At 45.5% G+C, this 71,608-nt stretch overlaps 3 protein-coding genes across 13 annotated transcripts; 1 reads left to right on the forward strand and 2 right to left on the reverse strand.

The window, feature by feature from the left end:
• Positions 1-25,010: 25,010 nt before the first annotated feature.
• LOC123151188 (rRNA N6-adenosine-methyltransferase METTL5) lies at positions 25,011-29,184 on the reverse strand. Of its 9 annotated transcripts, none has more exons than XR_006475538.1 (10): positions 29,047-29,184; positions 28,891-28,947; positions 28,353-28,450; positions 27,474-27,543; positions 26,551-26,599; positions 26,030-26,118; positions 25,880-25,941; positions 25,643-25,702; positions 25,492-25,555; positions 25,011-25,423 (listed from the first exon to the last, which is right to left on the reverse strand). XR_006475538.1 is itself a non-coding variant. In XM_044570932.1 (10 exons), exons 1-10 carry the CDS (start codon positions 29,104-29,106, stop codon positions 25,329-25,331), a joined length of 690 nt encoding a protein of 229 aa, XP_044426867.1. In that variant the 5' UTR covers positions 29,107-29,184; the 3' UTR covers positions 25,011-25,328. The 9 variants fall into 9 exon arrangements, 7 of the variants coding, with proteins under 7 accessions (XP_044426867.1, XP_044426871.1, XP_044426869.1 ...); XR_006475537.1 differs by having other exon boundaries at positions 25,818-25,941; XM_044570932.1 differs by having other exon boundaries at positions 25,894-25,941.
• Positions 29,185-29,302: 118 nt separating this feature from the next.
• On the forward strand, positions 29,303-32,878 carry LOC123150861 (transcription factor MYB27). 3 transcript variants are annotated; one of them, XM_044570678.1, is made up of 4 exons: positions 29,303-29,526; positions 30,666-30,792; positions 30,911-31,037; positions 31,958-32,878. In XM_044570678.1, the coding sequence occupies exons 1-4, from the start codon at positions 29,361-29,363 to the stop codon at positions 32,690-32,692; spliced, it is 1,155 nt and encodes a 384-aa protein (XP_044426613.1). In that variant the 5' UTR covers positions 29,303-29,360; the 3' UTR covers positions 32,693-32,878. The 3 variants fall into 3 exon arrangements, with proteins under 3 accessions (XP_044426613.1, XP_044426612.1, XP_044426611.1); XM_044570677.1 differs by having other exon boundaries at positions 29,392-29,526; positions 30,309-30,792; XM_044570676.1 differs by lacking the exon at positions 29,303-29,526 and having other exon boundaries at positions 29,545-30,792.
• Positions 32,879-33,143: 265 nt separating this feature from the next.
• LOC780646 (MADS-box transcription factor 5) lies at positions 33,144-41,578 on the reverse strand. Its single transcript, XM_044570679.1, has 8 exons — positions 41,184-41,578; positions 36,187-36,262; positions 35,380-35,441; positions 34,782-34,881; positions 34,563-34,604; positions 34,427-34,468; positions 33,733-33,869; positions 33,144-33,372 (listed from the first exon to the last, which is right to left on the reverse strand). The coding sequence occupies exons 1-8, from the start codon at positions 41,366-41,368 to the stop codon at positions 33,333-33,335; spliced, it is 684 nt and encodes a 227-aa protein (XP_044426614.1). The 5' UTR covers positions 41,369-41,578; the 3' UTR covers positions 33,144-33,332.
• Between the last annotated feature and the right edge of the window lie 30,030 nt (positions 41,579-71,608).

Consider the following 71,608-nt stretch of genomic DNA (forward strand, 5'->3'; position numbering starts at 1 on the left):
TCGCCCGGGGTGGAACCCACACTGCTTCTCGGCATGGATGGGACGGTGCTATCCAATGCTGGATCATCCGCTAGCTGTTGCAGCTGCTGAGACCCCCTTTGCTGGCTAAGTGAGTCGATCTGCTCCTGTTGCCGCTGGAATTTGACTGCCAAGTCCGCGTGCACTGATTCTAGGCCTTGAAGACATTCATAGTCCAGCTTCCTCTGCTCCTCCTCCATCTTCCTCCTCTCCTCCTCCGCAATCTTCTTTCTCGCACGGGTTTTGTAGTCAGCGTTCCAGTCCGAAAACCCCTCATACCACGGAATAGCACCCTTGCCTCATGTTCTTCCCGGGTGTTCAGGATTTCCCAGGGCACGAGTAAGCTCGTCATTCTCTGTGTTGGGATGGAACACCCCCGATCGAGCCTCTTCTGTTGCAACAAGTAGCTTATCTTCAGCTCCGTTCAGACATGCCTTCTTCAAAACTTTGCCTGTCTTCGGGTCCAACTCCCCCCCATGCGCATAGAACCAAGTCCTACACCTGGGGCGCCAGCTCAATGTTTCTGGAGTGACACCTGCATCCTCCATCTCTTTCTCAGACTTAGCCCACTTAGGCATTGCCACCGCGTAGCCACCTGGCCCCAGCTTATGGAACTTATCCTGTTTTCGGCATTGGCCTTGTTTATTCTCGACCGTTCCTTAGATAATTCCGAATCCTTGAATTTCATGGAATCGTCCCAATGAGCACTTTGCTTCTCTAGTGTTCCCTCGAATACTGGAGTCTTCCTTCCTCTCTTGACGTACTTGTCCCATACACGATTCTTGTGGTTGTTGAATGCAACCACCATCTTCCTAAGAGCAGCGTCCTTGACTTTCTCCACATCTGCATCTGTGAAATGATCTGGTAGGGTGAAATGTTCCATGAGAGTTTCCCAAAGCAGAAATTTTTGTCTGTCATCGACAAAAGTAAGATCTGGGCATGGCTTTGCTGGCTCTCTCCATTCTTGAAGGGAGATCGGGAGTTGGTCCTTCACAAGAACTCCGCACTGACGAATGAACTTGTCCACAATCTTCTTAGGCGCTAATGGTTCGCCATTAGGTTTGATGGCCTCGATATTGTACTTTACGCCCTCCTTCAACTTTTTGTTCGGGCCTCGTTTCCTGCTGCCTGAAGATTTGCTTGATCCGGATGGCTGAAATTAAGAAGAAAGATCGATTCGTTAATATATCTTCAAGTCATTTAAAACATGTGATGATCACCAGATGCCTGCTTATATAAATATACCTCGCCGGTCTTTGTTGTTTCAAGATCAACATTTTCTTCGTCATCAATATCATAATCATAGTTCATGACTTCATTAATTCGGTTGTCGCGATCGAATATCATATCACCCTCCCCGGTGTTGTTTAGATATCCGGAGCCGTCATAATCTTCTTCATTCTGATCATCATCTGGCCCGCAAGGATGGCGTATGATATCGAACATGGTCTCTTCTCCCTCTCTTCCGGTATTGTCCGCCATAGCTTTTATTTAACTAATCCAAAAAGAAATATAAAACAATTTAGTATTCAAATTACAATGCATAGATGCAATCAATTAATAAGGAAAAACTGAATCAATCATAGTACATAATAAGCATCATCGAATATAATCTCGAATACATCGTCTCGAATAATAGATATAATCTCGAATACATCGTCTCGAATAATATATATCGAATACATCACTAGCTAGCTAGCTAGCTAATAAAGATCGAATACTAAAGAGTAATCTAGGCCACTCGCGGTTCCTGAGGCGCGGGCGGTGGACAACCAAAGTGAAGGAACCTTCACTGGATCATAGCTCGGGTGATCTCCCCAAAGAACCCGCCAAGTATTGGAGAACCTGACGTCCATAGCAGCCATGTTGTGATGGACATGCTCGTCCTCCTCCCTAACACGGCGACGTACCACCTTCGGCGGGACCGGCTCCCTCTGCACCGAAAGTGGCCCACGCGAACGCCACCAAAGGAGATCAAGGTCGACGACGGGACCCGAGGCCGGGTTCCTCACCAAGCGTCACGCCCCTGAAGGTAGCACCTCCCAGTGCCAGCCCGGCGGAGCCCAGTCCCGGACATGGGTCCTCTGAAGTAGGACGTCGTCGCGAACGGGTCGACGGCGAGGATGCGGGCCGGGCATCGTCGACAACAAATACTATATGCCGCAAAAGTAAAGTAACATTTTTTAAATGATGGATTGTGATTTCATATATGCAAATTCTAAATTTTATAACTAAAAATATAAGAAACTAAAAAAAATCGATCATCGTCTAACAATTTGAAATTAATCTAATTCATGTAGCTAAAACTAACATTTCCAAAATTTCTAACATTTCTATATAACTAACATTTCTATAACATTTGTATAAAAAACAGAAAAAACCTTTGACATTATATATATTATAACTAACATTTCTATATACTATTTGACATTAATCTAATCTAATTAATTAATTCATCTAAAACTTTGTATGAAAAACATAAAACAGAAAAACTAAAAACTAAAAACAGAAAAATTGTGTGTGTGTGCGTGTGTGTGCGCACGCGTGTGTGTGCAGTAGCTACGGCCGGCGCCGGCGGTGCGGTGGCTTTGATCCATTGGAGGGAGGAGAGGGGGCGGGGGAGGGGCACACAACGCGCGCGGGCGAGGTCGAGGCGACGGCGATGGCGAGGCGAGGTCGATCCAAGGTGACGGCGACGGTGAGGCGAGGGGACGGCGACGGGCCGGTGCGGCCACGGGGACGGGCCGGCGATGGGGGCGGCGCGGAGTCGACGGGGACGACGCGACGAGGACGGGGGCGTCACGGAGTTGACGGGGACGGCGCGACAGGGGCGGCGATGGCGCGGGACGAGGCGGTGGCAGAGAGAAGTGGGAGATGAGAAAGTAAAAAATTTCGAAGTGTTTGTTATATAGGGGACACCTTTAGTACCGGTTGGTGCCACCACCCGGTACTAAAGGCCTGTTTTGGCCAGGCCAAGCGGCGGGAAGAGCACACCTTTAGTACCGGATGGTGGCTGGAACCGGTACTAAAGACCCACCCTTTAGTACCGGTTCCAGCCACCAACCGGTACTAAAGGTGGTGCGCTGGCGCAGGTGCGATGCGGCAAGTTTAGTCCCACCTCGCTAGCCGAGGGGCGCCCGCACTGGTTTATAAGCCCCAGTGCGGTACCTCTCTCGAGCTACTCTCATAAGCAGGCCTTCCGGGCCTACATCTGCTGCTATGCCCTAATGGGCTTATTGGGCTAGCGGGCCTGCATCCTGGCCCAATTAGAATTTGGGTTTCTAGTCGTATGCAGACCGTTGTGGCCCAGTAGGTGGGATTTTTTTCATTTAGTTTTTTCTTTTCTACTTTATTTATTTTGTTTTATTTATTTTTAGTTATTTTTTGCTGTATTTAGAGTTTCTTTGTGAATATTTTTGCTTTAGGTACAAAAAAAATAGAAACTTTCTGTTAGTGCCTGTCATTTTCAAATTTGAATTGTTTAAATTTTGAATTATTTAAAATTTGTGTGAATCACTAGTTTGTGAATAACTTAACTTTAAAAATACATTTTTCAGTGATTCCTTTTTATTATGTTTAATATTAGTGTGTTTTATCATTATATTCAATTTGGTAATGCTTAGATTATTTAAAAAATGAAATGCCTTTGTAACATATGAGTTTTCATCCGAAACCCTGATAGTTTGAAAAAGATTGTTCATTTTGTACACGAAGTGCATCCAGTTTTTGCCGTAACACTCTCTACTTTTTTGCACATGCTATGTGGGTGAAATTATGATACCATGCCAACTTTCAACTTTTTTGGAGTTCATTTGAAGTGTTTTTTAATTTAGCTGAAAAAAATCAGTAAATGCATGAAAGAATTTGTTTGCACATAAAATTTCTTCGCGTTTCAAATGCCAAAACACATAACTACCCCTAACTATTACAGAGATTCCCTCCTGGGTGTGAAACACAGAACAAAGTGATGATATATAGTGAAGCCGATCACATCCCAGATCTTTGGGTGTGAAACTTTTTCTTCGCGTGTGTCCCTTTGCGCCGTAACCATGAAAAATCTTCATCATTTAACGGGATGCTCGGGTCAATATTCACTGTGAATGGAACAATTTCATCAAACTTTTCATAATCTCCTGACATGTCTGTCTTGTCATCCACTCCCACGATGTTTCACTTTCCAGAAAAAACTATGTGCCGCTTTGGCTCATCGTATGATGCATTCGCTTCCTTATCTTTTCTTTTTCTCGGCTTGGTAGACATGTCCTTCACATAGAAAACCTGTGCCACATCATTGGCTAGGACGAATGGTTCGTCTGCATACGCAAGATTGTTGAGATCCACTATTGTCATTCGTACTGCGGGTCTTCCATTACCCCGCCTCATGTCATATTGATCCATTTGAACCGAAACAAAGGGACCTTCAAACCACGTCTATAGTCAAGTTCCCATATATCCTGTATATAACCATAATATGTTTCCTTTCCCGTCTTGGTTTCTGCATCAAAGCGGACACCACTATTTTGGTTGGTGCTCTTCTTATCTTGGGCGATCGTGTAAAATGTATTACCATTTATCTCATACCCTTTGAAAGTCATTATATTCGAAGATGGTAACTGGGACAGCAAGTACATGTCATCTTCAATAGAGGTGTCATGCATGGTACGTGTCTGCAACCAGCTGGCGAAACTCCTGGTTTGTTCACGTGTAATCCAGTCATCAGACCGCTCTGGGTGTTTGGAGCGTAGCAAATTCTTGTGTTCTTCCATATACGGAGCCACCAAGGCGGAATTCTGTAGAACTGTGTAGTGTGCTTCAGTGAGAGAATGTCCGTCCATACATATTATTTGATCCCCTCCTAGCGTGCCTTTTCCATCCAGTCTGCCCTTATGCCGCGATTCAGGAACACCAATCGGCTTAAGGTCAGGAATAAAGTTGATACAAAACTCAATGACCTCCTCATTTTCATGGCCCTTGGAGATGCTTCCTTCTGGCCTAGCACAGTTGTTACGGCATATCTCTCTCAAGGTAGTTTTGGTGATTGATGACAACATGTTTGTGGTCTAATCATGTGCTTTGAATAGTTCATAGATTCACCCCTGGCACGAGACGTTTTCTTCCCTTCGGAGTGTCCTTCAAGACGGTGTAGCTCTTTCGTTTCTCTCTCGGTGGACTAGTTGCATAGAGGGCACCGTACTATCAAGAGGGGGTCCGCTGGGGTATTGCATGGGTGGAATCATCAGTACACATCAGCTTCTCACCCTCCGAGCTTTTCCATTCCATTGAAGAGATCTCTCCGCTTTTCTTTGTCCTGTCTGGGTCCCAGCGGTAGTACCGCGCGACCCAGCCGTAGTACCGCTGAGGAGCCACAAGCGGCAGTACCGCTCCACAGTGGTAGTACCGCCCGTGACTCCACAGCAGTAGTACCGCTGGGGTGCCTGGCACCACCGCCTCGTCCTCAGCCTCTTTGGAGAGATTCTCTCTCTCTCTTCAGTGTCCCAGCGGTAGTACCGCACTACCAGCGGTAGTACGGCCGAAGGGTCACAAGTGGCAGTACCGCTCCACTGCGGTAGTACTGCCCATGACCCCGCTGCCGTAGTACCGCTGGGCTGTCTGGCTCCTATCGCCTCGACTCGAGGGGTCTTTTTCTCGTGTCAGGTTTTGCGGCACTAGTTGCGGTTGTAGAGGCGGTAGTACCGTTTCAGGAGCGGTAGTACCGCCCCTACCACCCCGGTAGTACCGCATTGGGTCGTTTTCCCTACTAGTCTCCTCTGCGCGGCAGTGCCGTTGGCTGGTGCGGCAGTACCGCTGACCTAGCAGTAGTACCGCCCCCTCTTAGCGGTAGTACCGCCCTGTGCGGGGCTGGTTGGTGAGGGGCAATGGTTGGGTTGTTGCCCCCACTATAAAAGGGGGTCCCCTTCTTCCCTTTGACCTACCCCTTCCTCCCCCAAACTCCATTTATTGCTCAAGCTCCATTAAATGCTCCAAGCTCCATTTTCGCCCGATCTATCTCTCTAGCCAATCAAACTCGTTGATTTGCTCGGGAGTGGTTGAGAAGGCCCCGATCTACACTTCCACCAAGGGATTTTCGATTCCCCCACTCATCCCTAGCGGATCTTGTTATTCTTGGGTGTTTGAGCACCCTAGACAGTTAAGGTCACCACGGAGCCATAGTCCATTGTGGTGAAGCTTCGTGGTTTTGTTGGGAGCCTCCGATTAAGTTGTGGAGATTGCCCCAACCTTGTTTGTAAAGGTTCGGTCGCCGCCTTCAAGGGCACCAATAGTGGAATCACGACATCTCGCATTGTGTGAGGGCGTGAAGAGAATACGGTGGCCCTAGTGGCTTCTTGGGGAGCATCGTGCCTCCACACCGCTCCAACAGAGACGTACTTCCCCTCAAAGGGAAGGAACTTCGGTAACACATCCTTGTCTTCACCGGATCCACTCTTGGTTATCTCTTACCTTTACTTGTGCAAGCTCTTTAGTGTTACTTCTCTTGCTTGCTTGGTTGCTTGTTGGTATTGCATCATATAGGTTGCTCACCTAGTTGCACATCTAGACAACCTACTTTGATGCAAAGTTTAATTTGATAAAGAAAAGTTAATAATTGGTAGTTGCCTATTCACCCCCCCTCTAGTCAACCATATCGATCCTTTCAATTGGTATCAGACCCTCGTCTCTTTATTAAGGACTTTACCGTCCAAAGAGTATGGTTGATACTGTAGACGGTGTGGAGGAACACTCCGGTGTGAATCCGATCTCGTCTACGGGCGATGGGGGAACCTCGGTCTCTCGTGAGGAGTTCAATGTGGCCTTGGAGACATTGAAAACCTCCATGACGACCGAAGTTGAAAGCATGTTTACTAAATTTCTTGAGGGGCTTAAACTATCCACCGCACCGTTGAAAGTGGGTGACCCCGCCAACAAGGTGACGGATGCTATCCACGACAAGGGGGAAGCTAGTAGTGAAAAGGCTCCTTCTTCTAGTGGTAAGAATGACACCGACATCTTTGCCCATGTGGAACCACCACTTGTTTATGGTGGACCGGTTCCTTCCACTCATTTGAATCATGCCGGTCCTCCCCCTAAGATTGTGAAAAATGAGGATTTTGATTCTTGGGTTTACCGCTTTAAACGTCATTTAAATCATGTGAACACTAACCTTTGGAGAATCATTGAAGAAGGTTTATATCCACATGATCCAAGCAACTTCACTCCTCGAGAAGCCGCGGACAATCAATTCAATGAGAATGCTCTCTTCATCATTCAAGATGCAATTCCACCCGAAGACCTACCTCATCTTCGTCCCTTCGCCTTGGCCAAAGATGCATGGCATTGTGTTATCTCTCTCTACCGGGGAAGCGCAGGCATTCAACGCTCCAACTATGAAGTGGTGCAAGATGAGGCCGATGAGTTTGCTATGAAGGAAGATGAAGAACCTCGTGAGCTTTATCGGAGAGTAACCAAACTCCCGGTCTCACTACGAGATCACGGGAGCAAGGACACGGATGACAATTGGATCAAGCGCAAATTCCTCAAGGCAATGATGCCCTACCACAAGGCCATGTCCTCCGTCATTCGTCAAAGACCGGACTTCCACACTTTGAACTCAAGCGAAGTGTTGGATGAGTTTGTGGCCATGAACATTTTGGACAAGACCGCCGACAATGCGGTGCTCCGTTCTCAATGGGCAAAGAAGCCTAACCTTGCATTGAAGGCCAAGCTCATCGTTGAAGAAGAAGAAGAGGAAGAAGAGGAGAGCAACCCCGAAGATACGAAGTATGCATATCATGAACACATGGCACTTGCTTCAAGGCAATTTTGGAGCAAGAAAAACTCGAGGCCAAACTTTAGCAAAAACAACTCGAGTGGCACGAGGGGCAAGCAACATGTAAGGACTTGCTACAATTGTGGCAACGTGAGTCATTTTGTTGCGGAATGCCCGTATGAGAAGAGGGAAGACAATGGTGGCAAGCTCATCCGAAAGGACAAGGCCAAGTCGTTCCCCAACAAGAACAACTTCACCAAGAAGACTCCTCCCAAGGCATTGGTGGTACAAGAAGAGTACAATGAGGATGATGACAATGATGAAGATGATGAGTTGGTTGCCATGGCCTCCGTTGCCATTGCGACGACTTCACGGGTGTCTCTCTTCGACTCACCCAATGAGAGCATCACCGCCAAGTGCCTCATGGCTAAAGCCACCAACAAGGTAACCCCCAACATCAAAACTACCATCATTAATCATCCTTCTCCAATGGATAACATTAATGAACTTGAGGGAGCTAATGTGGAGGCTAACGAGTTTGAGGCCTTTATGGGCAAACTCAAGGGAAAATCCAAGAATCACTTTGTTGCTCTCTTGGAACAACTTGGTGAAGCCAATGACATGATCGAGGTTCACGAAGACACCATCACTAAGATGGAAGGGCATAGTCGTGACTATGCCGATGAGATTTCGGATCTTTCCAATGCTCTTGAGGAAGAGTGTGGTCTTCGTTTGGCTCTTGAGGAGTCACACAACGTTGATCATGCTAAGTTAAAGAAAGATTATGATCATGTCCTCATAGTTTCTCATGTGCTAAACTCCGAGAAGGCTGAACTTGAGGTTGATCTTGCTAGACTCAAATAGGAGTTTGATCTACTTGACAAGGATCACAAGGTCTTGAAGGGTGCTCATGCTAGCCTCAAAGAGTCTCATGATCAACTTCAAGTAAAGCTAACCAAGGAAAAAGCCACTTTCCCTCGTATGATGTTAATTGATAATGCAAATGCTACTAACCCGTGTTGTGAGCATGTGCATCTCATTGAGGAGAACGCTAAGCTAAAGGGGCAACTTGAGAGAGGTCTTGCGACTTGCATACAAGGCAAGAAGAACCTCAACGATCTCTTGATCAACCAAAAGGGAGTTGTGGCCAAGGAAGGGGTTGGGTACGTGCCCGACTCCAAGAACAAGAAGAAGAATGACAAGACCAAACGACCTCCTCCTCTCATGCAAACCTTTGTGAAGGAGGGAGAGAGTGCCTCCGAGGAGAAGAAGAAGAACAATGTCAAGAAGGGCAATGTCACCCCTCCCAACAAAGCCGGCGATTTTAATCCTTCTTATGTGTTATGTCGTGCTAGTGATGGGCATGTTTATGCCAAATTTGTTGGTTCTCCTCATTAATACATTGAATGGTCTATTTGGGTTCCAAAGACCCTTGTTACTAACATCAAAGGACCCATTACAAAATGGGTACCTAAAACCAAGCATTGATCTCTTGTAGGTGTTTGCTTCCGGTGGGGGATCATGGTTGCTCGATAGTGGAGCTACAAATCACATGATCGGAAGCAAGGACTTGGTGGTGGACGTGCACAAGGTTCCATCTATGCCCACCAATGTCGAGTGGGGTGACGCCTCATCTTCTAAGGTATTGGGACTTGGCAAGGTGGTCATCTCTCATGATCTCACGATCGAGAAGGTCATGCTTGTTGAGTCCCTTGCATACAATTTACTTTCCGTTCGTCAACTTGCAATCATGGGCTTTGCCACTTTATTTGATATCGATACCGTGGCCCTCTTGTGGAGCAAGACTCTTAAAGTAGCCTTGTTGGGCATGTCGAGAACGGTCTATATGTGATTAACTTTTCGGAGCGACCCACTAAGACCGCGACATGTCTAATGGCTAAAGTTGATGTGGGATGGCTTTGGCATCACCGTTTAGCCCATGTCAATATGAGATCTATGCAAAGTCTCCTCAAGGGGGCCATGTCTGTGGACTAACGAATGTTAGTTTTGCTAAAGATCGTGCTTGCAGTGCCTGTATCGAAGGAAAGCTACATGAGAAGGCTCACCCTCCCACGACTATCATTTATTCGAAGAGGCCTTTGGATCTCCTTCACATGGATCTCTTTGGGCCTCCATACTTCGATAGTCTTGGAGGTAGGAAGTATTGCTTGGTGATTGTGGATGACTACTCAAGGTACACGTGGGTGTATTTCTTCAAGAGGAAGAGCGAGACCCAACAAACCGTCATTGACTTTGCAAAAGAAGCACAACGTCAACACAATGCAAAGATCTTGACAATAAGAAGTGACAACGGCACCAAGTTCAAGAACTACACCTTGGATGAGTTTCTTAGTGATGAGGGAATCAAGCATCAATATTCCGCACCCTACACCCCTCAACAAAACGGTGTTGCGGAGAGGAAGAACCGGATGTTGATGGATGCGGCAAGGACCATGATGGCGGAGTTAAAGTCTCCGTACAACTTTTGGGCCGAAGCCATCAACACCGCGTGTCATGCATCCAATCGGCTCTACCTCCGCAAGGGCTTGAACAAGACTCCATATGAGATACTCACCGTAACAAGCCCAACCTCAAGTACTTCCGGGTATTTGGGTGTAAGTGTTTCATTCTCAAGAAAGGTGTTCGGTTGTCTAAATTTGAGGCTAGAGCTTATGAGGGCATATTTGTTGGCTATGCTACAAACTCTCATGCTTACCGTGTCCTCAATAAGTCCATGGGACTTATTGAGGAGACGTGTAACGTGGAGTTTGATGAGAATAACGGATCCCAAGTGGAGCAAAGTGGCACTTGTGATGTAGGTGATGAAATTCCTCCCCAAGCCATAAGAAGAATGGGTGTTGGCTTTATCCTACCCATTGAGGAACCCCTTGTGGCCGAAGGAGAAGGACAAATCTCCACTCAAGTGGAGCCATCACCAACCCAAGGCCCACACGCTTCCGAAGAACAACATGAAGGCCCTCATCCTCAAGAACATGACCAAGGGCAAGATCACGCTCAAGACGGTGTTGACACATCAAGTGATGCCCAAGGTCAAGTTCTCTCCTCCGAGCAAGTTCAAGAACAAGAACAAGCCCAAGACGACGCTCAAGATGATCAAGCGACCACTCCTCGTCTCACCCCCGAGGAGGAATTAGAGCGCCGTGCCGCCAAGGTTGCTTCCAAGCTCTCCACCAAGGATCATCTCATGACGAATATGCTTGGAAGCTTAAGAAAGGGGGTAAGCACTCGTAGACAATTAGCAAATTATTGTGAGCATCACACGTTTGTTCTCTTGTGTGGAACCCCACAAGGTCTATGAAGCGCTAGAGGATCCGGATTGGCTCAATGCCATGCATGAAGAACTCAACAACTTCGAGCGCAACAAAGTGTGGAGATTGGTGCCAAGACTGACCGGCAATCACAATGTCATAGGAACCAAGTGGATATTTAAGAACAAGCAAGATGCCCATGGGATTATGATTCGCAACAAGGCTCGTTTGGTAGCACAAGGCTACTCCCAAGTCGAGGGTATCAACCACGGTGAAACCTTTGCTCCCCTTGCTCGTCTTGAATCCATTCGCATGTTGATTGCATATGCTTCTCATCATAACTTTAAGTTACAACAAATGGATGTGAAGAGTGCTTTTTTTAATGGTCCTATTAATGAGTTGGTTTACATCAAGCAACCCCCCCGAGTTCGAGGATCCCTACTTTCCCGATCATGTGTATCAACTCGATAAGGCACTCTATGGCCTTAAACAAGCCCCACGTGCGTGGCATGGCCACCTTAACGAGTTGTTACAAGACCGTGGTTTTGAAGTTGGGCTAATCGACCCCACTCTTTTTACTAAGAAGGTCAAAGGGGAGTTGTTTGTGTGCCAACTATACGTTGATGATATTATCTTTGGTTCTCCTAACAAAGCTTTCAATGAGGAATTTGCCGCTCTCATGACCTCAAATTTCGAGATGTCCTCCATGGGAGAGTTGAAGTTCTTTCTAGGGTTTGAAGTCAAGCAAAGAAGAGAAGGAACCTTCATCAATCAATCCAAATACACTCAAGACATGCTCAAGAGATTCAAGATAAGTGATGTCAAGCCGGCTTCCACTCCAATGCCCACCAAGTGCCAACTTGACTTAGATCCCAATGGTAAAGTGGTGGATCAAAAGGTATATCGTTTCATGATTTGATCCTTACTTTACCTTTGTGCATCTAGACTGGACATCATGTTGAGTGTGGGAATTTGTGCACGGTTTCAAGCCGCACCTAAGGAAAGTCATGGCGGTCAAACGAATCTTTCGATATTTGGCTCATACCCCAAACTTTGGCTTATGGTACCCAAGAGGATCAAACTTCAAGCTTGTAGGGTACTCGGATTCCAATTGGGCGGGAGACAAAGTGGATAGGAAGTCCACTTCCGGAGGGTGCCAATTCCTTGGCTGCTCTTTGGTAAGTTGGTCTTCCAAAAAGCAAAGTTGTGTGTCTCTCTCGTCCACTGAGGCGGAGTATGTTGCCGCCGGTAGTTGTTGTGCGCAACTCCTATGGATGAGGCAAACTTTAAAGGATTATGGTGTCACTTGTGACAAAGTGCCTCTTCGGTGTGACAATGAAAGTGCCATCAAGATCTCTCTCAACCCGGTGCAACACTTCAAGACGAAGCATATTGAGATCCGGTATCACTTCATCCGGGATCACATTAGGCGAGGGGAGATCGAGCTCAACTATGTCAACACTCATGACAACCTTGCATATATTTTCATGAAGCCCTTGGATGAAGCAAGATTTCGCGAGTTAAGGCATGAGCTAAATATCATTGATTCGAGCAATGTGGCTTGAACCCTTGCACACCCCACCACGCTCAATTTGCTGTCTAGTTTAGGTGTAGGTATGGACATAGGGGGAGTGTTGTTCTCTCAATGAACTCTCCCTCCCCCCATTATGCATAAATTGATCAAGTCTTTCACTTTAGCCATTGTTGATGGTACTTGTGTTTCGAAGACGAGTTTTGGTCATGGGCCCAAGGTTAAAATCTTCGCGGCGCCATACCTCTTGACTCAAACATAGGTGGCCTCGGCCACCGCCCTCTTTTGAAGAGGTGTGTCTTGGTCGTTTGCTGGTGTGCTCTCTTTTCTTGCCGTTCTTGTCTTTCCTTCGAGCAAAAGCCATGTTGTTTGGTTGCCGCAGCGTGCTGGGCGGTACTACCGCTGGTGGTGCGCGGTACTACCGCTTATAAGCGGTACTACCGCCCCCAGCACGGTACTACCGCTGAGGGATGGGACCAGGGGGTTATATCGGGGCAGGGGGAGGTTTCTTCTCCCCCATACCCATTCGCTTCGCCCCCTCTTTCCTCTTCCTCTCTCCAGCCTCAACTCGCCGCGGGAGGGCTCCGGCGGATCTCCGTCTCCGGGGCGTCCCTCTCCATTTCCTTTGGTGGAGTCGATCCCCACCCCGTTCTCTTGCCATGGATGCCGGTATTGCCCCTGTTCCTTGTCTCCTTTTGTCTCTTTTTCAGATCTTGTTTCTTAGGGGCAATGGTGGTAGCATCTCTAGATTTTTGGCTAAATCTAGGCTTGAGTTGGTTGGAGAAGGCAACTAGACTATCTCGATTAGAGTTTGGTAGGAATATTTTTGAATTTGGCAGGCCGGTAGTGCCGGATCTGACCACGGTAGTAGGAAACCGCTGTTTCTCCGCCTCGTGCTATAGGAAACTGTTGTTTCTCCGCCTCGAGCAGTACTATCGCTCTCGTTGGAGCGGTACTACCGCTTGACCTCGAGCGGTACTACCGCTCTCTTTGGGGCGGTACTACCGCTTGGGCGGTACTACCGCGGGCGTCACGGTACTATCGCTGCATGCCAAATTCCATTATATTCCTGCCTTACCTTGACTTTTGTTGTGTTTGTTGGCTTATGCTCGTTCTTTCTGGTTGTTTTGCGTGTTCTTGTGTTTGGCTCCAGGTGATGATCATTCTGAGCATCAAGCTGGCGCGCTACATCAAAATGCTACCGCACCTCTGAGCCAGCCGGTGGTTCCTCGAGCACCCAACCGCCTCCAGCAAGTGCATCCGCAAGTGTTCCTCCACCTCCTCAGCACACGAAGAGATCCGCCAACAAGCCAAAGGGGAAGGCTGTGACTGAGATGACCAACAAGGAGTTTTGGGAAAAGCGTCGTCGCAATCCCTATGAGGTGGACCAAGAACCCACTTTGGTCAATCGCCCGTTCTGGAACCGATTTCAGTTTGCCATCTATTTTGATGTGATCAAGGCCAAGAAGAATCTCTTTGTTGATGTCCGCTCCATTGACACTGATGCTATGGAGAAGGACCCGGAGTACTTCGGCGAAGCCCTTCAGATGTGCACTCAGCTGAACATTCTCAGGATCATGCAATTCAACAAGGATTTTGATGCAGATTTGGTGGCTCAATTCTTTCCCACCATTCATCTTGGGACAGATGCCAACAGAACTCTGACATGGATGACCAATGGCAAGCTGCTTTCTGTCAAGTGGAAGGCTTTCATGGAGTTACTTGATATGGTGGATCATGGGCTTGAGACTCCAGTCGGTTTCCGCCCTCACCGCAATGAGACGTCCACCCACAAGCAAGCCCTTTGGCCCTACTGCACTATGAAAGTTCATCCAGTGACTAAGAAGAAGACCTATGAGCTGTCTCCGTATCTGGACATTCTTCATCGCATCTTCCGTGAGACTCTATTTCCTCGCATCGGGAATCTGGATATGGTCCACTCTTATCTCGTGGACATGCTTCTGTTCTGTCAGCATGAGAAGGACGCAAACACTAAGAGAGCCTGGATATTTCTCATGTCATGTGGTCTGAACTTCTATCTGCCGTGTCTGAGCGCAAGTGCCCGATATATGGTCCATTCATCATGAGGCTCATTGAGAGGGCCTGGGCACAGACCTATCCCAAAGTGTTGCTAGAGACTGGAGACTTGGTTTCTCATGAGATCAAGCGTCTGAGGAAGAAGGACAATTGGGTCACCCCAGCGCCTCAAACAGGGGGTCTGTCTGCTGCTGCTGCTGCTGCCATGGAGACCGAGGGTGGGGCAGCCACTGATGATCACGAGGAGGATATTGGACCTCTAGTGTTGAACCCTCGTGGGCAAAGAAGCTTAAAAACAAGTTGAAGAAGCTTTTCTGCATGGAGTCTCATGGTCAGTACATGACTCATGTGGCGGAGAAGCATGCCAGGATGGGCCACAAGGAGCTCATGCGTCAGTTGGGAGCGACAGTTGCAAGTGGATCTGAGGGTCAGATCACAGAAGAGGAGGAGTGGATTCATCAGCACTGCCCTTGGACTGACTCCGACACCGAGAAGTTTTCGACCAACGACGGAGATGCAGACGATCACGCTGAGATATGATGATTCGATATCTTCAGTTTGCCACCACCTGGAGTCATAGCGTCGCTCTTTTCCCTTTTTGGTGTCTCGCTGCCAAAGGGGGAGAGAGTGTAGGGATTTGTGTTCGTGCTTTGAGTTTGTCGTCTTGTGTTTTCGTGTGTGTTCTCTAGGTGTCTTTGTTTGGTTTGGTTTGGTGCTCGTGAGACCTAAGTTCTAGACATATGGTGTGAGACATATGCTCCCTATCGCTACCTTACTACTTATGTCTATTCAGTACTGTAGTTTATTATGAGTTGCATGCTTGTCATGTTTTATACTCTTCTCTCATATATCTTGTGCTTAGAATTGTGCTTAGAATTGTTGGACTATAAAATATAGGGGGAGTGTTGATCCGGATGTGTGTGTCTTGCTTTCCGTATGCTCCTCTTACTAGGTGCACACATTCTGGGGGAGCCCGTCTATATTTTGTAGTTCTTAGTTTTCTTTCATTTATTTCTTTTTCTTGCGCAAATCCCTAGTTGTCATCAATCCACCAAAAAGGGGGAGATTGTTACGGCATATCTCTCTCAAGGTAGTTTTGGTGATTGATGACAACATGTTTGCGGTCTAATCATGTGCTTTGAATAGTTCACAGATTCATCCCTGGCACGAGACGTTTTCTTCCCTTCGGAGTGTCCTTCAAGACGGTGTAGCTCTTTCGTTTCTCTCGGTGGACTAGTTGCGTAGAGGGCACCGTACTATCAAGAGGGGGTCCGCTGGGGTATTGCATGGGTGGAATCATCACGTACACATTAGCTTCTCACCCTCAGAGCTTTTCCATTCCATTGAAGAGATCTCTCTGCTTTTCTTTGTCCTATCTGGGTCCCAGCGGTAGTACCGCGCGACCCAGCCGTAGTACCGCTGAGGAGCCACAAGCGGCAGTACCGCTCCACAGCGGTAGTACCGCCCGTGACTCCACAGCAGTAGTACCGCTGGGGTGCCTGGCACCACCGCCTCGTCCTCAGCCTCTTTGGAGAGATTATCTCTCTCTCTCTTCAGTGTCCCAGTGGTAGTACCGCATTACCAGCGGTAGTACGACCGAAGGGTCACAAGCGGCAGTACCGCTCCACTGCGGTAGTACCGCCCGTGACCCTGCTGCCGTAGTACCGCTGGGCTGTCTGGCTCCTACCGCCTCGACTCGAGGGGTCTTTTTCTCGTGTCGGGTTTTGCGGCACTAGTTGCGGTTGTAGAGGCGGTAGTACCGTTTCAGGAGCGGTAGTACCGTCCCTATCACCGCGGTAGTACCGCGTTGGGTCCTTTTCCCTACTAGTCTCCTCTGCGCGGCAGTGCCGCTGGCTGGTGTGGCAGTACCGTTGACCTAGCGGTAGTACCGCCCTGTGCGGGGCTGGTTGGTGAGGGGCAACGGTTGGGTTGTTGCCCCCACTATAAAAGGGGGTCCCCTTCTTCCCTTTGACCTACCTCTTCCTCCCCCAAGCTCCATTTATTGCTCAAGCTCCATTAAATGCTCCAAGCTCCATTTTCGCCCGATCTATCTCTCTAGCCAATCAAACTCGTTGATTTGCTCGGGAGTGGTTGAGAAGGCCCCGATCTACACTTCCACGAAGGGATTTTTGATTCCCCCACTCATCCCTAGCGGATCTTGTTATTCTTGGGTGTTTGAGCACCCTAGACGGTTGAGGTCACCACGGAGCCATAATCCATTGTGGTGAAGCTTCATGGTTTTGTTGGAAGCCTCCGATTAAGTTGTGGAGATTGCCCCAACCTTGTTTGTAAAGGTTCGGTCGCCGCCTTCAAGGGCACCAATAGTGGAATCACGGCATCTCGCATTGTGTGAGGGCGTGAGGAGAATACGGTGGCCCTAGTGGCTTCTTGGAGAGCATCGTGCCTCCACACCGCTCCAACGGAGACGTACTTCCCCTCAAAGGGAAGGAACTTCGGTAACACATCCTCGTCTTCACCGGATCCACTCTTGGTTATCTCTTACCTTTACTTGTGCAAGCTCTTTAGTGTTACTTCTCTTGCTTGCTTGGTTGCTTGTTGGTATTGCATCATATAGGTTGCTCACCTAGTTGCACATCTAGACAACCTACTTTGATGCAAAGTTTAATTTGATAAAGAAAAGTTAATAATTGGTAGTTGCCTATTCACCCCCCCCTAGTCAACCATATCGATCCTTTCAACAGTTATGAACATATTTCTTTAAGACTCCCATGAACCTCTCAAAGGGGAACATATTGTGTAGAAATACAGGACCCAAAATGTTAATCTCTTCGCATAGGTGAACTAGGACGTGCGTCATAATGTTGAAGAAGGATGGTGGGAACACCAACTCGAAACTGACAAGACATTGCACCAAATCATTCTCTAACTTTGGTATGATTTCTGAATCGATTACCTTCTGAGAGATTGCATTGAGGAATGCACATAGCTTCACAACGGCTAATCGAACATTTTCCGGTAGAAGCCCCCTCAATGCAACCGGAAGCAGTTGCGTCATAATCACGTGGCAGTCATGAGACTTTAGGTTCTGAAACTTTTTCTCTGCCATATTTATTATTCCCTTTATATTCGACGAGAAGCCAAACGGTACCTTAATACTGAGCATGCATTCAAAGAAGATTTCCTTCTCTTCTTTGGTAAGAGCGTAGCTTGCATGACCCTGATGTATGCTGTCTTTTCCGTGCATACGTTGCTGGTCCTCCCGTGCCTCAGGTGTATCTTTTGTCTTCCCGTACACGCCCAAGAAGCCAAGCAGGGTCACACAAAGATTCTTCGTCATGTGCATCACGTCGATTGCGGAGCGGACCTCTAGGTCTTTCCAATAGGGCAGGTCCCAAAATATAGATTTCTTCTTCCACACTAGTAGAGGCGCACGTGCAACGCACGTTAATATTTACATAATATATTAATTACACGTGGATATTAGGAATGCAATTATTCGTGTGTTAATCATGTGATTGGTGCAATATTTGGTATGATATTAATTGCACGTTAAACACGTTTAACGCTCACCATTGGAGCAGTCTAGGTCGTTGGATTGACTTAGTTCGATGGCCGAGATCAGTTGGATCCGCCCCTTTGGGTCTTTTTATATTGGTATAGATGGGTGCGCGTCCGTCAGCGTCATTCGAAACAGGTTGTCCATCAGGACCCTTTCCAAAGACCACCTTCAAAACCATATCATGTACATCAGCACCAGTACGGTGGTGAGGCTTCGTCCGGTGATCCGCCTCACCTTTGAAATGCTTGCATTTATTTCTTACGGGATGCCTGCTCGGAAGAAATCGATGATGTCCCAGGTACACATTCTTCTTACAATTAGCCAAATATATACTGTCGGTATCGTCCAAATAGTGCGTGCATGCGCGGTATCCCTTGTTTGTCTGTCCTGAAAGATTATTGAGAGCAGGCCAATCATTGATGGTCACGAACAACAACGCCTTTTTAGGTCAAATTCTTCCCCCATGTGCTCATCCCACGCACGTACACTTGTTCCATTCCACAGTTGTAAGAGTTTTTCAACTAATGGCCTTAGGTACACATCAATGTCGTTGCCGGGTTGCTTAGGGCCTTGGATGAGCACTAGCATCATAATGAACTTCCGCTTCATGCACAACCAAGGAGGAAGGTTATACAAACATAGAGTCACAGGCCAGGTGCTATGGTTGCTGCTCTGCTCCCCAAAAGGATTAATGTCATCTGCGCTTAGACCAAACCATACGTTCCTTGCGTCATCTGTAAACTCCTTCCCGTACTTTCTTTCGATTTTTCTCCACTGCGACCCGTCAGCGGGTACTCTCAACTTTCTGTCTTTCTTACGGTCTTCTCTGTGCCATCGCATCGCCTTGGCATGCTCTTTGTTTTGGAACAAACGTTTCAACAGTGGTATTATAGGAGCATACCACATCACCTTGGCAGGAATCTTCTTCCTGGGACGCTCGCCCTCGACATCACCAGGGTCATCGCGGCTGATCTTATAGCGCAATGCACTGCATACCGGGCAAGCGTTCAAATCCTCGTACTCACCGCGGTAGAGGATGCAATCATTAGGGCATGCATGTGTCTTCTGCACCTCTAACCCTAGAGGGCAGACAACCTTCTTTGCTTCATACGTACTCTCGGGCAATTTGTTGTCCTTTGGAAGCATATTCTTTATCATTACCAGCAACTTTCCAAATCCCTTGTCAGATACACCATTCTTTGTCTTCCATTGCAGTAATTTCAGTGTGGTGCTCAGCTTTTTCTTGTCACCTACGCAATTCAGGTACAACAATTTTTTGTGATCCTCTAACATGCACTGCAACTTCTTCTTCTCCAAATCACTTGCGCAGTTTCTCTTTGCATCGGCAATGGCCCGACCTAGATCATCAACGGGCTCATCCGATGCCTCTTCTTCAGCTTCTTCCCGCATTGTCGGCTCAGCTTCTTCCTACATTACCGGCTCAACTTCTTCCCTCATTGTTGTATCATCGTATTCAGGGAACCCATGGCCAGGAGCTGTCGTCGTCCTCTTCTTCTTCATTGTCTTTCATCATAACCCCTCTTTCTCCGTGCTTGGTCCAAACATTATAGTGGGGCATGAAACCGAACTCAAATAGGTGGACGTGAATGGTTCTTGACGTAGAGTAATTGTGACCATTCTTACAGTCAGCACATGGACAAGGCATAAAACCATCCGCCCGCTTGTTTGCCGCAGCCGCAAGTAGAAAAGTATGCACGCCATTAATGAACTCGGGAGAGCGTTGGTCATCGTACATCCATTGCCGGCTCATCTTCAATACACAGCACCGAAAACACCAAATTAATACAATACATAAAGTTCATACAACACTTAAATGCAACAAACAAATAACTCTCTAGCTAAAGAATTTAAATGCAACAACAAATGCGATCAAGATCGCAACTAAGGTAACAATTGATCTAACAGCATAATGATACCAAGCCTCACTATGAATGGCATATTTTCTGATCTTTCTAATCTTCAAGCGCATTTTCTCCATCTTAATCTTGTGATCATCAACGACATCGGCAACATGCAACTCCAATTCCATCTTCTCCCCCTCAATTCTTTTCAATTTTTCTTTCAAATCCTCATTTTCTCTTTCAACTAAATTTAACCTCTTGACAATAGGGTCGGTTGGAATTTCTGGTTCAACTACCTCCTACATACAAATATCTATGTCAGCTTGATGGGCATAATTTGTCATAAACACAAAATGCAACAAATAGTTTTAAAAGAGAATATACCACATCCGAATCATAACAAGGACAAGGGCCGACGGGGACGGATATCAAAACCATGGCACTATGTATAACAAACAACGTACGGGTAAGATAATTATACGAGTAACTATATATCTAAATCACACAAACATCAATTTTTTATATAAAATTTCATCAACAAGAGGCTCACCACAAGGTGGTGCCGGCGACGGGACGGTGCGGGCGATCGACGATGGTTACGACGGAGATTTAGAAGGCACTAAGTAAACCACACCTACATATGCAAACTAAGTGTTATTTTGACCTCATTTTGCATATAAATCAAATACTACCACATATAATTCCTTCCAAATTACTAAAACCCACAATTAATCACTATATAAACCAATGCAAGAGCTAATCTAGCAATGAGAGATGAAAGGACAAAGTTGCTAACCTTTGTGATCATTTGAATGGATGGGGGCCTGCAAATCTTGACAAATTTGGGGCAAATTTTATGATGAACTCGAGAGGAAGAAGGGAAGAACAGAGAAGAGGGAGAGGGGAAAGGGGGAAGAACAGAGTGCTGGTGGCACGAACCGGTACTAAAGGTGCTGGAGGGGCCCCACTCTGACAACATCCTGCCACCACTCTCATTAGTACCGGTTCGTGGCATGAACTGGTGCTAAAGGTTTGCCACGAACCGATACTAAAGATCTCCTCCCGCCTAGCCGTTGGAACCGGCACTAATGGACACATTAGTCCCGGTTTTGTTACAAACCGGGACTAATGTGTCTCACATTTGACCATTTTTCTACTAGTGATAGTTGGTCAAACCGGAAAGGGTTTGACTTAGGACAGATAAAATGAGCTTTGTAAATTCATCTGTGGGTATAATTACAAAAAAATAATGCCCTAATTATATATCAAAGGCATAATGCGTAGTCTTACTTAGATTAATAAAGCTAAACCGCCAGATACAAAGTGTTGAAAATCAGCTTACATGCAAGATACAGAGTGTTGAAAATCAGCTTACATGCAAAAGCACACATAGAAACAGAAGAAAGCAATTTGCCAAAATTCGTTTTCGGAGGAGTTCATGGCTTCTTCAACTCTCGGGAGGCTAAGTGTTGATGCCAAGCAATCAGGCTCAGCCTTCAAAGAATAGCTTTGCCCTCTCGTCCTGGATCAAAGAGTGCCACACCTTCGATAAGCAGAGCAGCTCACTCGAGAGAACAAATGAGCCTTGGCGAGTAGAGAGGGCAACGGGCACAACCACCTCACCACAAGAAGCTACCAACAGACAACCACAACAAAACACAACCTGCAGGGCCAGATCACCAAAGAAGTCGCATTGGGCAACAACGCCACCCAACAGACCCAGAACTTGTATAAACCCGTGCTCACCCCACCACCAACATGTCGTTGTGCCTAGAGAGGGGGGCTTAGGGCATCTACAGTCGGGCGTCCCAAATCCATTTCAAACACTCGGACAAACAGCCTGATCACAAAAATCGATCCAGAAAGACTTCTCAAAAGGGCCTCAAACGTAAAGGTGGACCGGCACCCCTCATATCTAGCCCAAACCTAGGGCGAATATGAGGACATCATGGGGCGTCCACCACGTCGGACTGAGGATGAGGTCCCACACAAAATCGTTCGGAAACCTGGCGGTCCGACGAACATCTCCTCCGATGGGGGGTGTGAACGCCGCGTGGCATCGTTCCGGCTCGCCGCACGAGGCCAAATCCGGCTCTTTAAACCGGTCAGCATTCTCTAACCCTAGCCACACCCACCTCCTCCCTCTCCGCGCCGCCAGCCCGAACCCATCCACCACATCTCTCTAGCTCCGCCGCTCTTCCCAACTCCGGCATGCTCTTGTCCGGTTTCATGCGTTGGCGGCGGGAGGGAGGAAGAGAGTAGGAGAAAAGAGCAGGAATTAAGTAGAGAGCGGCGGGATGGAGGAAGGTATGTAGTGGGGATTTTGCCGCGGAAATAGTGTCGGTAGCTACAAAAGGGCAGGCTTCACCTGCCTTTTCAGTGCGCCATGAGTGTAAGAGTCCAATGTGTCTCGTGTCCGGACTCCCGCAAAGCCTCCACACGTTTGATTCTAGTTTATGAGAAAAGATTGGTCCGAACCGGACCGCTCCACAGACCGATACAGGGGCGCGTCGAATGACTTCCAGGTTCTCCACTGAGGCGTGCGGGCTTGCTGTGATGTCGTTGGCGAGATGCGTGGAGGCGAGAAACCAAAGTGTAGGATCCCATCTGAAATCGTCCCCCCGGTCGAGTCACCTCTAAGGTCGAGTCGAGTCGAGTCATCCTCCAGGCGCTCAACATGGTGGCCGCACCAGTGACCCATCATTCGATGGCTGCTACTGGTAGCCAGTGCTAGCTACGTATCGGGCCGGGGCAAGGCCGGCCGGCGCCACGGCGAAGCGGAGACATCAATCAATCACCACCGTCACGGCCCGGTCACGTCACGTCGCGTCACACGGGTGTACTTGTGACGTCGCGATCCCTTGCCGCATCGGCGTTGCGCACCGGCGAGAAAGCCGACTGGATGACCGAATGATTGGGCAGTAGGCACAATAATCATCAGCGGATAAACTCTGGCAACGCGGTGGGTATAAAAAGGCAGCAATGTGGCCGGCACATGCACGCGGCTCACCAGTGAGAGTGAGAAGCAAGCCGGACGTGTGTGTGTGGCGTCCCTGTGTGTGCGCTACTGTGGCGGTGGTTGCGTGCGGTACGCGAGTGCGATCCTGGCACAGCACGTAATAAAAGTTGGCACGCAGATCCGCCCTCCCACTGTGATCTGCATCCGCTTTATGTGAACCCGCCGGGCGCACGAGACAGACAGGCAGGCAGCTAGTGACCCTTCGTGAGTGGAACGTACAGTAGGTAACATCATATCGTATGTACCCACGGCCGGCGCGCATCTCATCACCTGCCTGCAGAACCGGCGATTGTAAAGTTTGTAGGTATTATATATCTGGATATTTGCTGACGGAGAGGAGACGACCGTGCGGTGACTGTGACCGTTGATACATGGTTGGAGCACTATCCGTAATAAGTGCCACGGTGTTGACTCTTAGAGCGTCTTTAGCAAACCTTTTAAAATAGAAATCTATAAAACACGGATACATGTGACGGAAAACATGTTTCAAGAGTCGATTTAAGCTACGGCCCAACAGATACGGTAACGATGAACGGTATCTTCCAGCCGCATGGTGCCGCCGGGCTTCCTCGGACGTGAGCGGCGTGCCTCGGCCTCCGGCGCTCACCCTTTGCCGCCTTAGCCGTCCGGCCTCTGGAGCAGGTTCGGATTTAGGCAGGGAAGCGAGAAAAGAAGACCGGACTTCGCCGGAGCCGCGAGAAATTCATGACTGGAGCCCTCTGGTACGGACGGCGGCGCGCATGGAAGGCGGAGAATACACACGCACACCCTACCCCTATGAGCACCTCCGAAAGACTGAGCCGGCATATCATCTTGAAATTTACGAAGTCACCGTAAGCACCTCGTCGTCGACCGGAACGTCTCCTCCCACTGAATGCGCATCGCCGGAAATCCTGGTATAAATCCAAGAATAAATGCAAGCATCTAGATTTGAACCCTGGTGGGCTGAAGATACCACAATCCCTTTAACCATCCAACCCCAGGTTGGTTCGTAAATTCTGGCCAATTTGTGGCCTGTATACTGCCCTCCAAAGTGTAGATACGTTTCCGGTGGCCTGTAAAACGTATACAGTTTCGCAAACTTTTACATGATCCTTTCTGGACAAAAAATTGGACCGAAACCGTAAACTCTCCGGAATTTTACAGGTTTAGCGTTTTTAAAGAATCTAGCGCTCTTACTATGTATCGGAGGGAGTAGTGTACTGTATATACAGGTGCTCATGCATTGTCGACTTTCCCCCGGTTCAACTTTCATCGTGCACACCTGACCTGTCTCCACCATGCCATTGGCATTGCCATGCATCAACAGGAATAGACCACAGTGTGCGTACCTGCCTCTCCATCTTCTCTCAGACTTTCCATCGTGCGTGCTCTCACGAAAAGGACTGCCCAAGGATGCCGCACCACATGATATCTTGGGATGGAAGTCCTGTGATCTCCTCTCTCTTACATGCATGCATGTGGAAAATCCGTGCCATTCTATCCATGTACTCCCTTCGTTCCTAAGTATACAAGTCTTTCTAAAGATTTTAATATGAACTAGGAGTACATACGAAGCAAAATGAATGAATATACACTCTAAACTAGGTCTATATACATCCGTATGTATAGTTCATAGTGAAATCTTTAAAAGACTTATATTTAGGAACAGAGAGAGTAGTATAGCAGTACCGGGACGTGGTCTACTGCGACCAACCATTTGTCATCACCCTCCTCCGTGCAAGTCCATGCTTTTAAAGTGCTCACTGGATGAGCAAAAAAAAATGATTTATTTTTAAAACAAGGCAAATGAATTGCCATTTTCATCAATTACGAAACTGTTTAAAACAGATTGCCGAGGTTGTAGCCAGAGCATTTTCACAAAGTCCTCTCCCCCTGGTACGAAAATTTACAAAAGACTAAAATGTTCACCAAAACAATGTGGCGCGTTCTGCCAAAAAAAACCCGAATGAGTGCACACTGTGAATTACTCGCAGCAAAAAATTCCACTTTGAAGAGAATAACTCGCTATGCTCACTGACTTAACTCTGAATTTTGTTCCAAGACGCTGTTTTCCCTGATACTAGTATAAAACAAGGAAAAAACTGAAGAAGTGCTGGTACAGAGAGAGCACCAATCCTGCCTGGCAATGTACTGGAAAGTTCTATTATTGCCCAGGGTGGGTATGGCTGCTAAACTACTGGGGTTTGCCTGCCGCTTACAAGGGGATAAAAGTGCGTAAATCGCCCATGTGTTTTCTTCTTCTAGCAAGTCCAGCCCTGTGGTGGTTCAACGAGCGTGATATCATGATCTCGTCATGTTGCCGCATCATGCTAGGCTGCTAGCTTTCCCTTTCGTCTCGAGCTTGTGGGACAAAGCGCCACAGATCGACTGCGATATCGAGCTCCTTTTGCTTGTGGAACCTGTAGGTCCGAGGTAGATCATAGCGCAGCTGTAACAAGGAGGAAAAGGAGCACGTTGCAGATATTACCACAGCACAGCAGGTGTGAAGCAAAAGACATGGTTTCGGCCCAGAATCCCGAATTCAGAATAACCTTCCCATAAAAAACAAAAAGGTATTTATCCTCGTTTTAAGCAAGACAAGAAAGGCTAGCTTATTTCTCCGTTTCAAATAACATTACCTCACACAGAACTTCAGCACTGATTGCGTTGCAATTTCGCAGGGCTGCCTTCTTGATGTACTAAAAGATCAAAAGCACAAAAAGAAAATGAACACTAGATGAGCATTTCTTCCACATGAAATGTACAAAATGGAAAACGGACAAAATATCGAATATGGTTAGGTTCATCGTGTACAAAATTGAGTAATTCCTTTTGGAGCTCCAATGTTCTCTACAAAGCAGGCATTAAAGATGTACACGGCAGAACTTGCTTCTCTCGTAGAAGTCTTGTGCAGAGAATAGACAGCTTGAGATGCAACCTGTGAATAATAAACAGATATTAAAAACTTACTGCAAAACTAAGAACGTCTTTCATTAACTGCTATAGTAAACTGTTGCTCTGACAACCTTCAAGCCCATAGAAAGGAATTCCATGTCAGCTCCTTTTCGCTTTGTCCCAAAGGGAGGATTCATGACAACAGTGTCGACAAGAAGCCCTGCACCATATCTCTTATAAGGAACTCAAAAGGTTATGGGCGCTTTTCATTGTTAAAAGCATCTGTATTTGTGAACCAGTGTAATTCATTTCACAAGAACCACACTTTACATGTGTTCCTTTTGCTAACATGATTATATTTCATCTACTTTCCTTGCAAAAAATCATCATCTACTTTCTTTTACCTGCGCAAGCTACACGAAATACTAATTATCCAGCCAGCTTGGAAAGCATTTTCAGCTAGGATACTGAATTGGTATCAAAATGATGTCCTAGACATTATTTACTTATGTATTGAATATACAAAAAGGGCAGTAAGAATGATGCTGAAAAGAACTTCCACAATGGTAGCAGAAAATAGTGTATGAGAACCAATAGATAACTAAAGTTTCGATGAGCCTACACAAAATATATTACCACTGAAGAAAAATACCTTTTAAATTTAAGTTCTTTATGTCACACTGAATTAAGTCGATATCCAGCTGCATAACAAAACATTTAATGAAAAGAAACATGTCATTCACATGTTAAAGTATAGTAGATCCTAGAAATAGCAAGTTACTGTGTCAATCCTCTCACATACTACTTTCAGCCCTACCTCTACCTCACCAACATGTACTTAACCATTTAAATTTGATCACTGGTACCAAAAGGGTAAAAACCATGCAAGAAGAACATCAGAGTCAACAACACCGGGGTTGTTATTGCTGACGAAAAGGCAGCGAACATAGGGATTTGACAGGATAGCTTAGCATATTCATGGAGTACTGAATTCAACATAACTTAGGTGAATGGTTTTCTGTGTTGAGGGGTGTGTTTCTGACCAGTATTGGAGTTCAGGGTTTAGAGGGGTATTGCACTTATCTCATATAGATACTACATTTAGGGTCAACTCCAGAATTACATTCTCCTTGCTAAAAAGAATCCTTCAGAACTGTATTTGGTACAAGCTAAGGCCCACAACCTTGTCCCTACGAATTTCTTAAGAAGCATATAACGTTATGCTAAAGGCAAGAGCAAATGGGGACTTAAAACAGTTTTCAGCTAACTGCACTTCCAAGTTGTCATCCTTTGATCAACTGTAGGAAGCGCTCGAGATAATAGACTAAGCAGACCCGTGGAAAATTCTGCGTGATACTCCCTCCGTCCGAAAATACTTGTCATCAAAATAGATAAAAAGAGATGTATCTAGAACTAAAATACATCTAGATACATCCCCTTTTATCCATTTTGATGACAAGTATTTCCGGACGGAGGGAGTATTTAACTAATTATAGAGGGAAAAGAGTCAATATGAAGGTTTATTTGCTTCAGATAAAAGCAATTGTTGCATTGGAAACGAAAGCAACAGCATACCTCCAGATCAGTAGCATTTTCTTGAGCAAGTTCAAGGGACTGGAGGTCAATATCAATACCAGCGACATGCCTGTCATTCCGGAATCGTATTGAACAAGATTAGGAATATCAAACAACAGAATAACCAAAAAAATCGTAAAGATGCCCAATTGGTACACAAACACGTCGGTGTATAGTTCATGACAGTAACAGACAAGCATTTAAAATATTGTGCAGCATATGAGTTCGTTACATGCCATGGGAATGATAGTGTCACATACTCATCATGTTTCGTAATGATATTTATGCAACATCATTTTGACCAGCATCTAGAAATTTCAAACAAAAAATATATGAGGTAAATTAAAGTATAATAATAATAGAAACAGTTTTATTTTCTTAGATCTTCAGTACGAGTAACTAAGTTACAGACAAGGCACCAAGGCAGGTGGATCAGTGAGCTTTTATGGTAGTTTACTGTCTACTAAGACCAAGTACTGGTAAATCAGCACATAAACATCATGAAGCAATGTAGTGCCTACTAGTTAAACTCTTGGTGTCCCCCAAAAACATGGTGTACCTTATACTGCACAATCAATGAGCAAACCATGGCACACGTAACCAGTCTTCAGTTCTCCATCCAGTTACAGTTTAAAGTAGGTGTGCAAATGATGGCGCGCGAATTATGAAAATGACAACGCTATTGTACGGTTAAGGAGCGAAATCTCTGTTGATACCAACTCTGTTGTGTGCAAATTATGGCATGGGAATTTTAAAATGACAACGCTGTTGTATGGATAAAGAGCAGAGATCTCTGCTGATACCAACTCGGAAGAAACAATTGTAAATAATAACTGAAGAAAACGATTACCAAAATACTAAGAGCTTCAACGCACTCACTCGGCATCCAGCAGAGCACTCGCGACAGCCAGGGTACCACAGCCGCACCCAAAATCAGCCACCACTTTACCAGCTATGTTATCGAAGCTGTTCTCAGCCTGACAGATTCAGCAAATCACCATGAGAAAGATAAAAGCAGAGGCACACCAGAATCACTAGAATTTTAGCATCCAAGCACGCCCAACAAGCCTACTTATTAGCTATCTGTCTGCCTCACTGTTCAGATAAAAATAGCCAGGCAAGACATTCCTAAAGGTTGAAGCACAACTTGCAAGCAGCTGAACATTCAAACATTCCCAAATTTGTACTACAGGCAGTATATACAGAGCTAAAAGAACTAAAGCGTGAGCAACAACTTGTGCAGAATCTTCTACGGCAAGCCTACTAGCCCACTGCCGGAGTAGCTTGCCGGTTTTGGGCATGGAGCCGCGGCCGCGCGCACTCGCGGCGTCCAATTGCAGACAGAATCACATCACAGCAAGTACCAGGATCGCATCCATGCATAAAGGGGCATATGAGAATCGGGGCGGGGTACTACCGTGTAGAGCATCCTCGACGCGATGTGGGGGCCCGTCGCGTACTGCTCCAGCTCCACCTGTACCCATCACCTCCGCCGGCGACGGCGGCGGCGAAGCTCAGATAAGGTCATGCTTGTTCTGGAGGCGAATCGAGCGGCGGATGCGGCGGAGGGTACCTTGGGGTCGGAGAACTGGGTCAGGCCCCCCAGGAGGCCCTCCAGCTGCTTCAGCTTCATCTCCTCCTCCCCTCGCCGTCGCCGTCGCCGTCACGGAGTTGGAGATGTGCCCTCTCTTCCTGCCGGCGAGCCAGTGGCGCCTCCGACGGCCAGAGGGCGGCCTTTTCCCTTAGGGCCGGCCGTCGCGGGCCGGACCGCAATACCAGGCCTCTATTTTGGCCCACCTGTAAGGTCCAATGCCAGCCCAAGAGCCCATCACGCCCAACCCCAAAACGAGCCCAGTACGAGAGTGGGTGGAAACTCGGTACAGGCGGATGGTCTCTCTCTCTCCTTCCTTTCCTTCTCGTGCCGTGCGGCGGCCGGTGGGCTCGAGACCGCCGTCGCCGTCGCCATCGCCATCGCCGCCGGCTGCCTCCTGCTCCGTCCGTCCCCGCCGCTGGCGAGACCAGCACTTCCCGTGGGCGGCGGTGCACGTAGCAGGTACGTACCGCCCGCTCGTCCTCCGCCCCAGTTCTCCGGCTTTGCGCTTGAGCAAGCAGCATTTTTTTTCCTTGCTAAATAAGCTAGATTTCTTCCCCTGCACAAAAGGGGTTCCATTTTGTTCCAGCGCGTCATGGTCTGAGCTCGTAGTTTCCTTCATCTTCAATCTATACCGAAGTTTAATTACAAGGCTAATTAATCTGTACCATCTCTGAAGTATCATTCAGTTATAATTGCTTGAATATACACTTTCATGCCCCGGCCAGAAACAAAGTCTTTCCATTTTCTACAACATGTGTGATTGATCGTACTACTTAGACATGAACTCTGCACTCTTGGAGAAAACTGCTTGAAAGGATCGCCGATTCAGTTCAGAATGAATTTACATCTGAATTCTGCACAAATTTTTTTTAGCCAAGTAGATGTGCTTTACTTTTACTGTACATCACAAAGGAAAACGAAAGGACTGATGGTATAGGCATATAGCATCGCATGCCATGCCATGCACTCGGATGTTAATGTCTTCTTGACTTCACCAGCATGTTGCAAAGGGTGGTGTGTGTGCCACGTTTTCTGAATAATGCGTGCTGCTTAATTAACTATAGTTTTCTTTCTCTTGCATGAAGTAATCTATTTATGAAAGTAAATGCCCCATTAACAACGCAACTTAATAAACCCATAAAACCCCCTTGGGTTGTGGCCATTAAGGGGCCATAAGGTCGGTCTTTGTCAAGATATAATGTGACACGCCATGCCAATGTCTCCTCTTCCGAGAGATGCAGGTAGACAGGAACCAGCATCCCTCCGGTCCCTCTTCCCCCCACCCCCAGCCCTAGCAGTAGCCAGCTTCTGAAACCCCTCCATGGATTTCGGTTGCTTCCAGCCCCACGCGGGGAGCTGCGATGACACGCCGCTTGATTTCCATGTGCAGCAGAGTGCCCACTATGATCTCCACTCCCTTGATCGTTCGTTCGAGCCTGTCGGCGGATCAATTGGCCCCTTTGCGGCCTTCTATCCTGACTACTACCCACAAGTTGCGACGACCAAGGCTGTCATCGGCGATGCTTCATCAATCGTTCATAGTTCTGGACCTCACCTGCCTCTGCTGACGCCAAAACTTGAGGTTTCACAACTCATAGGAGGCGGCCTTGGATCGTACAAGACCTATGAGATGAGCCGCCGGTTTTTCCCAAGAAAGAAGGCCTCCAGTAAGGCTCTCAAGAGGGCTAATGTTGTCAAGGGGCAATGGACACTGGAAGAAGACAGGTAAGAATTAGATATGTTGTTTCATGCTTCGTTCAGTATTGTCTCTGTTTGCAGCGCTGTAAGTCTGTGTTATTACTTGCTATCTGTGTTGTTAAGTTCGTTCTTGCATCTTTTACAGGAAATTGGTGAAGTTAGTGGAGCAGTTTGGACTGAGGAAATGGTCTCAGATAGCGCAAATGTTGCCTGGAAGAGTTGGAAAGCAATGCAGAGAAAGATGGCACAACCATTTGAGACCTAACATCAAGGTTTGTCTCTCCAACTTCCGTTTGAACTGAACCGAGGGGTCAAATCTATTTTGATCTCCTTTATATTCTGTAATAAATGGAATGCCTACAGTTATGTCTTTTGCTTTGACTGTGTTTAATGAAATAATAAACTAATTAAGCTCCAAAAAAACTATTTTGAACACATTTAGTGAGATTTGAATGTCGTTGGTCAGTCTGCAATACATTATGGGTGCACTAAATTTGGGGAATTATATACATGATGCCATTTTTGGTTTGCTTATATCAGATTCATGGGTGGGGATAGTATTTAGTACTAGATTTGCAATCTAATTCAGCTTAAAAAAACTAGTTTGAAACTTTGAATACATTCAGGGAGATTTGAATGTCATTGGGCCAGCCTGCCCTTTATTAAGGATGCACTAAATTTTGGGAGTAATATAAGCGATGTCTTTTTTGGTTAGCTTTTATCAGGTTGATGGGTGGGGAATGGGTATAGTACTTAGTACTAGAATGGTTCTTATCCATGATGATAGAATCTCAAACCGGCACTCAAAAACTATTTTTGTACCCTTCTAGTGAGCCAAACAGAAGAAAATTCTAACCTGACATGGCCACATGGGACAAGAAAACATAAACTGAGGGGAAATATTATTTTTGAAAAACTAGAAACAATGCATCATGGAAAATTATGTTGTTGACCAGAGCCATAGAAGTTCAAATAACCTTTGCCCCTATTAAAATTTTAAAAATTACAAAATGTTTAATGGTAAATAACAATAATGGATAAATATCATGGTGAAACCAAAAAATGGGGCATGGATGTTTCCAAATCTGAAATATTTTTGTCAAGTTCTTTTTCCTGAAATCTTCTCATATTATCTGTGTAGTATTCATGCTTGAAATAAACTTTTTGTGCGTGGATGAAACCACAAATGCAGAAAGATACTTGGAGTGAGGAGGAAGACATGGTTCTAATACAAACACACAAGGAGGTTGGCAACAAATGGGCAGAGATAGCTAAGCGCCTGCCTGGGAGAACTGAAAACTCCATAAAAAATCATTGGAATGCAACCAAGAGAAGGCAGTTTGCACGGAGGCGGACCCGCACAAGCGCCAAGAATCCCAAATCTGGGACCCTTCTGCAGAACTACATCAAAAGCCTTGGAATTGGCTCTAGCAAGGTCACTGCTGCTCCACTAGCCCCAAAAGAACGTCCACTGTCACCATCTTCACCAGCATCCCCAACACAAAATCTGGCACAGGTGAGTGACAGTTGGTCAGAATCCAACCCATCCAACATAATGGTCAGCGAAGGACTATTCAGCACAGATGACAGACAGGCTGACTCTTGTGAAGAAATTCTGGTCCCTACATGCGATGACTTTTCTATTGACATGTGTGATGGTTTATTTGACACAAAGGAGGATGAGCAATACCCGGTTTACAGCATAGATGATGATGTTGACATGGACTATATCTTCAACCATATGGACTACACTATTAAGATTGACCATGAGATAGATATGGAGATGGCATGGTGTGATGACGCACTCGCAAACATTGAATCTGGATCATCGCCATTGGTGACAGTGGCAGGTCCAGCAGAAATCAAGACTGTCCAGGTGAAGGAGGAGATGAATCTAGTTGAGCTGGTCACACGTACAGAGACTTGACATTATTATATATGCATGCTATTTATAGGTAATATGACGACCTTTTGGATGTTACTATGGGACCTGCTATTTATAGATAATATGACGACCTTCTGGTTGTTTCCGTAGATTATATGACGACCTTCTGGATGTTTCCATAGATTATATGACGACCTTCAAATGTATTATGGAACCATATTGACATGATAAAAATGGTAAATAAGACCATGTGTATTATATGGCTTGAAAATGAAGTGTTTATTATATATTGAATTAATGTTTGAAACATGTTTCTCATTTCATTATTATGGTATAGTTACCTAATTTTACTTTATTTTCGTTATGGAAATGGAGATGAATTGCTATACTTTTATGAACATTTATGGATAACATGTCAGTGCCGTGGTGACTTGTTGTTTGTAGCTATGCACTGACACGGTGCACTACACTTAATTCAAACTGAGAGATTGTGTGGTCAATTCAGCATCCAACATTCAGATAATTCTTCTCTCAAGTTTAAAATAACACACAATATGATTGAATAGTACATAATAGGTTGTTTTAAGTTAGAACCCATTGATAAAAGAAAGCATTGCATTAAATTTTTATCACATCGACCCAACGTAGGACATCTGCGCTCAGGCTCAGCTCATACAACCATTCATTCTTTGTTCAACTGATCCAGGAAATTTCGTTGATACCTGCACACGATCGTAATAGGTAGTTAAGAAAAAAGTTTAATAGGCAAAGACATGTTTAAAAAGGAAACCTTTTTATTGATTCTGCACAAGCTGTTCTAGTCTGATACTTCAGTTTCTGTTGGTAATGCAAATTGGGATTTTATTCCTTTTTTTTTTACATGTTGGCAATCTTGTTCAAATATAGTACTGTATTCCTTTCAAAAAGAATGTTTAAAAATCAAATCATATAATTTACTAAAGTATGAGCTGTTGATATGAGTTTTCCTTTTTGCTGAGATAATTTATTTTTAAAGAACATGGTTAATGTTAATAAGGCATCATACTTGGAGTCTTTTATTAATAGCTGAAGAAAAAAATTACCCTATATGCAGGGAAGGGTCACAATCATGATGAAAATACTCCTGTTGATTAGCTTGATTAGCATGGCCACTAGACCCACTAGGTCCAACATCCTGGCAAGACATTTGCAGCACATTTTCCACACTAGTTTCTTGTATCTGGTACAACAAAGAGGTAAAAATTGAAGCACGCATAGCTCACACTGCTTTCGAATATATGTGACGAACTCAGCCATTAATTTACCATTCCCAATAAAAACCACAGCCATGGAATTTTAACAACAATATAAATACCTTCTTTTGCCAAGAAATCTATGGTCCATTGTGCATTTCCATCGAACAAGCAAAAAAAAATATATATTCAAAAACCCGTTGAAAGAGCAGGACATTATCATCGTGGACTGTCTCATATTTCAGTTGCACGATCTTTCTTTAGTTAGGAGAAAGAAACTAGATGATTGACAATTTAATGAAATAACCGAAACAATACGAAGTCGGCTAGTGCTAACTTTCCCTCCATATATATGTTTTTATTTTATCACTGAGGCTTCCCTGTACTGTGTATGGAACTCCTGAGCGTGTCTAAATGAGGATTAACCAAAATAATTTGTGTATATATGGCACATTCAAGCTAAGCCAATGCTGGAAATAAAATAAAATGATTAAAAACCGTGAGGGAAGAGATGAGGTTTATCACTCATATTGATGTATTATACCTTCTTCCGTAAGTCTTTATTAACATCTTGCAGTTGTTGTTCCTGCACAAATTAGTAATTAGTAATTCTGGGGCCTCTACGCTGAAAGAAATATATTGAACAAGATCAGGGCTTAACAAGACGACACACGTGTTACCTTGCGCTTGAGCTCAAAGAGCTGATCAAGTGACTGTTGGCTCTGTATAAGTCATACACAGAAATAGCTAGTCAGCATGACATTCTACATGTTAAACAAATCTGATCTCAAACATTTACATATTATTACAGCATGCATCTGAAATCTGAACCTACGACTTGTGAAGTACATATATGGAAATATGATCACCAGTGAATTTACTTGACTATGATGATGTACCTTTGTCGCCCTGATATGTTTGAGAGATATCTCAATTTGGTTCTCAAGCTGCTCAAGTTCCTTCATGTTAAGTGGGCCCAAGTCCTCGCCAAGATGATTTCTGTAAAAGATCAATAATTTAATATAGGCACTAACAGCTCCTCTCCTCTCTGTAATTTCTCTATCTTCTCTCAACTCTCTAGTACACACATACACGCGTACTCCATTAATCACTCCATGCTCTCATCACTTCCTAAACTCTCTCCATGATCAAGACGACCGGGAACCATCTGGAGTATATGCATGTGCTTCTCCTATTTATGATCTCTTCTTGCATGCAGGCCATGCGATCACACTAAATCTACCAATGAATCTTCTAATGCAGCAACTAAAATGCACGCAGCCACACAACACACACATGTCTGCGTCTACTAATGTGTGTTTTACCTCCATCTCCCTCTAAGAACACGCATGCTAAGTCCATGTCATCCATGCTCGCTTAGACACTAACTCAACTATAAAATGCATGACAATATTAAAGAGCAATCGATCACCTGGTAAGTAATTAATGATCGACATGATTGATATATCTAACATTTCGTATAGTTGGCTAGCATACCTCTGAGTTGTCTGTAGGAACTCAACTCTTGTCTTCAGCTTCAAGTACTCCTGGTAATTGCTCTAGTTTGGATAAGAAAAATTAACAACCCACTGGTCAAGTAATCGAGTGAAATCATGACTATAATACAGAACTACATTATGCATAAACCATATATATGTATGGTTGTTTACAAGGTACTGCAAAAACTTTCTAGGAGATAATAGCTATGTGACAATGAAAATAGAACGGTATGGCATACTATAAGATACTGCTAATGAAATATTCCAAAGTTGATAATATGAATGACGAAGCGTACATAAATTAGCATATATAGTAGTTTTTACATCACATTGAAGTTAGGGGGTAAGTCCTCTCCAGCGTTAATTAGTTTTGTTTTCAGAAAGGGATATTAGACCCATCATGTGAGAGCTCTGTACATGTGCAAATGTTCAGAAAGTTTTATTTCATTCCGTTAAATACTTACTGCTACTCAGAAGCAGTAGATGGAGCTCTTATATTTCACCATATATACCACTGCATTTAATTAACAGTTTAGATCCAAATATCCAATTTGAATTATTACTTTGCTTTATGTATTGATACTTGATTTTCCATGAGCCGTGAAATTACATTAAACACATTAATTCCAGTCACCAAATTGCCATAATCTGATCCTGAACATAAATCCTATCCAAGACTAACAGTTCACAAAATGCACGTGGCACGCCATGTATATACTTCTAGAAACACCGCTCTAGTGTCTAGTGCATACTGTTCGGTTTTGCACATGAAATGTATATGAAGCAACAGTGTTGAAAAGGTTACTTGTTCAGTCTCCGGAGTTGCAGTTGCCTCGGAGTTGAAGTTGCAGCTGCGGTACCGCTCTAGTGTCTTGTACATGCTGTTGAACAACAAGAAAAATGGATTATAGACAAGCTTTTGAAAGAAGAAAATCATGAAATATCTCTGACCCAATCAACGTAACGTAAGAGTTCATTACATTGTAGTGTGGCATGACCAAACGAATTTGACATTGCTGAATCGTTTGGAGAACAGTTATTTCTAAGTCGACCATTTCGCTTAAACAATTGGATGTAAATATAGACCACCTTTGGGTTGAAGGGTTTTTCTAAGAATCTGTAGGATTTAAATCCATCGGAATTTTCCCTATGAAGGTCCCTATTCCAAACATGCCTATTCTGTAAATATTAATTGTACCATATCTTTCATTAACGAATAGACGGTACTCCAGCCGATTTTATGAAAATTTAAAGCTATGGACTAATTTTAATTGAGAAAATTAGGATATTGGCCACATCACAGATCGGTACTCAAGAAGTGTATTGTAGCTAGCATAATGTAACCTCTAGTGCGGTCCGGTCCAATTTGTACAAAAGGCAGTTCTTATTTGGTGCACACTGCACAAACACATAATACACATGTCCTCAATTGTTCCTCTAAAAAAACATGTCCTCCATTGTCACCGAGAGAACTGGAACATTTCTCTGATAACGTGAAGTATTTTTTAAACTAAATTTCTTGCTACTTTCTCTATTAATTTGTTTCGTAAGAACATGTTATTCTAGAAAGGAAGAAAATGCTGTTAAGTTTGGGAGCGGCGATAGTGGCGTGTCGGCGGCTCGTTCTAGCGGTGGCAGTGGTCGTTCATGATCCATGGATCTCGATGTAATTTTTATTATGTTTTGAGGTGTTTTATATTTTTTATGAATCTTTATAATAGATCTGTGCTCTTTTCGCAAAAAATGGTGTAGCTATGTGTACTAAGATATAAAAAAACTATTTACATTTGTAAGGTTAGAGAAAATAACGCTTTGTAAGAAAGCCACGAATCGGCAAACCAACCCTAGACACCACAACTTGATCCGATCCGTGCGCCGCCGGGCAAAGCCTGCGCGGCGCCGGGGAGGCTGCTTCTCGTCGGGAGCTAGTATGGAGGAGCTTGTGGGCTACTACGGGATGGCGACGGTGCTACGTGGTCAGGTTGTTGCTGTCGGCAGATGATGTTTGGCGGACGAATTGGCGATCCAACGCGGTGATCTTCAACGGTGGCATGGCCTAGCTACGTCACTAAAGAGGAAGTCGGTGCATGGTCCTGGATGGCAGCAAGCTCGACATCAAACCCCAACTTGTCGCGCAGTGGCATGGACGTTTTCTCTTCTTCAGGTTTTCTTTAGGGAGTCTTCGAGTTTTGTTTGGGGCAGCTAGGTAGCGACTATGTCCTCGTCTAGGAATAATGTTCTCCTTGCTCTTTTTCTATTCCGTTGGTGTGTTCATCAACCTCGGAGTGTGTGTGGAGCCGTGTCTCTGGCAGGTCTTCCAAGATCCGGTCGGTTTTAGGTTTTCGATGGATCCGTATATATTCGGCCGGCGTTCATGGTCTTAGGAGTTTCCGCAGGACCGTTTTTTCTTCTCCGGGGTGGGAAATCTCGGCCGCCGGCATCTCCTGGTCTGCATCGACAACATCCCGACCGCTGCTTCTGCAAGCCGCTAGGTTTAGAAAAGTTTGCTCCGTAGGTGGCACCAAGCTTTGCTCATGGCGTGCCGCGGGTGGAATGATGCAGGAGGAGGAAGATTTCGGCACCCCCAAGGATTTGACAGTATTCTTATCTATCTGTGTGGGTGTGTTTGCAAGGACCTACGACACGTAATATATGGCCTTGGGCCTTGTCGCAAAAGAAATAAATTGACAGAAAAAAAAGTAAGTTTGAGACTTAACATGCCATTTTGCCATTAGAAAAAAAAGGGGTTCCATACGATTATGGCATGATGGCGCGTGCTCAATGCAAAGTAAAGCAGGGTACTGTTACATCACTTTTTTTCTTTTCGAACAGGCAGTACTACGGCAGCAATAATACCCTCGAGCTACAGTACGCGTCTTCACGTGTTTGCTACTACTGCCTTGCTTAACTCGCCCTGCTGCACTGGCCGGGCGGTTCGCCCGCTGGCTGAGCTAGCTAGCTATACCATGGTACTCCTACTAGCAGCAACATCTCACCTGTCTGTCCGTCTCTGTCAAAGTTCTACGGCCGACCGGTGGAGACGACGACGACGACGACGGAGCACCGGCCGGCCGGTCACATGCCATGCCATGCCATGCCTGCCGGGAAGAACATCGTAGGAGGATAAACCCTGACGATCCATCGTTTCCTAGGGTCACTTTTCCGTCTTTTTTCTCTCCGGCCGCGGCCGCGTGCGAGTACGGCGCCTGACCGGCGTAGGGAGAGGGGGGTGGGTGGGGAGACGAGGCCTCAATGGAACAGTGGAATTGGATCCCAATGGAACAGTAGTAGAATTGAACAGTATAATTGGATCCCAATGAAACAGTAGTAGAATCTATAGCTAGCTAGAGAACGACACACACACACCAGGAAACTTGTAATTAGGTCGAGCAGTGCCTATGCACACACATAGTACTAATTAGATCTGGCCATGCCAGCCGGCTGGTACAGAGGCCGAGGCCATGTGCATCGCGCTATGCAGAGGCCACACAGCGTGGTGGTTTTGTCATCTCTTATGTATCGATTGAGTGAAAATGTCATTTTTATTAAGAAAAAAATGTCGACATAACAAAACAGGAAAGGGGTAACACCCAGCAGATGGATGGATGGTAGGGAAGAAGCAACAGATCTTTCCGCACAAGCTCTCATGAAAAATGAGGAATTGGTTTGTTTCTAGGGCACAGATCAAGTAGTATTAGCGCAACGAGAATCAGGTTTTTATAAGAGAAGAATGTATGTAGGATTTTAATCCAGCATAGGATTTTTTTTCCTATGGACGCCATTTGAGAAGAAGTTTGCCACTAATAACATTTTCCATGCCTTAACTTTAGGATTTTCTAACAAAAAGGTTATACCTCATGTTTTTTTTTCCTTTTTGCATGCACCTTTTTAAATATCTTAAAATTCTTTTGAAGTACTCAAATGGCCATGTCTGCAAAGTCCCGTGCTTTGGTTTCAGAAACCATGACGGTGCCCATTGCTGTTTTTTGTACTGAAGAGGCGACTAGAAGTGTGCAAACCTAAATAATATGCAGCTAGCTATCCAATTTTTTTTTACTGGATAAAGAATCAACCTTTAAGACTGCAAAATAAAGCCCCCATTTCACACATGCCTGCTCCGTAGATACTGTAACATCTCTTTTCTTAACGAATAGACAGTGGCCCTAACGATTTCATACACACAAAAACACATATGTTTAATTAGTTAATTAGGATATTGCTCGCTGCACATGTTGGCATTGGACAAATGCATGGGCGCTACCATAAGGTAACCTCAAATCCGGTCTAATCTGTGTAAGAAATTTTCTAATTATTCAGTGCACACAACACAAGCGCATTTTTCAAACCAAGAAACTTCGTGATGGGCCGGCGACATTTTGTTTTAGTTTTCAAATTTCTCGCCACCTCCTCTGTTCGTGTCTCAAATATCATATGCACATATAGAAAAAATGACGGCAAATTATACATTTTTTTGTGACTGGTCAATTTTACATGTCAGAGACTGTGTCACGTGTAATTAATTAGGAAGGAATGGGGTACCATTTCCCCCCTGCAACTTCTAGCTGCACTCTGCTGAACAAACTCTTAGACCATACAATAATAGTACGAGCATCTCATAAATCCTCTCTCTTCGTCAGTGTTTGCTTAGAGCTGCATACGATTATAGCTTAATGACGCGTACTGCCTAGTAATGTAAGCAATTTATATGTTCGGTCCTTGCCGTTGCGCCCTCCGGGTAAGCCCTCTCCGCCAGTGGACGACGATGAGGTACGTACGTACTACGCCTGTCTGTCAAATGTCCACGGCCAACACGCACTGCCACTGCCAGTACCGGGCGGTGAATTGAATTCATTCCATCGTTCACATGCGGCCGGAGAACAGCATGGTACTCCTGCTCCGGGATAGGACGAGTACAGCTGAGGACGAGCACGTACACCGATACATAGTATCGTTTTCTCCGTCACTTTTGCTCGCCTGGCCGCGTGCGCGTACGGCCGCTCCGACGAGTCACCCAGACAAGACGGAGAGAGAGAGGAGAGAGGGCCGAGGGCTCAATGGAACAGTAGAATTGGGATTGGTTCCCAATGGAACAGTAGAATCTCCACACACACACACACACACACACACACACACACACACACACACACACACACACACACACACACACACACACCAGAGGGGGGTCGAGGGCCAGATCTCCCAGGAACTCCCCGATGCAACAATGCAAGAGAGTAACTAGTGGCTGATTGATTTGCTTCCTGAGCTGGGCAACGGGCCGGCCGGCAGAGGGAGAAGAAATTAGTAAAATTGCTTGTGTGATTCTTGCAGAAACAAAAAGGTACTGTCTGCTCTATGTGTTTGCCTGCCCAGATCTGGAGATGCTACCTAGGAAAAACGAAGTGGTAGACTAGTATAGTTCTGAGTGATTCATCGATCGGCATGTGCGTGGCTAGTGAGGAGCGCAGAGCACAGGTCTGCCGAGAAAAAGAGCGTTGAGGGGAGAGGCTACGCGCTACGGGATATGGCTAGGATCGAGCCTGGACTGGATGACTCTGTCAGCTGCCGCCTACAGCGACCTCAACTCGCATAATAAACACCAGAAGAGGAAAGGGGAAGCACCCCACCTCGCGCTCATGGATGGATGGAAGACGCGGCGAATCCTTCCCCAAAACAGCAGCGAGGGAGAAGAGGGGCTACCATGGTAGCCATGCGTCTAAATGAGCAAATCTTCAAGCAAATTAACTTTTTCATATGATAAAACAAGTCAGAGGGTAGGATTAGTTAGATGCAGCGATTGTGTACCATGAGGATGTGGAGAACTCGAAGAGGCGGCCGCGGGTGGAGAAGATGATGAGCGCGACCTCGGCGTCGCAGAGCACCGACAGCTCGTACGCCTTCTTGAGCAGCCCGTTGCGGCGCTTGGCGAACGTCACCTGCCGGCTGATCTTGTTGTCGATCCGCTTCAGCTCCACCTTGCCGCGCCCCATCCTTCCGCCGCCTTGCCGCTCGCTGGCTCTCTTCTTCCCCGGCCTCTCTCTACCTCTCTCTTCTTTCCTCTTCTCCTCTCGGATAGCACTAGCCGGAGGAGGAGGAAGGAGGAGCTGTCGTAGAGTACTTGCTTCTCTTTAAAGTTTATGCTATGGTATGGTATGCTATGGCAGGACGGATGGCACCCTGGCCTGGCCTACGCATGTACTGCACCGCACGTACGGTGCGCTCCCGTCTTTGGGTTTGGCCCCTTTCCCTTTCCCCTATATCTCCCTTGAAGATTTCCTCCCCCTCTATCTCCCTCTGTCGTCCTGTCAGCCGTGCTTTCTCTGTCATCGCCGTACGTGGCCCGGCCCGCCCGTCCCGTCGATCGCTCCCCCTAGGCCCTACCTGCCTAGCTTGGCTCGGCAGCGGCCATGGCTCTCCTCTCGCCGCGCCACCGTGCCGCGGCCGCTCGGCAACAGTGACGGGCGGGGCCGGCCGGAGCGGAGGGGTACAGTACGATCCGACGTGTCGACTGCTTCCAAGCACCAAAGCTTAGCTACGCCATCATTTCGTCGAGAGAAGAACTTCATTTTAACCTCGGCGGCCCAGACGATGGATCATGGATCGATGGATGGATCATGGATCGACGGCGTACCGGTACGATTGGACTCCTCCTCCCTGCTCGGGTTATGAGACACGTACGGCGGCTTTGGCAGACTTGAAAATTACATTTTTGGCCCCAAATTCCCCGTTTGATGTGTGGTGGGAACTAGCGGTGGGAATTTGCGGGGAAGCTCTATCCCGGCTGAAATTGGGAGGCGACCAAGGAAGAGACGCCTGTGAATTGACCTCACCTCTTTAATTCCCTTTCCACTTCCCACATCAACTTCTTCTTTTTTTTGCTGGTGCCCTCATCAACTTCTTTGCCCCCAATCAACAGCGGATTATATGTCTCGTACCCCGGCAATGCTACACATACAGGTTTTTACAGGAGTTTACAGGAATGATTTGATGTGGCAGGTTTTCATTGGGTGTAAGGGGAGGATGCGGGCCCATCCCCATGAAAATCAGGATGGGATGGTTATTATGTTTGGAAGGAGTCCGCAAGAGCCTGTAAAGCCCTGTACGTGTAGCATTTTTGCTCGTACCTCTTTTACTCTCATCCCGTATCACTATTTTGCTCCAAACAAGGGCCCGACTGCTCACAAATGGATTCCGTGACTCTTTAAAGAATAAATGAGTACATTTTTTGCACATAGAAAAAGGGTAGTTGCACGTTCCTACAAACGCAAACCCGTGTATGTTTTTAAGAGCAACTGCATGGCAAAACAAAAAATGATTTCAAATCGATTCTGCAAAATAAATTTAAGAGGTAATATCACCAGAAGTCATAGAACTTGCGCTCCATGTTCAGTTTAGTGCTAAAACTTTGATAATACGGAATTGTGGTCATTCAACTTGTCCTCGCGTGCAAATACGGTCACTTCATCCATCTCTAGACACATATTGTGCTTACGTGGCATGCCAACGTTGCTATGGCCCACTATTAGTGACTGGAACAGCACGGTGCTATGTGTGATGTGTGCATGTTCTTTTTACAGATACACCCCGCTCTTATTTAATTGTAGAAGCTCCTCATCAGCACGTCTGGGCCTGCTTGTGAGGAATAAATCTCTCCTTTTTTGCGGATATATATAAATCTATCCTTGACATGGGGTCCACTTGTCACCGCGTGGTGGTATGAGAGGTATGAGAGGAATGGAACTCACGAGCTCATGTACCGGCATACCCTTTGCCAACCAGGATGCTAAGTAGATTGTCACGTTAAATAAGAGAGACAAATTAATTTATAGTAAAGTCAGGCTTTTTTCTCGATTCTGTTTTTTGCCAGGTGTGACCGAAAAAACCAGTTTTCAGAAAATCTCGGATTTTGAAACCATAAAGTTCTAAATCAAATTTGAATTAAAAACCAGTCCAAGATATAAGCAGATTTTTTTATTCTGTTCCGAGAAATCCCGGTGGTCACTGAACCTCATGCCAAAATTTCAAATGTATTTTTTGAATTTAAACACGCATAACTATATCAACTAAGATTTGTATGCACATAATCATACAATGCAGTGCATATTTCGGTGCCACAGCTTTTGCTTCATCACCCATGGTCACTTGATTGATTCCAATGGTCTCCATCATTAATTTTAGCTGATATTTATTTGAACTCCAAGCCGGGGTCACCCAGCAGATGCGGGTTACTAACCGCTGGAATCATGCATAAGATTTGTTCTTTTCTAGGTTCAGTTATATATATTTTAATGCTAAAAATTTGAATTAAAAATTTGTTTGAATAAATTTGTGCGACTTTTTTGAAATTTCCGAGATTATCTAGAAACCAGTTTTTCTAGCCCGTACCGAGAAAAAGAAATGTTGGATACGATTAGTCGTTGTTGCCAACATACAAAATTATATGTTTCTCCTTAGACACATGAGCAAGTACGAATTTCGAAATGGAAACAAAATTCACTCATCCTTAAAAACAAATCAACAATTTTTTTTTTGAATTCGAATCATTTTTTGGTTGTCCCGGCAAAAATATATATTATTTATTGGGTTGACCAATATAATACAATATTCATCTCATTACTAGAAAGGCAAGGACGCCTTGTGTGGGTGGTTAGCACCCGTGACAAGAATGAATTTGGTTGTTGGTTCGAGAGCTCACATCACGATTATTTTTTAATCATTTCTGCAAAAATAACGTCACACGTAGCACCTCTTTTCTCTAAGGATGACGTCACACTAGCGCCTCCAGCACCAATAGTCACTGCCAGTGGGGCCATGCATGCATGTCACGCCACACAAGCGGCGGATACGCCCGCATATGTACTTTATGACCGTATTTGCACGATAATGCAAGTTTAGTGACCAAAAGTCCGTATTTTTAAAGTTTTGGCACTAAACTGAACATGCATAGCAAGTTTTATGACTCCCCGTAATATTAACTCTAAATTTAAACATACAAAGCAAATGTTCAAATAAATACAACTACAAATTGTAGAGATGATGGTCGCGCATTTGTGAAGTGCACAACTGGTGTAGAATAGTTGTGCAGTTCATATATGGACTACAGGAAAATTACAGATTCGATACAACAACTAGAAATAAAGGATGCTTGTAGATCATAGCATATGTACATGCAATGTCATTCTATGTGTTATATATTGTCGATCGACGTATCTTTAATTACATAGCTGTTTTTCTTTTCTTTACTGAGACACAGTAGGCTCGTTGTAATTCTTTCATGGATGTTATCTCCGTTCCTTCGAGGATTTATTATCTTAAGTATTCTTTTTGTAGTAGATAAATGCTGGCATGGTGGTGGTTCGACATCCGGCCTTGCGACAAAATTGTCTCTGGCTAGAATGCATTCGGTGGTCTTAACTTCTGTCTTGACACTAGTGCAGAACCGGGCAATAGCACCGGTTCGTAAGGCCCTTTAGTGCCGGTTCAGTAACCGGCACTAAAGTGTGGGCATTAAAGCCCCCCCCCTTTAGTACCGGTTCAGCACGAACCGGTGCTAAAGGGCAACCACGTGGCACGAGCCAGCTCCGGGGGCGCGTAGGATATTAGTACCGGTTGGTAACACCAACCAGTACTAAATGTTTGGGTGTGTTTTGGTTTTATTTTTTATTTTTACTTTAATTTTGTGTTTTCAATTTAATTTGGTGATTGTTTTACATTATAATGAGTTGTTAAATCATTAGGTGAAAGTACTGCATATTAGTTTGACTGGATGCATGTGGATCCTAGCTAAGTCATCAAGTATATGTCATATCCATATTATATATACTTGATCACCTAATCTTGTTATCGAGGTAATATGGATATGGAATATACTTGATCACTTAGCTAGAATCCATCCAGTTGAAACTAATCTGCGGTTTTTTTCATAAATGATATAATAACTCATCATCATCATCATATTAATATAAAAACTCTTGCATCATATATATCATCACCAACAACAGTTTTCATAGCTAGCTAAAAATCATCATATAATAGTCGTCTCATTACCACTACTTAATCATCATATAGTCATTACCGCTATCTAATCACCACCAACACTAGCTTAAAGAAGAAACATTTACTTGTACCAAAAGCAAAGATATCATCGAGTTCAACATGGTAATGATATTATAAGCGTTCATAACACCACAAAAGCAAATCACTCTTTGAGATTAAGTTCAGGACAAAGAACACGGACATGAGAGGTCAAGTACTAAGAGTATGAACTAGCTAATCACTCCTGCTGCTTTCTCTCAGGTAAAATAGCATAGAACATGTATAGCTTTCCTAATTCATCATATTGGAGCATGCAGATGAACCTGTCTCCTAATCGTGGGTTGCGCTTTCTGATTGCTGCCCTCTAGTACTTCTCTGCGATCGTTCACAATTTTGCTCCAGTCTTTTACTATTAAGTATTCCTCGCTATTAGAAATCATGAATGCACTAAAGTGCATTGTAGGATATCTTGGCCGTAAACTAACAATATTCATGGTACCTTTAGTCTCGATTCAATCAGGCACAACATTCATCGGGAGTCCCTGTTGAAGAACATCGTATAGTAACATACTTAGCAATGAAGTTTAGCTTTAAAAAAATAATGTATGCAAAAGATGCACTGAGAAGAAATAGTAGAAATTTTACCATCTTTCCTAAATATATGTGACCGTAGTTCAGTAAGAACACTATTGGTCGCACGTTTCGAGTACTAACATTTCTAAGTGCAGGAATTTTTTTTATCTTGACAGCATCAAGATCCTCAAGCCATGAAACATAATGACTTGTCTCCTCGCAGTTTAGTTCAGCCCCGGGACAGTGGACGGTCCTGTCTACTAAGCGCCAGACATGTTTGCTTGATTGGAAATAAGTTGTCAATATAAATTACTTGTCAACTCTTTTTGAATAAAAAATATCGAAGACATAAATATGGTTGAGAAACTCATATAATGGTAGAACTGGAAGCGTCTGCACATCAACCCAGATGTCTCTATTACCTTCAATATCATCTTCCGGACGAATATCAAAGGTGATAACCATATCAGGCTCAAATGCATAAGCCTTGCATAGTGCTTGCTAAGTTTTGCATTCAAAATAGGTGTATGTGTCTGCATTGTATAATTTGACGTTGAAGGTATAACCATGCTCGGTCTTCAAGTAAACTTTTTTGACCTTCATAATTTTGTTAGGACTGAAACCTATCTTATCCAAGACAAAAATTCTTGTATGGCAGGGGATACGCTAGTAAAATAGTGAAAAAATTAAAATTAAAAGTTGAAGCAAATGAAGCATAAGTCATGCTTAATTATGAAAAAAGACTTATCGTTCTGACTTATTGTATCCACTTCGAAGTTCTCATCCAGCTTGATGCTGAAGCGCCTATCATTAATTAGAAAATTTCTGCCGCACAGGCCGCGCTGGTCTTCGCAGTATTCGCACATAATGAAATCGTGTTCGTCGTCAGATGACATTCCTATGTTCATAGATGAAACATTAAACACTTATTAGTTCTATTAATTCAACTAATTCAACTAATTCAACTAGTTCTGTTAATTCAACTAGTTCAACTAATTAATTCAACTAAGCACTTACGAAAAATATACCTAAATAAAGTAGCTCAACTAATTCAACAACACTAGTTCTATTAATTTTCTAACTAATAATAAGGTAGCTAGTTCTATATAATAAATGTTAATTAGATAATCAAATCTCATATAACTAAATTAAATATATATATCTAACATATAATTTATATCGAATTCATTTAACATTTGACATTAATATCTAACATATGTTCATATATAGGTGAAACATTAAACACTTACTAGTTCTATTAATTCAACTAAATAAACTAGTTCTATTAATTCAACTAAGCATTTACTAAAAATAAACTAATTTATATCTAATTTTTTATATAGTTTTTTTCTTTTCTGCTTTATTTTTTCTATTTATTTCAGAGTAGTTTTTTTCTTTTCTGCTATATTTATTTTCTTCTATTTATTTCTGAGTAGTTTTTTCTTTTCTGCTATAGTTTTTTTTCTTTTCTGCTATTTTTTCTTTTCTGCTTTTTTTCTTTTCTGCTTTTTTTATTTTCTTCTATTCATTTATTTTTATATACCATGCCAAGTTGATGGTTGAAAGTTGATGGCGTGGCTTTGAATGGTGCATACTGAATGCACAAAAAGTCTGGAGTTATAATAAGTTTTAAAAAATGAAGTGCCGGTGTAACAGATGAGTTCTCGTCCGAAACCCTGATACTCCGAAAGAGATTGTCCAGTTTGTACACGAAGTGCGTCCAGTTTTTGCCGTGACCCTTTCTACTCTTTCGCACATGCTATGCGGGTGAAATGATGATACCATGCCAAGTTTTAACATTTTCACAGTTCATTTTGTAGTGATTTTCAATTTCACGGTCATTTAGCCTCTAAACAATTAGGTAAATGACTGAAAAACAGCAAATGATGTCAGAAAATGTTGGAAATTGATGACGTCGCTTTGAATGTTGCATACTGAACACAAAAGAAGTCCGGAGTTCAAATAAGTTATTAAAAATATAAAAGAGGTGCAATGCTGGTTAATTTGCTTCAAGCCTTTCGGAATAGTGTAGACTGCACTACACATAGTGTTGGGGAACGTAGTAATTTCAAAATATTCCTACGCACACGCAAGATCATGGTGATGCATAGCAACGAGAGGGGAGAGTGTTGTCTACGTACCCTCGTAGACCGGCAACGGAAGCGTTGACACAACATAGAGGAAGTAGCCGTACGTCTTCCCGATCCGACCGATCCAAGTACCGAACGTACGGCACCTCCGAGTTCTGCACATGTTCAACTCGGTGACGTCCCTCGAGCTCCGATCCAGCCGAGTGTTGAGGGAGAGTTTTGTCAGCACGACGGCGTGATGATAGTGATGATGTTCTACCAACGCAAGGCTTCGCCTAAGCACCGCTACGGTATGACCGAGGTGGAATATGGTGGAAGGGGGCACCACACACGGCTAAGGAACGATCACAAAGATCAACTTGTGTGTCATGGGGTGCCCCCTGCCCCCGTATATAAAGGAGGGAGGGGGGAGGTGCGGCCGGCCCCTAGGGGTGCACCTGGAGGAGTCCTACTCCCACCGGGAGTAGGACTCCCCCCTCTTGCCTTGTTGGAGAAGGAAAGGGGAAGGGGAAAGAGGAAAGGGGGGCGCCGGCCCCCCTTCCTTGTCCTATTCGGACTAGGGGGGAGGGGCCGCGCGGCCTGCCCTGGCCGGCCCTCCTCTTCTCCCTTAGGGCCCATGTAGGCCCATTAACCCCCGGGGGTGTTCCGGTAACCCCGCGGTACTCCGGTAAAATCCCGATTTCACCCGGAATGTTTCCGATATCCAAATATAGGCTTCCAATATATCAATCTTTATGTCTCGACCATTTCGTGACTCCTCGTCATGTCCGTGATCACATCCGGGACTCCGAACAACCTTCGGTACATCAAAACACAAAAACCCTAATTACGATCGTCACCGAACTTTAAGCGTGCGGACCCTACGGGTTCAAGAACTATGTAGACATGACCGAGACACGTCTCCGGTCAATAACCAATAGCGGAACCTGGATGCTCATATTGGTTCCTACATATTCTACGAAGATCTTTATTGGTCAGACCACATAACAACATACGTTGTTCCCTTTGTCATCGATATGTTACTTGCCCGAGATTCGATCGTCGGTATCTTAATACCTAGTTAAATCTCGTTACCGGCAAGTCTCTTTACTCGTTCCGTAATACATCATCCCGCAACTAACTCACACTACAAGGATTCTAGCATCTTTGATCAACGAGCTAGTCAAGTAGAGGCATACTAGTGACACTCTGTTTGTCTATGTATTCACACATGTATTATGTTTCCGGTTAATACAATTCTAGCATGAATAATAAACATTTATCATGATATAAGGAAATAAATAATAACTTTATTATTACCTCTAGGGCATATTTCCTCCAGTCTCCCACTTGCACTAGAGTCAATAATCTAGTTCACATCGCCATGTGATTTAATACCAATAGTTCACATCACCATGTGATTAACACCCATAGTTCACATCGACATGTGACCAACACCCAAAGGGTTTACTAGAGTCAATAATCTAGTTCACATCGCTATGTGATTAACACCCAAAGAGTACTGAGGTGTGATCATGTTTTGCTTGTGAGAGAAGTTTAGTCAACGGGTCTGCCACATTTAGATCCGTGAGTATTTTGCAAATTTCTATGTCAACAATGCTCTGCATAGAGCTACTCTAGCTAATTGCTCCCACTTTCAATATGTATCCAGATTGAGATTTAGAGTCATCTGGATCAGTGTCAAAATTTGCATCGACGTAACCCTTTACGACGAACCTTTTGTCACTTCCATAATCGAGAAACATATCCTTATTCCACTAAGGATAATATTGACCAATGTCCAGTGATCTACTCCTAGATCACTATTGTACTCCTTTGCCAAACTCAGGGCAAGGTATACAATAGGTTTGGTACACAGCATGGCATACTTTATAGAACCTATGGCTGAGGCATAGGGAATGACTTTCATTCTCTCTCTATATTCTGCCGTGGTCGGGTTTTGAGTCTTACTCAACTTCACACCTTGTAACACATGCAAGAACTCCTTCTTTGACTGTTCCATTTTGAACTACTTCAAAATCTTGTCAAGGTATGTACTCATTGAAAAACTTATCAAGCGTCTTGATCTATCTCTATAGATCTTGATGCTCAATGTGTAAGCAGCTTCACCGAGGTCTTTCTTTGAAAAAAACTCCTTTCAAACATTCCTTTATGTTTTGCAGAATAATTCTACATCATCTCCGATCAACAATATGTCATACATATACTTATCAGAAATGTTGTAGTCCTCCCACTCACTTTCTTGTAGATACAGGCTTCACCGCAAGTCTGTATAAAACTATATGCTTTGATCAACTTATCAAAGCGTCTATTCCAACTCCGAGATGCTTACACCAGTCCATAGATGGATCGCTGGAGCTTTCATATTTTGTTAGTACCTTTAGGATCGACAAAACCTTCTGGTTGCATCATATACAACTCTTCTTTAATAAATCCTATTAAGGAATGCAGTTTTGTTTATCCATTTGCCAGATTTCATAAAATGCGGCAATATCTAACATGATTCGGACAGACTTAAGCATAGATACGAGTGAGAAATTCTCATCGTGGTCAACACCTTGAACTTGTCGAAAACCTTTTTGCGACAATTCTAGCTTTGTAGATAGTAACACTACTATCAGCGTTCGTTTTCCTCTTGAAGATCCATTTAATCTCAATGGCTCGCCAATCTTTGGGCAAGTCAATCAAAGTCCATACTTTGTTCTTATACATGGATCTCATCTCAGATTTCATGGCCTCAAGCCATTTCGCGGAATCTGGGCTCATCATCGCTTTCTCATAGTTCGTAGGTTCGTCATGGTCAAGTAACATGACCTCCAGAACAGGATTACCGTACCACTCTGGTGCGGATCTCACTCTGGTTTATCTACGAGGTTCGGTAGTAACTTGATCTGAAGTTACATGATCATCATCATTAGCTTGTGTTGAATTTTGTGATTCCCGTAGCATGCATGTATGGTGAACCGTTATGTGATGAAGTCAGAGCATGACTTATTTATTGATTGTCCTCCTTATGAGTGGCGGTCGGGGACGAGCGATGGTCTTTTCCTACCAATCTACCCCCCTAGGAGCATGCGCGTAATACTTTGCTTTGATAACTTCTAAATTTTTGTGTATATGAGTTCTTTATGACTAATGTTGAGTCCATGGATTATACGCAATCTCACCCTTCCACCCTTGCTAGCCTCTCTAATACCACGCAACTTTCGCCGGTATCATACACCTACCATATACCTTCCTCAAAACAGCCACCATACCTACCTATTATGGCATTTCCATAGCCATTCCGAGATATATTGCCATGCAACTTTCCACCATCTAGTTCACCATGACACATCCATCATTGTCATATTTCTTAGCATGATCATGTAGTTGACATAGTATTTGTGGCAAAGCCACCGTTCATAATTCTTTCATACTTGTCACTCTTGATTCATTGCATATCCCGGTACACCGCCAGAGGCATTCATATAGAGTCATACTTTGTTTAAGTATCAAGTTGTAATCATTGAGTTGTAAATAAATAGAAGTGTGATGATCATCATTCAATAGAGCATTGTCCCAAAAAAAGGCCAAAGAAAAAAAGAAGGCCCAAAAATAATAAATAAATAAATAAATAAGGGGCAATGCTACTATCCTTTTTTCCACACTTGTGCTTCAAAGTAGCACCATGATATAGCAAGTCTCATATGTTGTGCTTCAAAGTAGCATCATGTTCTTCATATAGAGAGTCTCGTATGTTGTCACTTTCATATACTAGTGGGAATTTTACGTTATAGAACTTGGCTTGTATATTCCAATGATGGGCTTCCTCAAATCACCCTAGGTCTTCGTGAGCAAGCAAGTTGGATGCATACCCACTAGTTTCTTCTGTTGAGCTTTCATACATTTATAGCTCTAGTGCGTCCGTTGCATGGCAATCCCTACTCACTCACATTGATATCTATTGATGGGCATCTCCATAGCCCGTTGATACGCCTAGTCGATGTGAGACTATCTTCTCCTTTTTGTCTTCTCCACAACCACCATTCTATTCCACCTATAGTGCTATATCCATGGCTCACGCTCATGTATTGCGTGAAGATTGAAAAAGTTTTGAAAAAGTTAGAGTATGAAACAATTGCTTGGCTTGTCGTCGGGGTTGTGCATGATTTAAATACTTTGTGTGGGGAAGATGGAGCATAGCCAGACTATATGATTTTGTAGGGATAACTTTCTTTGGCCATGTTATTTTGAGAAGACATAATTGCTTTGTTAGTATGCTTGAAGTATTATTATTTTCTATGTCAATATAAACTTTTGTCTTGAATCTTTCTAATCTGAATATTCATACCACAATTAAGAAGATTTGCATTTAAATTATGCCAAGTAGCACTCCGCATCAAAAATTCTCTTTTTATCATTTACCTACTCGAGGACGAGCAGGAATTAAGCTTGGGGATGCCTGATACGTCTCCAACATATCTATAATTTTTGATTGCTCCATGCTATATTATCTACTGTTTTGGACTATATTGGGCTTTATTTTCCACTTTTATATGATTTTTGGGACTAACCTATTAACCGGAGGCCCAGCCCAGAATTGCTTTTTTTTGCCTATTCCAGTGTTTCGGATAAACAGAATAGCAAACGGAGTCCAAACGGAATAAAATCTTCAGAAACGTGATTTTCTCACCGAACGTGATCCAAGAGACTTGGACCCTACTGCAAGGGATCAAAGAGGTGGTCACGAGGGTGGGGGCACGCCCCCCTAGGGCGCGCCCCCTGCCTCGTGGGCCCCTCGGTGCTCCACCGACGTACTCCTTCCTCCTATATATACACACATACCCCCAAACGATCAGAACAGGAGCCAAAACCCTAATTCCACCGCCGCAACTTTTTGTATCCACGATATCCCATCTTGGGGCCTGTTCCGGAGCTCCGTCGGAAGAGGGCCGTCATCACGGAGGGCTTCTACATCATCCTAGCCCCTCCGATGAAGTGTGAGTAGTTTACCTCAGACCTTCGGGTCCATAGTTAGTAGCTAGATGGCTTCTTCTCTCTCTTTGAATCTCAATACAAAGTTCTCCCCCTCTCTTGTGAAGATCTATTCGATGTAATCTTCTTTTGCGGTGTGTGTGTTGAGACCGATGAATTATGGGTTTATGATCAAGTCTATCTATGAATAATATTTGAATCTTCTCTGAATTCTTTTATGCATGATTGGTTATCTTTGCAAGTCTCTTCGAATTATCCGTTTGGTTTGGCCAACTAGATTGGTAGTTCTTGCCATGGGAGAAGTGCTTAGCTTTCAGTTCGATCTTGCGGTGTCCTTACCCAGTGACAGAAGGGGCAGCAAGGCACATATTGTATCGTTGCCATCGAGGATAACAAGATTGGGTTTATTTCATATTGCATGAATTTATCTCTCTACATCATGTCATCTTGCTTAAGGCGTTACTCTGTTTTTAACTTAATACTCTAGATGCATGCTGGATAGCGGTCGATGAGTGGAGTAATAGTAGTAGATGCAGAATCGTTCTGATCTACTTGTCACGGACGTGATGCCTATATACATGATCATGCCTAGATATTCTCATAATTATGCACAATTCTATCAATTGCTCAACAGTAATTTGTTCACCCACCGTAGAATACTTATGCTCTTGAGAGAAGCCACTAGTGAAACCTATGGCCCCCGGGTCTATTCTCATCATATCAATCTCCATCACTTTAATCTTGCTTTGCTTTTTTTTACTTTGCTTTTACTTTTTACTTTGCATCTTTATACCAAAAATACCAAAAATGTTATATCTATCAGATCTCACTCTCGTAAGTGCCCGTGAAGGGATTGACAACCCCTAATCGTGTTGGTTGCGAGTAGCTATCGCTTTGTGCAGGTACGAGGGACTTGAGCATGGGCTCCTACTGGATTGATACCTTGGTTTTCAAAAACTAAGGGAAATACTTACGCTACTCTGCTGCATCATCCCTTCCTCTTCGGGGAAAACCAACGCAAGCTCAAGACGTAGCATATATCTACAAAGAAGGATGTACACCCGAAATAGTTACAACACGAGGAACAAGATATCCAAAGGGAGGTCATACATATACCAATAAGATATTTGCTTGGGAGCATAGCACATGGCTAGATATGGTCTTATTGTATATAAATGAAGTCCACACACGAACAACAAAGACATCACAACTAGCAACAAGAGATCGTTGTTGGGATGCTTTGAGAAAGGAAACAAGTATCACAAGAATGAATGAATAACATGCCATGATACAACCTACACAAGGTTGATGCAAGAAATGTGTGCATGAAGAATATGAAGATACTTGTTACCGAGTTAACATTGGAAGGATGTAGTAGATACTAATTGAAGGTAGATAGTAGTTCATTGATCATCCTAGCTCGACTCCAATAAGCACATGACGACAACACCTTCCTTGTGAGTGAGCCGAGCATCCAATGTATCTCCAATTGTTCCTAGAACAACAACACAAACAAAATGATACCCAAACTTATTGGGACCAAAGAGTTAGAAACACCAACAATACATATGACAAACTCCACATAAATATGTGCATAGAGAAAAGGAAATGAAATTCATGCGCATATCATCCAATTTGAGACTAGGTGGAGTTTCCCCTATATATTGGGTCGAAGAAAGAAAGCATGCCAAAGATACTACATGAAGTTAATATGCATGCTCAAGACTTTCAAGAACCGATACCAAATGACAAAGAAAAACCAAGTGAAGAAAAGATACCAAATGAATAAAACATCACTTGGAGGATATCCATAGAAGATACATCAAGGAATGAGATATCCATTGATACACTAAAAAAAGGTATCAAACTCCCAAAAGAGAGGATGGTTCCAAACAAACCAAGCTCTCTACAAAGTTTCATGATGGCACAAAGTACCAAAATGAAAACGGCTTGCCTTCCACCAACACACACTTGATAAGGATCGCAAGACGAGTGTTTTATAGAAAATAGGATAGCCCCCCCCCCCAAGACTAGTGCATTGAGAGAATTTGCATTTGAATACAAAATGCACAAGGTGGGATCACCACTTTCACTATATCTAGAAAATACTAAACAAGATCAAGAAATAAACAAGATCCACAAGTGGTATGGAAGACAAAGGGAGATGATACAATCCTTGGCAAGAGAAAAGGCAAATAAAAAACAAAAGCCAATGTAAAGATGATCAATAAATTCTACCACAAAAGTGAGTACCAATTGTCAAAAGACAAGAAGTAAATGGAAATAATTCCCGGTGGTAGATAGCAAGGATATCCGACATCATCTTCACACCATACAAAAAGCAAATTGCAACTTGTAGAGCTAACATGCCACCTAGGAACAAGATAATTTAAAATATCAACTCTAGATGACAATATCTCAAATGTACACATTTTCTAGGCTAGTAATATACACATAGCATATTACTCCCCCATAATGTGATACCAATTAAAGATAGACAAGAGGCAATTAAAGGATCCAACAAGAGATAATTAATGGACTATTTAGAATTTGAATTTCTCATGAGAAGACATACCACATAGTGACTAGATAAGCTTGCAATATCAATACTAAGTGGTATTCCCCATGTACCCACCTTTATAGGATTGTGAAGTGCACAAAGCACATCACTCCCCCATAATGGGATATTCCATTAATCTCTCACAAGAGCCAACTAAGAAATAAACAAGATGCAAAAGGCTCAACGCATGACACACACGTACATGATGTGCAAACCAACACACACATACTTGATTGCTCAAGATAATCAAGTTGGAAGCACAACATATACAAACACATGCAAGGAACAAAACCAAAACATGCAAGGGGCAAGTAACTTTCAATGTAAGCAATTGAGGTACAAGTTACCGCAAGGAGGCACATTGGATATAAGATATAATCTTGATGATTCAATTGACTTGGCTTGAGACAATAAGAATGATGAAGTCCCCTTAATTCTTCATAATGTAGCCAAGTCTCCAATGACCTCCAACATCACCTATTGATCAAGTTTGAGCTTGTTGGTCCCCAACCAAGTTGGGTCCTAAGAGGTTAGTCACAATAGGCTTGGCTACCCAAATGGTTCTTTGCTTCAAACCACTTTGAGTACCAACAAACTTGGCAACCACATTGCCAACCTTATCCTTCCCAAGAGAATAGACATCATCAATAATAATTGGGTTGGATAAGTTACTACTAGTGCATGAAGAGGCGAGGTGACCTTTCTCGCGACATAGGTAGCAACGTCTACTCTTCACTTTGTTCTCACTTGATTTCTCAACTTGAGAAGCATAAGCTTGAGTCTTCTTGGGAAGAGGATTTTCTTCAACTTGAGGTTGAGAATGAGAGTGTACTTGTGGCCGCTTCCCTTGTTGCTTGTCACTAATGGGTTTCTTCTTCAATGGGCAAGATCTAACATGATGCCCTTCTACTTTGCACTTGAAGCAAACAATCTTGGCCAAATTCTTGACTTGTTCTTGGCCCTTCCTTTTGTTCACCTTGGATTTCTTCTTCTTGTTGGAGTTGAATCCAAGTCCACCTTTTTCATTGGGGGATTTTCGCACACTCAAGATATTGTTGAGTGTGGATTTCCCTTCATGACTCTTTTCCAAGTCTTTCTTCAAAGAAGTGACTTGGGCCCTGAGCTCTTTGATTTCCTCTACATGGTTAGTCTCAACACAAGTACTAGAGGAAGTATAAGCTTCATCGCTAGAGCAACAAGGCAAGGAAAAGCAATTCATCACAAGATGTACCAACATTGTGAGTAGATGAATTACAAGGACTAGCACATGGCAATATAGCATTTTGACTAGAATTAGTGCTAGTATCCACATGAGGCTCACTAGATGTTACCTTAGAAATCATGGCCTCATGAGATATCTTTAGCTCATTATGGGATACTAGAAGATCATCATGAGAGCTTGAGAGCTTTTCATGGTTTTCTTCCAATTTCCCATAATTGCTAGATAGCAACTCAAGTTGAGCCCGAAGCTCAACATTCTCCTTCAAAATGGATGCTTCACAAGTAATAGAGTTAGTATCCCAAGCATCATCATTAACAACAATAGGAGAGGACACCTTGGCAAGCTCTTTTAAGTAAGAAGCTTCAAGTTGAGCATGAGACTCGGTGAGTTTGATGAGCTCACCCTTGATGACCCTTGAGCCATTTTCGAGGTGCTCAAAATCCTCAAGGAGTCTAGCATGAGCAACTTCAAGCTTAGCATTTTTAGTTTTGAAATCATTGGCCACCTTGAGCGCTCTATCATGAGATTCCTTTATTCTAGATAATTCTATAGCAAAGGTCTCCTCAAGAGATTCGGATGAGGTTTGTTCATGTTCAAGAGCTTGAGATAGCTCCGTGATCTCATTTGCGTAATCACGCTCATGAGCTTCCATTTTCTCAATGGTGACCTCATGCTCCTCTAGATGAGATTCCAACTCCTCAATGTATTTCTTGCCTTCAATGGCAATAGACATGATTTCCATGAAGTTGGAACGAGCAAGTTTATTTTTGTGAAGAGCTTTAAAAATCATTTCCCCCTTAGTTTTTAAGGAGGCAACATTATAATTCTCTTCATCATAATCAACATCATCATCACTCTTGCCATCATCACAAGATATATTGGGATTCAAAGTGGGAGATACCTTTGAAGCCTTGGCCATAAGGCAAAATGCAATAGATGATGATGTAGGATCCGTTGAAGCACCATTCAAGACCACATCTTGTTCCATGGGGTGTTGGGTTTCCTCTACATTGTTAGCACAACAATTCGAGGACATATATGCATTTTTATCATGGCAACAAGACATAGTAAACATATCATCATGAGATTTAGTCAAGCAATTTCTACATGATATGCAAGGACTATCAACACAAGCATGTGAAACATTTGGAGTGCTCGAAGTGTTAAAGCCCAAAGAAGGAGCATTGCAATAAGATAGTGATGAAGGATCATCCACAATAAACATACTATCATCATTGCAATGACCAACACTACTCACCATATCATTACCTTGTGGCAAACCACATGTAGGTGAAGTAGAAGAAGTTGAGAAGACTATACGGCCGGATGTGGAGGGAGAACAATCATCCCCACAAAACTTGGACACGCCATATTTATCTTGAAGCTTTGTCCACAACTCATGAGCATCCCGGAACGGCATGAGTTGAAATATAACTACATTGCTCAAAGCATCGAAAAGCACATTAGAAGCTTGAGCATTGAGATAAGAGTTTTTCTCATCCTCTAAAGATAATCTTTGGGGATCCTTTGGAGGAGAAAAACCCATATCTACAATTCGCTCTAAATTTGGGTCCATGACCCTAAAGAGATTAAGCATGCGAATTACCCAAACATCAAAATTTGTGCCATCGAAACTAAGAGTGTCAGAGAATCCTAATCCCCTAGTCGACATCTTTACTCTCTAGGCGGTAAAGCCTAATAAAGAGAGACGAGGCTCTGATACCAATTGAAAGATCGAGGATGTCGCCTAGAGGGGGGGTGAATAGGCGCTTTAAAATAATTACGGTTTAGGCTTGAACAAATGCGGAATAAACCTAGCGGTTAATTTGCTAAGCACAAAACCTAAAACAACTAGGCTCACCTATGTGCACCAACAACTTATGCTAAGCAAGATAAGCAACTATGTGATAGCAAGATATATGACAAAGAACAATATGGCTATCACAAAGTAAAGTGCATAAGTAAAGGGCTCGGGTAAGAGATAACCGAGGCACGCGGAGACGATGATGTATCCCGAAGTTCACACCCTTGCGGATGTAAATCTCCGTTTGGAGCGGTGTAGAGGCACAATGCTCCCCAAGAAGCCACTAGGGCCACCGTAATCTCCTCGCGCCCTCGCACAATGCAAGATGTCGTGATTCCACTAAGGGACCCTTGAGGGCGGTCACCGAACCCGTACAAATGGCAACCCTTGGGGCGGTCACCGAACCCGTACACTTTGGAAACCCTTGGGGGCGGTCACCGGTACCCGTCAAATTGCTCGAGGTAATCTCCACAACCTAATTGAAGACCCCGACGCTTGCCCAGAGCTTTACACCACAATGATTGAGCTCCGAACACCACCAACCGTCTAGGGCGCCCAAACACCCAAGAGGAACAAGCTCAAGGGTACCAAGAACCCAAGAGTAATAAGCTCCCCAACTTGTAACTTCCACGGATCACTGTGGAGAACTCAAATCGATGCACAAATGCAATGGCAAGGGCACATAGAGTGCCCAAGTCCTTCTCTCTCAAATCCCACCAAAGCAACTAATGCTAGGGAGGAAAGTGAGAGGAAGAACAAGAAGGAGAACACCAAGAACTCCAAGATCTAGATCCATGGGGTTCCCCTCACATAGAGGAGAAAGTGATTGGTGAAAGTGTGGATCTAGATCTCCTCTCTCTTTTCCTTCAAAAACTAGTAAGAATCCATGGAGGGAGTGAAAGTTAGCAAGCTCAAAGAAGGTCAACTATGGGGGGAAAACGAGCTCAAGAGATAGGGAACCATTGGGGAAGAAGACCCCCTTAAATAGGTCCCCACAAATCTGCCCGTTATGTACAGAACAACATAGGAGCGGTACAACCTCTATGAGCACCGGTACACCCGGTAACATGCAATAAGCGGTACAATTGGCCCACAACCGCCCAACAACTGCACCACAATAGAGACCAGTCCGGTGGTAGAGCGGTACATGACCGGTACAACCTTCGGACCAATTCTGGAGCGGTACAACCGCTCCAAACACCGGTTGTACCGGTCAAGCGGTACAACCTCTCCATGGGGCGGTACAACCTCTCTGTGTAAAACAAGCAATATCAAAACAGCCACAACCTTCGCATACGAGCTCCGAATTTGACGAAATCAAGTTTGTTGGAAAGCTAACGACAAGGGATAACACAATCTTGAGAGAAATATCAATAAGAAGCAAATGAGAAAAGGACCATAATAAAATGGTGATAACCCTTCCTCGGATAGGACCGGTAAAACCTGCAACACCGAAAACATCATAGAAGATGCATGCGAACTCCGTTTTCATGAACTCAAGCTTGTCATCAAGATGACCATAAGCTCTAAGACTCACAAATGGAACCAAACAAGAACCAAGAAAGATAATGCAAGGATGCAATGGTTTGAGCTCTCGACGAATGATACGATCAAGCTACTCCCTAGAGAGCCCCCCTTGATAGTAGGGCAATCGATCCTACAACCCGGTCTCCCAACTACCACTATGAGACCGGTAAAATAGAAAACCTATTAAGGGCAAACCTTTGCCTTGCACATAGTCCACTTGAGCTAGATGATGACGATCTTGACTTCCTCAAGTTGGACCACCTTTCTTGATTGTGTTGGCTCGATGAAGACTAGTTGATTGCTCCCCCATACTCCACTATGGGTGAGCCACTCTTTGGCACATCTTCACAATTCCATTTACACCACAATGGACGGCAAGCTTCAAGCTTGATTGCTCCCCATACTCCATTATGGGTGAGCCACTGTTCGAGTTGCTCCACTTGAACTTGCACACTGCAAACTTGATGACGATCACCACTTGATGACATCCTCCATGGGTTGTATGAGATCTTCCTCTTGACGCAAGACCATGGAAACATACCTAATCCCACAAAGAACTCTCACGTAGACCATGGGTTAGTACACAAAGCGTAATGGACAATGCTTACCATACCATGGGATCACTTGATCCCTCTCGGTACTTCTTCTATGCTTTGTGAGTTGATCAATTTGATTCACTCTTGACTTAGTCTTGATCAACATTGAATCTTTCCAACTTTCTTCATTTGGATGATGTCTTGAAGGTAAACATGAATGATCACACAATCTTCTTCTTCAAGACATGCTTGCAATAAGCTCAACTCACACATGACCAATCTTTGGATAATTCCTTGAAAAGCACTTTGGCCATCTCAACTCACACATGACCAATCTTTGGATAATTCCTCGAAAAGCACTTTGGCCATCTCATAAACTCCTTGAAACCAACACATGGACTTTAAGACAATCCTATGGACAAATCCTTCAAATATAACTCAAGGCAACCGTTAGTCCATAGAGATTGTCATCAATTACCAAAACCACACATGGGGTCACCGCATGTCCTTTCAGTGAGTTGCATAATCTTATAGTCATAGGAACATGTATAAGTCATGAAGAAAGCAATAGCAACAAACTAAACGATCAAGTGCTATGCTAACGGAATGGGTCAAGTCAATCACATCATTCTCCTAATGATGTGATCCCGTTAATCAAATGACAACTCATGTCTATGGTTAGGAAACATAACCATCTTTGATCAACGAGCTAGTCAAGTAGAGGCATACTAGTGACACTCTGTTTGTCTATGTATTCACACATGTATTATGTTTCCGGTTAATACAATTCTAGCATGAATAATAAACATTTATCATGATGTAAGGAAATAAATAATAACTTTATTATTGCCTCTAGGGCATATTTCCTTCACATAGCTCAGTGCAATCTATGCTATTCCGAAAGGCTTGACACTAAGAAACGTGCAGGTGAGCATTACACCTCTTCGTCATTGTCTCTGCACTCACGGCTTATAAACCGCCCATACTGCCTCTCTCTTGGCGAGGTGAGACTAAAAATCAGCTTACTAAGAAACTCTACTACCGGTTCATGCCATGAATCGCTACTAAAGGTCTTCGTGGGGCCCCAGCCTGACCACAGCCGCACTGGCCTCATTAGTACCTGTTCGTGGCATGAACCAGTACTAAAGGTTGCCCACGAACCGGTACTAATGATGTCCGCCCGCCTAACCATCGGAACCGGCACTAATGGTCACATTAGTGCCGGCTCAAATTCAAACCGGCACTAATGTGCTTCACATTTGACCCTTTTTCTACTAGTGTGACCGGTGACTTCGAACTAGAGTTTGTCTGATTTTTGAGCCATGCATCCGACATATACTCCCTTTGTTCGGGTTTATTGGGCCATCGGGTCATCCTGCCATGTCATGGTTTATTAGACCAAATGCAATGAAATTATTTAGGGAAGTGTTGCATGCATCAGAATTAACTAGTGCTGGAGGTATGAATGGTGGTAGGCCTGCATGCATTGATTGGTTAGACTGGTTGTAGTGAGGAGTATTGTATACTAGTATCATGCATATAATACTAGTATATGATACTACCTCCGTAATGCATAGTATCATAACTTAGTATCTTAGATTGCCTTCATGTATGACACAAAGTAGCATAACATTTAATATGATACGGTATCATGATATGATACCACACCTTCTCTTTCCTTATTTAATTATGTGCCATATCATGCAAATAGTCTAGTTGGCATGCATGATACCGTTTATAATACTACCATTACGACCAACCTTAGAGCAATTACCATCCGATTTGTGCTTAGTTGGAGGAGAGAGGAAATGAAAGAGAAAAGAAGCGGGCTACAAATTTACACCTAGCTGTAGCACGGGCTCCAACATCCTTTGTGAGAGAGAAAGATGTGGGCCTTATATTAATGGCAGTATAACTAGTAAGTGATGTGACAACTCCATATAACCGGCTGTTGGCTATACTGATAACCATGCTTCTCTGGTGAAAATGACGAGATAAGTAAGTTGTTCCTCTCTCCAAGTCTTGGTATGAGACTTTTGACTCTCTAACCCCGATAAATACAAACGGAGGGAGTAGGTAGCAACATCACTCGCACCAAAATATGTGCTTGGATAGTTAGTAAGTTGCGATTGTATGTTAGCTACCGAACCCCAAATTTGACAATGTGTGGCATTAGGGCATGATTTCTCGGTGCGCATCTACTCTTGAAAATAATTGTAGTTCTAGGTTTGTCTCAAGTCAACTTTGGTTAAGTTTGACCGTCTCTAGAAAAATGTACAAAGATCTACATCACCAAATACACATAGTCAAAAAATATATTTTACATTGAACCTCTCTAGAGACTAATTTGGTATTATAGATGTTAATATATCAGTGCAATAAGTGTGCCTTTTTTCCCCTCTGTCAAGGCGACCAGGGCAAAGTTTTCCTCCCCTCAATCCTTCCCGGCGAGCCCGTGGGTTCGCCATCTCTCTGCCTACCGCATTGGTGACGGCCTGCGGCAGGTGGGGGAATCCTGGTGCCTCGGCTCTAGCTATTAGAGACGTAGGGTTTTAGCCCTCGCGGGAGCGACATTCGGGCAGATGGCGGCGCTTCTTCTTCAAGTCAGTCTTCCAGACTCCAATCCTCCTCAATTTCGTCCGTCGGGACGGATTAGACGGAGCTCCCGCGTAGATTCCTGCCGGCTCCTCGGGGCCGCGAGGTTTTGATTTCTCGCCGCGTGTATGCCACGGCGGGATTTGTCGTCAGATTTTTCAGATCGATATAAAGGTTCAACGGCGACGATTGTGGCTTCGGGGCACTGTTTCTTGAGGGCACATGCACATATAGGGTCTGTTTGGTTCATGACTAATTTTGCCACAACTAAGCTTAGCAAAGTGTGGCTACCACAAAAAGTCTGTCTAACAAAATGGTCACCACAAATGTGGCAAGTTTTGGCAAAAAATTGAGCCCATGACATGTGGACCATGTTTGCTAGAAAAGTGTGGCATGTCACAAGTGTGACAACAAATCAAACACATGTCTAAGTTGTTGGGGCACGACTAGGGTTAGGCGTGATAACCTTAGGTTGTAAAACCAAACAAGCCCATATTTTTTCCCAAGGGAACCTGCAGGCTCTGGGCTTTGTATTATCTCATACCGGTACCATTTTCTCAGACCAGCACTAAGGGCATCTCCAGCCGCGCCCCCAAGAAGGAGCCCTAGGCGTCTTTTCGTCTGCTGGCGCCAAAAAATCGGCCCAGTCGCGCCCCCAAGAGCCCAGTTTTCGCCGGCTCGGGCCGAAATTGGCGCCGGCGGACCCAACCCAAACCCGACGCGCTGGGGGTCGCTCGGGGGTGCCGGACGAATCGTTTTTGGCGCGAAGAGCCGCGGGCCCGCCGCGTCAGCGACTCTACCCTCTTCTCGCCCCCTTCGTCGTCCTCATCGCCTCGTTTCCCGTGGCGAATCAATGCCAAAGCTGTCGCGCGCTGCCGCGCCGGTCAGCCTCCATTGATGCCTCACGGGCGGCGCAGTGAAGGCTGGGCGGCGCGTCCCTCGGCCGCCACGCAATCACGCCATGCGTAACGCGCCGGCCAAGCCTACCACGCGGCGCCTCCGCCTATAAAAGCCGACTACAAGCGCGTCGGAGAGACTCACCCCGATCATCCACCGACGACGCGCTCATTTCTCCCCCTTTCCTCCTCTCGCCGTCACCAGTTGAGAAAGCATGGCCAAGCGTTTCCCAGGCGACGGCGCGGCGGCGAACGGATTCGGGCGCCGTCATCTGCACGAGGACGAGGCTCGCCTCCTTTTCGAGGCCGAGTACCCGGTCCCGCCGGACATGCGGGTGCCCGGGGCTTGGAGGATCAGTGCCGGTGCCACCACCACCCACCGGGGCGACGCGGCGTGCGGAGATCGCACGCATCCGCGCGTCCCTGCCGCGGGCGGCGAGGGAGGGGCCACGGTACGTCCCCGACAGCCCGCTCTGGGAGCCCTACTTCCGCCGCCGTCACGCCGAGCAGCTCGAGGCCACCAACGGCGTCGTGCCCTCCGGCAGGCTCAACTCCGATGGCCGGCGCCGGTGGTGGGGCGTGCCCGGCCGCACGTTGGAGGCCATCCTCGAGTACATCGAGGGCGGCAACACGCCGCGCCTCGAGTATCCCGCTCCCCCGTCCTTCTCACGCCGTCGGGGAAGCTCCTGGACGCCGAGGCGCATGGAGACCGGAGCGTCCTCCTCCTCGTCTGGCGGCTCTCCCTGCCTCCACCTCCGCCCCGTCAAGCCGGAGCCCCAGGACACGCCTGTCAGCGCGCGTACCCGCAGCTCCGGCGGCTCTCCCTGCCTCCACCTCCGCTCCGTCAAGCCGGAGCCCCAGGACACGCCTGCCAGCGCGCGTACCCGCAGCTCCGGCACCCTCGTCGAGCCCAAGGTGGAGTCCAGCCTCCCCACGGAGTACGAGGAGATAGCCCGGCGCGGCTTCTCCGACGAGGACGCGATGCGGTGGTCGCGCGACGACTACGTGCGCGAGGAGATGGTCCGGCAGCGCCGGGCCCTGGAGGAGATCGCCGCCCGCAAACGTGGGCGCGAGGACAGGGACAGTGTCATCGTCCTCGATAGCGACGACGACGACGCCCCCGGACCGTCCAACCCGCCGCGCCAACCGGGGAAGGGATGCAGCAGGGATGGCGGAGGCGTAGGCGGGGGCGACGACGACGACGATGACTATACGCGGTTCTACAGCCTCCTCGGCATGTAGAACCGCGTGGGCGGGCGGCGAGGAAGACGGCGGGGGTAGCCCGCGGTAGTTTTTTTTTTGTAAAATATGTTTAAATTTGAATGAACTCGCCCGTATTTGCGTTGTGTTTGCGCCGAATTTGAACATTTTAAAAATCCGTAGGGGGCCGCGACTGGGGGGCATCACGCCCCTAGTGCGCGGTTTAGCGCCAGTGCGCCTCAGGGGGCGATTTTTTGCCCCTCCTGAGGAGCCAACGGCTGGAGATACCCTAATAATGCTTACAAACTTTGCCTGCCGTCTGGCAATAGTAGTACTCAACATGACCTGGCTGCTGGCATTTCTCTCTCTTCTGCCGGGGTCAGTCAGCACGTAGACTAGTAGTGGCGCGCATGAATGCATGCTCCTGTTGCCCGTTGGCAACGTGGTACAAACAAAAAAGCCGGGGCACGCCTGGGGCGGACCGGGCCAGAGCACCCGTACGCGTACGCAGCGCCTTGAATGAACCACTACGTACCACCGGCCCGGTTGCTGGCAGGCCACTGCCCACTGTAGCACGCTCTGGACCGGACCGGACGGGCGCGGGGCGCGAGGCGCGCGAGCGGCGAAGCGACGCGCGCGGCAGAGAGCACCGAGCGGCGGGCACTGTTGCGGGCGGGCACGTGTCGACCGGGGTCTGGGCGAGGGGGGCCGGGACGCCCGCATCCATCATCCCACGTACCACCCGCGTCAGGGCACCAGACGCCACCACCCCTGGTGCTCTGCTGGGTGGGGTCTACGGGAAGGTGGAGCAGCATGGCAGGGGCAGGGGATCTTCTTCTTCTCTTTTATTTTTATCACCCTTGGCCTGTAGTACTACAAACAGTGCCATGCACCCTGCTCAAAAAAAAAAGTAGTGCCATGCAGCACCATCGGCGTTCCCGGCGCCGGCGGCGAGCTGTGGCTTTGGCCAGTAAAACTTTTCCCCGCTGGTCGCTGTAAGATTCCATGGCTGTCTTTTGTTTGAAAGATCAGCGGCCGGGCCGTTCTTTTCCCGTCTGATAGTATATACTACTACGTAATACTGTACTAGCAAATCAGATCGGTCGGTCGGAACAGTGCCATGCATGCAGGTCCCGGCGTCGCGTTTCCAGCTGTGGCTTCTGCTGCCTGGTCCGTTGGTATCTAACCAATTGGTTTTCATAAAGCGAAAAGAAGGGAACTATAAACGGGATGGCGCACGACCCGGCGAACGACGTGCGATGGCGCGTCTCCTACGCCGCCGACCTCGTGATGGGCAAGCTCACCTTCTCCGACGAGGCTCTCCTTCTCCGACGAGAGGCTCTTCGTCCGGTGCTGGTGGACGTACGCGGCGTCACGATCGATGCGCGCTTCCTACGGGATGGTGAGTCCGTAGACATCGGAGACATCGTATCTTTTTCTTGCCATTTTGCGAGGGTCCGAGATCGATTGCCGCCGTCGAGGCCAGTGCCGTGCCGACGCGGGCATCGATCAACAAGGATGCGGCACACGGGCGGTACACGGCACGGCGTGCAAGCGCGCCGACGCGGGCTGATGCGGGCCCGAGCTCCCCCACCTACCCATCCATGGCGGATGTGCGACGCGTGGGGGTGCATCCGATCCTCCATTCCGAGCCAGGGGTTCGCGGTGAGAGTATAAAACCTAAACCGAGCCCAGTCCTTGACCTAGATACTGCCTTCTCCCACTTCTGGACGACGGAGAGAAACCCTAGATCGACTCCCCCGATCTCCTACGGGTGGTGGAAGGGCAAGGTGGGAGGAGATATGCGCTCGTTCGCGGCGGTAGCGGCCTCCCCTCCACTCCCCACCATGGATGCGGGTCGCGGCTTCGATGGGGGGCGGCGTGGAGGCGCGGGTGCAGGCCGTGGAGTGGGGCGGAGCTCGGGCCGAGGAAATGGCCGGGAAGGAGAGCGGAGCAAGTACTCCTGGAAACGCGACAACGGCGGCGACCGCACCATCTCGTCGTCGTCTAACACGGCTTCGGGCTCGAGCGACACCTCGAGGTGGGATGCGGCGGCGACGACGGCTCCGACGCTTCGCGACCCCAAGGAAGGAGGCGTTTGGGTGGAGAAACACCAGAGATCCTCGAGCTCTGGGGGCAATGGAGGAGGACAAGATCCGTCCCCACCACCTCGTCATCCTCAGGGGAAAAATCCTCGCCAGGTGCCTTCTTCCAGTAACCTTGAACCCTGCCCTATTTGCAAATCTCATGAACATCTTCCTGTTCGATGTTGGCAAGCTTTCTGTGAACGTTGCAATACCTTGGGCCACCTTGCTTCTGTTTGCACAACCTTTCTTCCCTGGGAGTGTATTGCCCCCATGTGTGCTTTCCAATCCAAAGGGCAGGGGTTCTACTATATCCATGATTCCTGTACTGCCAATCAGCTTAGAGAGAGATCTAATAGTGTGGTAGTCACAATTGTTGAGGGAGAAACTTCTACTCGCCAAATGGAGATCGATCTTACTAACTATCTAGCTACTGGATGGCGCTGCTCTGCCCATGCCATTGGTCCTAGGGTCTTTGTGGTTCGCTTCCCTAATCCTCGCTCGGTTGCTCAAATCTGCTATCTGGGACGGGTAACTCTCAAGACCACTGGGGTGGTGATTCATGCCTCCCCTTGGTCATCCGCTGTGGGATCAAAAGGGGTTATGGAAGTAGCGTGGGTTAAAATCAGTAATGTTCCTTTGGACAAGAGGAGTGAGAGGAATCTTGCCTATCTGGCATCTCTTGTTGGGGTACCACTTGAAATTGATGCGGCTACTCTTCATCGTCCGGCCTCTACTAGAGTTAAATTGGGATGCCGTAATGTGGACGCGATTCCTGTGATTGCTGAAGTTGTCCTGGGTGGGCACTTCTATGGCTTCCTTTATGAAGTGGATCAAGTTGTTGTGAGAGATCCAGAAAGAAAAAAATGTTGTGCAGGTGTCCCCTAAGTATGGAAAAGAAAATCCTACAGACCGAGGGGCGAATATGACTCCTGGAGCTCAGATGGGCAGCTCCTCTGCCGGGCTTGGGGGGAAATCTTCCTCCATTCCCCGAGGGAGGTGTCTGACCCCATTCAGGAGTCACAAGAGAGCCTGGAATCTGATGGCTCGCTGCATAACTCGCTCCTGATTGAGACCATGGTGTTCGATCAAATGGCGTGTGATGACAAAGTACGTAAAAAAGATCTGAATCCTGATGAGTTTTCCCTGTCTAATGAAATAAAAAGAAAACCTACTCTGATGTGGTGAGAACATCCCAGTAGGTGCTGGAGGCGAGTAACTCACAAGATGCTGGGATCAAGGCGACCACTGATTACATTGTGGAGTCCCCGAAGTTAACTATTGGCGTTGAGGTGATTCCTACTCCTCCTCTTGTCACTGAGGAAAACCTGCGTTTAAGCTCGCCCTATGTGCAGAGCAAGATGAAGCGAGTGGACGACAAGGCGATTGCGGTGGCCAAAAGAAGAAATATGGAAGGTACAACAAAAAAAACTCCAATTATTTTGATGCATTATCTGATAGTACTCTTATCCTGGAAGCTGTCAAAATGGGGGTTGACATACCTGACAATGATTTTACTTGCATTGACATTATTAGAGAACTTGAGAAAACTCGTAATGCTGAGCCTGTCAATGAGAAAGTAGGTCAACCTTATGAAGGAGGGGCTCTCATCCTAACCAATGGAAAAGGGGACCAAATCCCATTAGATATGAGGTGGGAGGAAGATAATATGAGTGAGGAGGAACCATTCACTGTGGTGTGCTCCAGAAAAAAAGACAGAAAAGCTAATGTTGTTATCTCTAGACCTGTGACTAGGAGTCAAAAGGATAAAACTTCCATGGATAGAAAAAAGGGGTATGGTAAACCTACTCTGCTTCCTAGTAGAAATACTAGACGAGGGGGAGGGAACTGTTGGAAATATGCCCTAGAGGCAATAATAAATTGATTATTATTATATTTCCTTGTTCATGATAATCGTCTATTATCCATGCTAGAATTGTATTGATAGGAAACTCAGATACATGTGTGGATACATAGACAACACCATGTCCCTAGTAAGCCTCTAGTTGACTAGCTCGTTGATCAATAGATGGTTACGGTTTCCTGACCATGGACATTGGATGTCGTTCATGACGGGATCACATCATTAGGAGAATGATGTGATGGACAAGACCCAATCCTAGGCGTAGCACAAGATCGTGTAGTTAGCGTGCTAAAGCTTTTCTAATGTCAAGTATCATTTCCTCAGACCATGAGATTGTGCAACTCCCGGATACCGTAGGAATACTTTGGGCATGCCAAACATCACAACGTAACCAGGTGGCTATAAAGGTGCACTACGGGTATCTCCGAAAGTGTTTGTTGGGTTGGCACGAATCGAGACTGGGATTTGTCACTCCGTGTAAACGGAGAGGTATCTCTAGGCCCACTCGGTAGGACATCATCATAATGTGCACAATGTGACCAAGGAGTTGATCACGGGATGATGTGTTACGGAACGAGTAAAAGAGACTTGCCGGTAACGAGATTGAACAAGGCATCGGGATACCGACGATCGAATCTCGGGCAAGTACAGTACCGCTAGACAAAGGGAATTGTATACGGGATTGATTAAGTCCTTGACATCGTGGTTCATTCGATGAGATCATCGTGGAGCATGTGGGAGCCAACATGGGTATCCAGATCCCGTTGTTGGTTATTGACCGGAGAACGTATCGGTCATGTCTGCATGGTTCCCGAACCCGTAGGGTCTACATACTTAAGGTTCGATGATGCTAGGGTTATAGGGAATAGATATACGTGGTTACCGAATGTTGTTCGGAGTCCCAGATGAGATCCCGGACGTCACGAGGAGTTCCGGAATGGTCCGGAGGTAAAGATTTATATATGGGAAGTCCTGTTTTGGTCACCGGAAAAGTTTCGGGTTTTATCGGTAACGTACCGGGACCACCGGGAGGGTCCCGGGGGTCCACCAAGTGGGGCCACAAGCCACGGAGGGCTGCATGGGCCAAGTGTGGGAGGGGATCAGCCCCAGGTGGGCTGGTGCTCCCCTCCCCCACCAAGGCCCAAGGCGCAAGGAAGAGGGGAAGGGGGCAAACCCTAGGGAAGATGGGCCCTAAGGCCCACCCCGGTGCGCCTCCCCCTCTCCCCTCCCCTTGGCCGCCCCTAGATGGGATCTAGGGGGCTGCCGCCACCCCTAGGGAGGGAACCCTAGGTGGGGGCGCAGCCCCTCCCCTCCCCCTATATATAGTTGAGGTTTGGGCTGCCCAATACACAGGAGTTTCTCTGTTTCTTGGCGCAGCCCTATCCCTCTCTTTGTCCTCATATCTCGCGGTGCTTGGCGAAGCCCTGCTGGATCACCACGCTCCTCCACCACCACCACGCCATTGTGCTGCTACTGGATGGATTCTTCCTCAACCTCTCCCTCTCTCCTTGCTGGATCAAGGCATGGGAGACGTCACCGGGCTGTACGTGTGTTGAACGCGGAGGTGCCGTCCGTTCGGCACTAGGATCTCCGGTGATTTGGATCACGATGAGTACGACTCCTTCAACCCCGTTCTCTTGAACGCTTCCGCTTAGTGATCTACAAGGGTATGTAGATGCACTCTCCTTCCCCTCGTTGCTGGTTTCTCCATAGATAGATCTCGGTGACACGTAGGAAAATTCTGAATTTCTGCTACGTTCCCCAACAGGAACACCATCATCAAATGAACGGGGTCTTTTGGAATTGTCGAGCAGCAGGTAAAAAAGGAATGACTACCTGCTTCTCCGACATTATCAAAGATCATTCCCTTGATTTCATAGGATTGCAGGAAACCAGAAAGAAAGAGATTCCTCCTAAGTTCTTACGCAAGATTGACCCCTATGATAGATTTGCTTGGAACTGGGTGCCTTCTATTGGCAAATCCGGGGGCATCCTTTGTGGCATCAAAAGAGAAACTCTGGAAGTTGTTTCCTAGACAGTGGGCAAATTTTGCTTGCAAGCAACCCTTTTTGATATAAACCTTAAATGTGTGTGGGCCCTGAGGGAGTCCTGGATTAGGGGGTCTCCGGATAGCCGGACTATCTTCATTGGCCGGACTGTTAGACTATGAAGATACAAGATTGAAGACTTCGTCTCGTGTCCGGATGGGACTCTCTACTTGGCGTGGAAGGCAAGCTAGGCAATACGGATATGGATATCTCCTCCTT

The sequence above is a fragment of the Triticum aestivum genome, chromosome 7A (genome assembly GCF_018294505.1).
Source record: "Triticum aestivum cultivar Chinese Spring chromosome 7A, IWGSC CS RefSeq v2.1, whole genome shotgun sequence".
NCBI classification, from domain to species: Eukaryota; Viridiplantae; Streptophyta; class Magnoliopsida; order Poales; family Poaceae; genus Triticum; species Triticum aestivum.

What these genes read in the sequence shown, in the direction of transcription:
- LOC123151188 (XM_044570932.1), bottom strand. Translation starts at nt 29,106, where the DNA reads ATGAAGCTGAAGCAGCTGGAGGGCCTCCTGGGGGGCCTGACCCAGTTC. An exon ending in CCCAGTTCTCCGACCCCAAG is followed by an intron (nt 28,948 to 29,046) that starts GTACCCTCCGCC and finishes TGATGGGTACAG; the next exon opens with GTGGAGCTGGAGCAGTACGC. An exon ending in CGTCGAGGATGCTCTACACG is followed by an intron (nt 28,451 to 28,890) that starts GTAGTACCCCGC and finishes TGAATCTGTCAG; the next exon opens with GCTGAGAACAGCTTCGATAA.
- LOC123150861 (XM_044570677.1), top strand. Translation starts at nt 30,389, where the DNA reads ATGGATTTCGGTTGCTTCCAGCCCCACGCGGGGAGCTGCGATGACACG. An exon ending in TGGACACTGGAAGAAGACAG is followed by an intron (nt 30,793 to 30,910) that starts GTAAGAATTAGA and finishes CATCTTTTACAG; the next exon opens with GAAATTGGTGAAGTTAGTGG. An exon ending in ATTTGAGACCTAACATCAAG is followed by an intron (nt 31,038 to 31,957) that starts GTTTGTCTCTCC and finishes CCACAAATGCAG; the next exon opens with AAAGATACTTGGAGTGAGGA.
- LOC780646 (XM_044570679.1), bottom strand. Translation starts at nt 41,368, where the DNA reads ATGGGGCGCGGCAAGGTGGAGCTGAAGCGGATCGACAACAAGATCAGC. An exon ending in TCTTTGAGCTCAAGCGCAAG is followed by an intron (nt 34,469 to 34,562) that starts GTAACACGTGTG and finishes TAATTTGTGCAG; the next exon opens with GAACAACAACTGCAAGATGT. An exon ending in ATAAAGACTTACGGAAGAAG is followed by an intron (nt 33,870 to 34,426) that starts GTATAATACATC and finishes TTGTTGTACCAG; the next exon opens with ATACAAGAAACTAGTGTGGA.